The sequence below is a fragment of the Hemitrygon akajei genome, unplaced genomic scaffold (assembly GCF_048418815.1).
Source record: "Hemitrygon akajei unplaced genomic scaffold, sHemAka1.3 Scf000182, whole genome shotgun sequence".
NCBI classification, from domain to species: Eukaryota; Metazoa; Chordata; class Chondrichthyes; order Myliobatiformes; family Dasyatidae; genus Hemitrygon; species Hemitrygon akajei.
This window is the reverse complement of record NW_027332068.1, coordinates 1-72,089: the sequence shown is the minus strand read 5'-3', so window position 1 is coordinate 72,089 and position 72,089 is coordinate 1. Positions and strand designations below refer to the sequence as shown.

General features: G+C 46.7%; 1 long non-coding RNA gene across 1 annotated transcript; it reads left to right on the top strand.

Moving 5' to 3' along the window:
• Positions 1-29,762: 29,762 nt before the first annotated feature.
• Positions 29,763-51,800, top strand: LOC140724273 (uncharacterized). The gene is made up of 2 exons (XR_012098081.1): positions 29,763-29,807; positions 47,781-51,800. It is a non-coding gene; the product is annotated as an uncharacterized lncRNA (long non-coding RNA).
• Positions 51,801-72,089: the final 20,289 nt, after the last annotated feature.

Below are 72,089 nucleotides of genomic sequence, written 5' to 3'. Positions count from 1 at the left end.
CCTCGTAGGAAAGCCAGATGAGCTGAGGACAGGGAATTATGATGATGTAGCCATTACTGGGAGTTGGTTGCACCCAACAGTCTGAGGGATTTAGACGAACAAATTTGTAGACAGATCGCAGACCATGCCAAGAAACAAGGGTTGATTCAGTTGGTGATTTTAAGTTTCCATATATTGACTGGGACTCTCATACTATAAAAGGACTAGATGGGGTAGAGTTTGTCAAATGTGTCCTTAATCAGTGCATAGATTTCCCGATGTAGAAGTGTGCAATAAGCTGTTAGGAAATGATCCAGGGCTGGTGATAGCAATTAGTGATCATAATGCCATGAGATTCAAAGTAAATATGGAAAAAGAGAGGTCTGGACCCACGGGTTGAGATTCTCAATTGGAGAAAGGTCAATTTTGATGGTATCAGAAAGGATCTGACAAGTGTGGTTTGGGACAGGCTGTTTTCTGGCAAAGGAGTACTTGTAAGTGGGAGGCCTTCAGAAGTGAAATTTTGAGGGTGTAGAGTTTGTATGTGCCTGTCAAAATAAAAGTTGAAAGATTACTGGTGCAGGGAACCTTGGTTTTCAGGAGATATTGAGGCCCCGGATATTTTGTTCCTGTAAATGCCTCAGACTGTTGGGTGCTGCCAAGACTCATTAACGACTGACTCATTAATCATCATTCCACATCCTGAACTCATCTGACTTTTTTTAAGTCGTCTTCTGTTGGTTTCTAAACGCTTCCCAATAGTTTTTGCTCTTTTATTTGCCCTCTCTTTGGCTTCTATGTTGGCTTTGGCTTCATATTTCAGCCATGGTTGTGTCCTCCTGCCTTTTCAATGCTTCCACTTCTTTGGGATGTATCGATAACTCAGCTCCCGAATTGCTCACAGAAACTCCATTGCTGCTCCGTTGTCACTCCTACCTTTCCCCGTCCAAACAAGTTTGTCCAGCTTCTCTGTCACAGAAACCTGGAGAAGTTCAGTACAGAAACAGGCTACTTGGCCCATCTAGTCAATGCTGAAAAAGCATTTAAGCTGTCTAATGCAACTACCTGCACTGGGACCATCACCCTCCATACCCCTACCATCCAGGCTCCCATCCAGACTTATAAATGGTGAAACCGAGCTCATATTCATCACTCGTGCTGACACCTCATTCCACAGTCTCACAACCATTTCAGTGAAGAGCTTTTCCACACGCTCCCGTTAAATTTTCACCTTCGCCACTTACCCATGATCCTCTGGTTATCATCGCATCCAACCTCAGTGGAAAATGCTGCTTGCATTTACCCTATCTGCACCTTAATAATTTTGTATACTTCTAACAAAACCTCAAAGCAATGTATGATTCCCTTGTTTATGTTTAGAGCATATTTTAGGTGAAAAGATGATGAGAGGCTTTGATTGTGTGGATAGCCGGAGGCTTTTTACCAGGTCCAACATGGCTAAAATGAGGCTCATAGTTTTAAGGTGCTTGGAAATAGAGGGGATGTCGGGTATTTTTTTACACAGAGAGTGGTGGGTGCGTGGAATGCACTGCCGGCTATTTGTGTGAGAATATTTCAGTTACTGTGGGGCCAGGCACCCATGTAGCTCAGTGGGAACAGGGAATAATACCAATGGAGAGAGTCAAACTGAGCCAGGTAACAAATTGGAGATGACAGATATGCCCCATTCTTATAGAGACAGGAAGTGCATCAGAGAATTTGATGGTTATTCCAGATACCAGCACTGTGCCCAGTTAGAAGATGATTTCTCTCTCCAACTTGGGTTGAACTTCACTGTAACAGTGTGATGCCAGATCACACCTTAGCAAATCAAGTGATCTCATCTGAAATGTTGTCCTTCCCCCACTGATGGATTTTGTAAATCTTTTTCCAGGTTAAAAATGACGAGGAATTTGTCTACAGGAATCTCAAACAGATTACACCAGTTTTGCTGTCTCTGTCCAGATATTTAAGAAGTGCAGCAAGGGATTCACTCAATCATCCTTCCTGCTCAGACTGTGGAGAGGGATTCACTCGATCATATGACCAACTGGCATGCCCGTTATTTTACACAGGGGACAGATCATTCACCTGCTCAGACAGTGGGAATTGATTCACTCGGTCATTTCAACTGAATGTACATCAGCAAATTCACACTGGGACAAGGCCATTCACCTGTTCTGTGTGTGAGAACGGATCCAGTGGTCTTCCCACCTGTGGACACACCAGTCAGTTCACACTGGGCAGAAGTAGGTCATGTGCTGAATTTGTGGGGAAAGCTTCATTCGGTCATCTGACATAATGGCTCACCAGCGAGTTCACACCGGGGAGCGTCTGTTCACCTGCTCAGACTGTGGGAAGGGATCGACTTGCTCATCTAACCTGAAGGTACATCAGCGAGTTCACACTGGCGAGAGGCCTTTCACCTGCTAAGACTGCGGGAAGGGATTCACACAGTCCTCCTCCCTCGTGGCACACCAGGGAGTTCACACTGGTGAGCGGCCGTTCACCTGCTCGGACTGCGGGAAGGGATTCACTTGCTCATCTAACCTGAAGGTACATCAGCGAGTTCACACTGGAGAGAGGCCGTTCACCTGCTCAGACTGTGGGAAGGGATTCACTCGGTCAGCCGACCTAATGGCTCACCATCGAGTTCACACTGGGGAGAGGCCATTCACCTGCTCAGACTGTGGAAAAGGATTCACTCGGTCATCCACCCTAATGGCTCACCAGCGAGTTCACACCGGGGAGCGTCTGTTCACCTGCTCAGACTGTGGGAAGGGATTCAATTGCTCATCTAACCTGAAGGTACATCAGCGAGTTCACACTGGTGAGAGGCCTTTCACCTGCTCAGACTGTGGGAGGAGATTCACTCGATCATCTGACCTAATAGCTCACCATCGAGTTCACACTGGAGAGAGGCCGTTCACCTGCTCAGACTGTGGGAAGGGATTCACTTGCTCATCTAACCTGAAGGTACATCAGCGAGTTCACACTGGGGAGAGGCCATTCACCTGCTCAGTGTGTGGGAAGGGATTCACTCAGTCATCTCAACTACAGAAACACCAGCGAGTTCACACTGGGTAGAGGTCATTTACCTGCTCAGACATTGGGAAGAGTTTCTCACAGCCATCTCCATCAAATGTGCATCATTGAGTTCACACTGGGGAGAGGCCGTTCACCTGCTGTGATTGTGGGAAGCGATTCACTCAGTCATCTCGGCTTATGTAACTCTCGCTTCGGCTAGCAGCTTAATATAGGGGGTGATAGCCCCACAGCCCGGCCAAACTTGAGAAATCTTGTTTGGGTGAATGCTGTGTGATGTGTCCCCTGTTACAAATCAGTTCCCCGAAATAACAAACAGTACACAGTATCCGATTAAACTATTGAGCTTTATAATACTTACTTTGAATACAGGGTTAGCAAAGTAAACAAAAAAAGAAGAAAAAGAGCCCACTGTCTCCATTTGCATCTTTTCATCTCCCCCAGCAAAAGACCACAAAAATCTCTCTTCCAGACTCACAAGAAAGAACATTTCTATCATCGGAAAGTCCCGCACTCAAAAACCCGTATCTCTAGTCGTATTATAAACATTGCTGCTACAGAGAAACCATTACCTCAGCAGTGAAACATTGCAGAGAGGCCATTACATTAGCAGTCAAACCTTACGGCATGTTACACTTGTGACACACTGTTCACATTGAGGAGAAAGTTTCAATGAGCTGCATGCTGGATATTTGTCCGTCACCGTTGCTGAATGCAATTTTGAGAGTGACTGTCGGTGCTGAACTCTGCAATTATTGATGCGATTCACCACACCCAGTTCTGCACCCTGGTCACTGGTCATGGGAGGAGTTTCTTCTTTCACCTTTAATGGGACTGGTGTTTAATATTCTGGATCTGAGACAAATAAATCAGTTTATTTTAAACTCTGTCTCTGGTACTTAAGTGAATTTCTAACACACCTAGTGTACAGTAGAGAGTCAACTCTGGCCAGTTGGACCCTGCCAATGATTCTGTTCCATGACAGTCCTTTCAAATCCTCCCCTGTACGGCCAAAACGGCATGGTTTTCCTCTTCCCAGACAGATCTCTCGGAATTCTTTGGTGAAATGAGAAAGGTGGTGTGTGTTGTTTGTTTGGATTTTCAGATGGTTTTGAACAAGGTGCTGCACCTGAAGCTGCTTAACAAGACACCAGTTCATGGTATTTGATGTCTCTGTGCCTGTTCCCGCTGAAGTTTAGAATTATGGGCGGGGTGTGGAGTTGTGGGGGCGGGGTTCCCAAATACTGTAAAGCTGGGACAGAGAGGATATGGAGAGGATGTTTCCCATAATACGGAGCCCAGGTCCAGGGATACACCCTCAGACTACAGGGAAATCAATTCAGATGAGGAGGAAGTCTTACGATATCATGTTTATTCAGCATGACCGTGTCTGATCTATGCTTCTGTGCCCTTCCCCCTGTATCTCCAGCTCAAATGTACCCAGCCACCCGCCTACACTCAGATAGATAGACACTTCATTGATCCTAAAGGAATTTACATGGAAGATTTAGAATTTTAGAAAATTCCATATGTCTCCATTTAAAATGACTGGCCCTTTTCGATCCCTGTCAGTTTCTCTCTCACTGATCAACAGAGATATCAAAAGGCCCGTCCCTTTCCCTCGTATATCTCCACCGGCTCAATCCCTGGTTTCTATCCCAGTTTAACTCCTCATCTCTCTTCCCTCCCATATTCCCTCCAATCTCTCTCCTCCGTCATTCTCTCCCATGCCTCCTTCTGCCCCCTCACTCGCTCCCTGTTTATTTCTCACCCACATCCATCTCCCTGCCATTCTCTCCCCTCACTGGTTGTCACCACCATCTCTCTCCCCTGTTTCTTGCCTCCACCACTTCCCTCTCATCTCTCCTCAGTCTGTCTCGCTAACACTCCTACTGTCTCTCGATTCTCTCTCCCTCTCTTTCAATACCACCACTCAGCCTGTTCTCTCTTCTCTCTCTCTCCCCCCACTCTCTATCTCTCCCTTTCCCACTTTCCCTTCTCTCCTTCTCCTTCTTCCTCTGTCTCTCTGTCTCTTTCTTTCCCTCCTCTGCTTCATCCAACTCCAAATGCCAGTAAGTTCCGCTGTCACTTGCACATTGAAAGGTGCTATTATGGAGTGAACATGGGCTGAGGATCCGGGTCGGTCTGTAAAGGTGGGGTGTGGTTTGTAGACAGAAAGTGGAGTAGAGAAGTGAGAGTGAGAGGAAGTTGGGGTGAGCAGAGTAAGAGAGGGAGGTGAGGAAGTGGGAGAGGTATTAATAAGATAAGAGTGGAGAGGAGGAAAGGGAGAGTGGGAGTAGATGGAGGAGAGAAGCAGAGAGGAATGTGTGCTGAGGATTGAGAGGAGGGTGAGGGGTAGGGAGAAAGGGACTGTCAGATCTGGTGAGCACACTATGGAGAGAGGAAGGAGCAAGATGTTGAGGGAGCTGCACACACTCAGTGTTGAGGGAGTTGCATTTCCTCTGTCCCACTCACAGTAACTCTTCTAAGGATGTATTTGCATCAACAAAAGCAGGATTCAACACGCTGTGAGTGTGTGCTATTCTGAACTGAAATGAAAGCTCAACCCAGAAAGATGAAGGAATTATCACAATGGAACAGTGATTCCCTCTGGGGGCAGTTACGTGTCCTAAGATGGCTTTAGGAGCAAATAGCACTCGCCGGGGGTGGGGGGCATTCGAGATTCCTGGCGGGGCAATAAGCTGCCTCTAACTTGCGGCATCGGACCTGATCGACCGTTAGTAGAGCAGGTACTTCCAAAAAGGATGTGGCACTGGAATAAAGGAAGAAGCATCGCACTGCAGGCCTTGAGCATTCGTCGTCACAACGGGTCTGACACTTGGCGATCTCGTCCGACCGAACCAACCTAACAGACGTCGTTGGGGATTAGCAACGAGGGTGCTCGGCATTTCGCCTTGACTTGCGGCACTAGGGCTGGGAAACACTGCTATAGAAGAAAGAGTTAGCCAATAGATCAGCATAATCGTCCATGGATGAGATCCCCACGATGTGAGCAAAGGAGGAAAGCGTCCAACGTCAGGCTCAAAGCTGGAGACCTCTTCCCAGAAACTGCGTGGTTCCTTGTGTCAATACAGGACCAGGCGGTTGACACAGAAATAACAAAAATGCACATTAAAAGAGTCACAAACTCAAGACGAAGTGTTGTGCCTCTCTCGGGGCTCTAAAGCAGAATATGCCGTTTGATTGCTGACAAAGACGCCATCAAGTGGCAAGCATCATTCACCAAAATCCTGCTTTATGAGACGATCATGAAAGATACTATCAATGACAATCAATACAAGCCTGATCCAGTTTTAGATTCGGAGTGAAACAATTGCATTACTACCGATCCGTTATTAGAGATAGGACGATACATGATCCCATCCGGATATAATATCACAGGATAAACATGCAAATTAGATTTACTGAATAGATACAGCCATTCCGACACACACAGCACGCTGAAATCAATAAGTGAAAAAACCTGAAATATCCCATGGCGTTGATAGCAGTGTGACGTCATTCACTGGCTCTCATTTTGGAAGGGAATCAATCGGCCATCGCAGATACATCAACAGCTTCGCACCCAGAAGCGGCCGTTCACCTGCTCCGTGTGTGTGAAGAGACTCATTCAGTTAACCCACCTTGTGATGCTCTAGTGAGTTCACAATAAATAGAGGCCACATTTCTGTCCGGAGTGAGCAAAAAGTTTTACTCAGTCATCCCAGCTGCTGCAACACCAGCAACTTCACATCAGGGAGGAAGTTCAAATCAGCTCTGTGTTAAATATTTAACCATCACGGTGACTGAAGGCCGCTGCAGGTTCATGAGGGACTGTTACTGTCAGATTCTGCAGTTCTTGCGGCTGCTCATCGCACCCAGGACTGAACCCTGGTCACTGAGCATTGGAGGAGTCTGTTCTGCTGATGTTAGCCTTAAACTAGACTGGTGTTTAATATTACGTTCACTCTCTACTACACTCACAATGTACACTAGAGAGGCCACTCAATCCATCTGGTCCCAGTCCATGTTTCTGTTCCATATCAGTATCTTAAAGTGTATCTCTGCCGTTTATCTCTCATACTCTCTGTTGCAAATAGTCACTATTCCGTGGGAGAAGAGATTTCCCTTGAATTTCATGGAATCATAGAAATCTGCAGCAAATTACAGGCCCTTCAGCCAACAATGTTGTGCCGATCATGTACCCTACTCCAGACAACTGCCGAGAATTGCCCTACCACAGAGCCCTCTGATCTTCTAAGTTCCATGAACCTATCTAAGATTCTCTTAACAGACCCTATTGTATCTGCCTCTACCACTTCAAGCAACTTAAAATATTTTCACTCATTTCAAAGGACTGGGCCTCAGACAGCTGGGTTGCTGCAATGCATCTCTAAAGTCTGACAGCAGACTAGCGAGTGAATCTTCGATGGAGCAGAATCAGAAACCAAAGAGTTGCCAGCACCAGTCAGGGCTTTGGGGCTCCAGAAAAAGATGGGGTCTGGAGGTTTTGAGCAGGTGGAGGGAAGAGGAATCAGACCAGCAGGATCTGGCTATGGATAAAAGATGAGAAACATTTGGAAACTGGTTAATTGAAACATTGGTTAATTTCTACAAAATATTGCAGGTAATCAGCAGATCAGGCAGCAAATGTGGAGAGGAATAAATGGACAGCATTTAGGCCGAACCCCTTCAGCATGTCTGGTCTGTGTACTCCTCTGCTTAGTTGCTGCCTGAACTGCAGAGTTCCTTCAGCATTGTGTGTGCTTGCGTTCCTCTTTTTCCAGCAACTGCAGAAACATGCCCACTCTGGGTGATCAGAATGGTAATCTATACGGGAGACAAAGTAGATGGGGGAGGTTTTAAATAGTAGTTTTACATCCATATTTACTCAGGAGATGGACACAGAGTCTGCAGAAGTGAGGCAAAGCAGCATCAACCTCATGGACCCTGTACAGATTACAGAGGTGGAGGTGTTTGCTGTCTTAAGGCAAATTGCCATGGATCAATCCCCAGGGCCTGAAAAGTTGTTCCCTGGGACCCTGTGGAAGACAAGTGCAGAAATTGTCGGAGCCCAAGCACAGATATTTAAATCATCCTTAGTGACAGGTGAGGTACTGGAGGATTGGAGGACAGCCAATGTTGTTCCGCTGTTCAAGAAAGCCTCTAAAATTAAACTAAGAAATTGTACATTGGTGAGCTTGTCATCAGTTGTGGGAAAGTTAATGGAACGTAAGTGCAGGAACTCGATATACAAGTTTTTGGATAGATGTGGACTGATTAAGGATAGATAGCATAGCTTTGTGCAGGGTAGGACATGTCTAACCAATCTTATAGAGTCTCTTGAGGAAGTTATCAGGAAAGTGGATGAAGGCAAGGCTGCTGATGTTGTCTACATGGACTTTAGCAAGCCACTTGGCAAAGTCTCACATTGGAGGTTGGTCAAGAAGTTTCAGACATTCAGCATTCAAGATAAGATAGTAAATTGGACGAGACACAGTCTTTGGGAGAAGCCAGAGTGTGGTAGCAGATGGTTGCCTCTCTGACCGGAGGCCTGTGACTAGTGGTGTGCCACAGGGATCAGTGCTTGATTTCTTGTTGTTTGTCATCTATATCAGTAATCTGGATGATAGTATGGTTAGCTGGATCAGCAAATATGTGGATCACACCAAGTCTGGGAGTTTAGCGGACTGTGAGCAGACTATCGTGGCTTGCAGTGCGAACTGTACCAGCTGGAAAGATGGTTTGAGAAATGGAAAATGGAATTTAATGCAGACAAGTGTGAGGTGTTGTACTTTGGCAGGACCTATTAGGGTAGGTCTTACACAGTGATTGGTCGGGAACTGAGAAGTGTTGTAGAGGAAAGGAATCTGGGAATACAGGTCTATATTTCACTGAAAGTGGTGTCATAGTTCAAAAGGTACAGAGAGAAAGATTTTGGCCCATTGGCCTTCATGAACTAAAGTACTGTCAACAATAGACGGATGTTATGTTGACGTTGGTGAGGCCTAATTTGGAATATTTTGTGCAGTTTTGGTCACCAACCTACAGGAAAGATGTAAAAGAGGTTGAAAGAGTTCAGAGAAAATTTACAAGGACGTTGTCAGGTCTGGAGGGCTTGGGTTAGAAGGAAACATTGAACTGGACTGGACTTTATTCCTTGGAAAGTAGAAGGGTGAGGGGAGATCTGATGGAGGTATTCCACAGTTTTGAGGGTCATAGATGGGGTAAATGCAAGCCAGATTTTTCCACTGAGATGGGGTGGGACCACAACCAGACGCCATGGATTAAGGGTGAAAGGTGAACTGTTAAGTGGATCAAGAGGGAAAACTTGTTCACTGAGATGGTCATCCAGGTGTGGAATGAGCAGCCAGCACAAGTGGTGCATGCGAGCACGATTGCAACGTGTTAGAGGTTGGTATAGGTACCTGGATGGTAGGGGTATGGGAGTGGAAAGCGTAAATAGCTTGGCACCAACGAGATGGGCCAATGTGTCTGAATCTTTCTATGACTGTGACAAGAATCTTAAACAATACTAATATTCACTCTAATTTCTTTTAACAGCTGTGCAGACCAACCATACACCTGAGCAGGAGATATTTACGTGGTGTTAAAACGGTGGTACTTTAAGTTAACAGTACATAAAATAAAATCCCAGCTGCACATCAACAAAGGGTATTTGCATGAGAGTGTTTCAGTTCCTGTGGGGCCAGGCTCCCATGCAGCTCAGTGGGAACAGGGAATAACACCAATGGAGAGAGTCAAACTGAGCCAATTCACAGATTGGAGAAGGTAGAAATGCCCAATTCTTATAGAGACTGGAAGAGTATCAGAGAATTTGATGGTCATTCCAGACACCAACCATGTGCCCAGTTACAAGATGATTTCTTTCTGCAACTTGGGTTGAACCTCACTGTAACAGTGTGATGTCAGATCACACCTTGGTAACTAATGTGATCTCATCTGAAATGTTGTCCTTCACCCACTGATGGATTTTGTAAATCTATTTACAGGTTAAAAATGACAAGGAAATTGCCTATGGGAATTCAAACCAGTCTTGCTGTCTCTGTCCAGATATTTAAGAAGTGGAGCAAGGGATTCCCTCAATCATCCTTCCTGCTCAGACTGTGGGAAGAGATTCACTCTATCATCTGACCGATTGGCATGCCCGTTATTTTACACAGGTAACATTCAGCTGTTCAGACTGGGAATGGAATCACTCGTTCATCTCAACTAAAGGTACGTCAGCAAGTTCACACTGGGACAAGGCTATTCACCTGTTCTGTGTGTGAGAAGGGATTCAGATGATCATTCCAGCTGTGGACACACCAGTCAATTCACATTGAGCAGAGGCTGGTCATCTGCTGAAATTGTGGGGAAGGATTCACTAGGCCATATCTGACCGAATGGCACACCAGCGAGTTCACACCGGGGAGCGGCCATTCACCTGCTCAGACTGCGGGAAGGGATTCACATGCTCATCTAAACTGAAGGAACATCAGCGAGTTCACACTGGAGAGAGGCCGTTCACCTGCTCAGACTGTGGGAAGGGATTCACTCAGTCATCCTCCCTATTGGCACACCAGTCAGTTCACACTGGGGAGTGGCCGTTCACCTGCTCAGTGTGTGGGAAAGGATTCACTCGATCATCCTCCCTATTGGCACACCAGTCAGTTCACACTGGAGTATGGCCATTCATTTGCTCAGACTGTGGGAAGGGATTCACTCGGTCATGTGATCTGCTGGCACACCAGCGAGTTCACACTGGGGAAAGGCCGTTCACCTGCTGTGAATGTGGGAGGGGATTCGCTCGGTCATCTGATCTACTGATACACCAGCGAGTTCACACTGGGGAGAGGCCGTTCACCTGCTGTGAATGTGGGAAAGGATTTGCTCGGTCATCTGATCTGCTGGCACACCAGCGAGTTCACACTGGGGAGAGACCATTCACCTGCTCAGTCTGTGGGAAGGGATTCCATCGATCATCCGACCTTCATAGACACCAGCGATTTCACACTGGGGAGAAGTCGTTCACCTGCTCAGACTGTGGGAAAGGATTCACTTTATTATTTCACCTACGGAGGCACCAGTCAGTTCATGCAAGGGAGAGGCTTTTCACCTGCTCAGTCTGTGGGAAGACTTTCTCTCAGTCGTCCACCCTACAGATTCACCAACGAGTTCACACTGGGGAGAGGCTGTTCACCTGCTCAGACTGTGGGAAGGGATTCACTCGGTCATCTCATCTACTGAGACACCAGCAAGTTCACACTGGGGAGAGGCCGTTCATCTGCTGTGAGTTTGGGAAGTGATTCATTCAGTCAGCTTATCAACTCAGACAGCAGCAAGTTCACACTGGGTAGAGGCCAATCAGGCTTTGGGAAAAGATTCTCTCAGTAATCTCCACCAAATGTGCATCATTGAGTTCACACTGTGGAGAGGCCGTTCACCTGCTGTGAATGTGGGAAGGGATTCACACAGTAATCTATCCTTGTGACACACTACCGGGTTCACACTGGGGAGAAAGTTTCAATAAGCTTCATGCTGGATATTTGTCCATCACCGTTGCAGAATGTAATTTCGAGAGTGACTGTCGGTGCTGAACTCTGCAATTATTGCTGCTGCTCACCACACCCAGTTCTGCACCCTGGTCACTGGACTTGGGGGGAGTTTCTTCTGCTGCACATTCACCTTTAATGGGACTGGAGCTTAATCTTCTGCATCTGAGACAAATAAATCAGCTCTATTTTAAACTTGGTTTCCAGTACTTAGTGAATTTATAACACACCTTGTGTACAGTAGAGACTCAACTCAGGCCTGCTGGACCCTGCCAGAGATCCTGCTCCAGACAGTCCTTTTAAATCCTCCCCTGTTGTTCATCTCTCTCTCTCTCTCTCTCTCTCTCTCCCTGTGGTGATGGGTTCCAAACAGTCACCACTCTAGGTGAAGAGGTTTCCGTTTTATTTTCTGCAGACTGAAGAAGTTGAGCTGACTGCAGTTCTGCTTGACATGTTCTTCACCCCTCAAATCTCTGCGCTGATAGAGAATGACATTGGTAGTTAACCTCCTTATTCAGGGCACATTCCACATTATGGGTCATTTTCCCTGCTTCTACAGGGTTGTTATAAAACACCACTCTCCTCTAAAGACTGAAATCAGAATGGAAACCATTAATTGGATGTTCAACTGAGCAAGGTCAGAAACCGGAGGCGGGTCCGCACAGGGCAGAGTTTGGTGTACTGGAGGATGGTCGGGGTAAGAATGTATGATGAGGAGAAGGGAATCAGCAGCGGGACGTGGCTACAAATGACAGAGTGGAAACATTTGGAAGCTGATTGACAGAGAAAATCTTTTGTTTGTCTGACTGATGGCACAAGCAACACCTGTGGTGAGGTGCTCTGCTGGTCGAAGAACATGTGTGTGTTGGGAAAAGTTTTATCTATTGAAGCAGTTGTTCCTGCTTGTTTATCTTGTAATGTTATATCCGGAAGTTTATTATAGATTGTCCTTTGTGAAATAATGTATTGATTATCATATAATTTGTAAGATTTTGACTCTAAAACTGTATCAGGCTGGAATTTATGGTGCCTTTATGAAGTGATGGAGGGCATTCGTGAGTTGGTATTTTAAAGCAAGATTTTGGTGAATGATATTTGCCAGTTGTTAGTAGCTTTGTAAGTAATCAGATTGAGTTAAACTGCTGCAGGATCCTGGACTGTGTTGGATTGTGTCTGGCTTCTCTTGGCATTTTCTGTACTTACTGCCTTGTTTGTTGTATTTAATGTATTTCTGATTTTTTTTTCTTTCTTTTGTTAACTACTTTGTCCTGTTTTTCTGCAAGGGACCCCTCTGTTTCTGGGAAGAGGTCACCATCTCGTCTGCTGAGGTCATTGGGATGTCTCCCATGGAGGGTCATACTCATTCCAGTGGTTGATGTTTCCTTCCATAGTGATAATTAATTTTTCAGAGTGGGCCTCACATTGAAGTTTCCTGGTCTGTGTTACTTATCACAATTGCATATACACACATGGAGTACTGAATCCTGTTCATTTTTGATGAAAATATATACTTAGTTTTATCTGACTCTTGTGTGATTTTTTTTTCATGTGTGTTATTTCTCTTCCTCCTTCTGTCCAAGGTAGTGTTATTCTAGTGGGTTTGAGTGCCAATAGTCTTTTCTGAAGTTCTTATTTATCTTTGTAAATTTTACTGATTGAAATGGGACAAATATATTTTTATAAAAAAAGTTAATGTCGGTATTGATGAAAGTTCGTATTGCCTCTGTTGTATTTGTTAAGTATTGAGCTCCGTTTTGCATTTTTTTAAAGCCTTGAACTAAATTTTGTCAAAGGGTTTTTCTATTTCCACTACTTTCTATTCTTGTTGATTTTCCACATACGTGGGAATCAAGAGCCCCGATGAATGGTCTTGGCCCAAAATGTTGATTCCCATCCATAGATGATGCTTGACATGCTGAGCTCCTGCAGCACTTTGTGTAATGTTCTCTAGATTTCTAACATCTGTAGGTCCTCTTTTTGACTGCTTCTTTCAACGGATGCTGCTCGACCTGCTGAGTTCATCCAGCTTGTTTGTACGTCTTGATTTGACCACAGCATCCGCAGTGTACTTTGTGTTTGCAGGTCCTCTTGTTTCCCAGATCCCTACCTGTTTACTGTAAGAACAAGCTAAGAACAAGCTGGTAGTGGGGTTGTGTGGCTTTGTTGGTAAAATATTAAATAGAATCATTAGAAAGAGGCGGCATAGGGTTGGAAAGTGCAGAATCTGTGGGTAGAATTAAAGAACTGCAAATGTAAAAAAAAACCCTCATGGGAATTGTATAGAGACCTCCAAACAGTAGTAAGTATGTGGTCCACAAGTTACACTGGGAGATGGAAAATGCGTACCAAAAGGGCAATGTTACACTAGTCATGGGGGATTGTCATCCAGGTGATTAGGAAAATTAGGATGGTGTTGGTCTCAGAGGAGGAATTCCTTGAATCCCTACAAGATGCTTTTTTAGAGCAGTTCGTGCTTGAGCCCAGATGGGGATCAGCTATTCTGGATTGGGTGTTGTAATGAACCTGAATTAATTAGGTCACTGAAGTTGAAAGAGCTCTTAAAGACAAGTGATCTTAATATGATCAAATTCACCCTGACATTAGAGAAGGAGAAGCTAAAGTCAGATGTGGAATAAAGAGAATTAGAGAGGCATAAAAGAAAAAATTGGTCAAAACTGATTTGTAAAGAACTTGGGTACGGATGAAAACCGAGCAGCAGTGGCTGAAATTTCTGGAAGCAATTCGGAAGGCAGGGGATTTACACATCACAAAGAGGAAGTAGAATTGTAAAGGTAAGGTGACAAAACCGTGGCAGATAAGAGAAACCAGAGACTGCATAAAAAACAACGAAAAGGCATAGAGCAAAAATTACTAGGAAGTTAGTGGATTGGGAAGCTTTTAAAAACCAACACAATGCAACTAAAATAATTAAGAAGGAAAAGATGGAATACATAGGTGAGCTAGCCAGTAATAAAGAGGATACCAAATTTTTCTTCAGGTACATATAGTGTAAAAGAGAGGCGAAAGTGGATATCAAACCACTAAAAAATGATGCTGGAGAAGTAGTAATGTGGTGGGAGTGCAAGGTGATGGCAGGTGAACCGAATAAGTCTTGTACATCACTCTTATCTGTCGAAGATGCTGACAGGAATATGGAAGTCCCAGATGTCAGTGGTCAGAATGTGTAAAATCACGTTACTCGGGAGAAGGTTGTTGGGAAGCAAATGGTCTGAAGGTAAATAGGTCACCTGGACCAGATGATGTACACCCCAGAGACCTGAAAGAGGCAGCTGAAGTGATGTGGAGGCATTAGCAATGATCTTTCGAGAATCGTGAAGGAAATTCTATCCTAAGGAGTTTTATCCTTCACTAATCCCCCCTCCCAGTTTCACCTATCACTTACCGCTTCTTCCACCCCTTTCACCCCCACATTTCTTCCTCTGACGTCTCATCTTTATTTTTCCCCTGTCCTGATGAAGGGTCTTGGTCCGAAACGTCGACTGTTTACTATTTCCCTTATATGCTGCCTGGTCTCCTGGTTTCCTCCAGTGTTTTGTGAATGTGTTGCTTGGATTTCCAACATCGACAGATTTTCTGCTGTATTTGATCAAAGCAAAAGTGGGGTCATATAATATAGGAAGAAAACAGTGGGAAGTGAGAGGATTGGAAAGCTTTTACATAAACAACAGGAGACAACTAATAAAACACACAGGAGAGACAAGATTAAAAATTAAGGTAAGTTAGACAAAAATATCGTATAAAAAGTTGTTCAGATAGAGAAAGAGTGAAAGCGAGGCAAGAGTGTTACTCGGTGGATGAACCCAAGTGCAGAACACGGATGCGGAGGCAGAGTCGGGAGTCGTTATTAATGGAGTCGGTATCCAAGAGCGATGCTACACCTAGAACTGGTAGTCCTAAGAACCATGAAGCGAGGTTACTCACACCGGAGTTGACCAACGTACTGGCAGCTCCTTGTTGTGCTCACAGGGCTTTTAGACTGCATTTGCTGCTGGAAAGCAGGTGTTTGTAGTTAGTGGAACCTGGGAATGATTGGGAACTAAACGAGGTGACTGAGGCCCAATTCCTGAGGAAAATAGCCAGGTGGGCGATTGCCCGAAGGGACCATGACATCTCCCCTCCCTCAACGGGAGCTGCCAGGCGATGCTCCAAGCCGGTCTGGATGTTCCCGATGAAAATCTTGGATGAGGGATGGGTCTAGGATGAAGAACGCTCTTCTGGACCACACCCTTCCCAGTCTACCAGGTATTGGAGACCCCTGCCCCTACGGCGCACATCCAGTTGTCTTCGGACAGTGTATGCCGGATGGTCATCGATGATACGGGCAGGTGGGGGAGTCTCAGCCGGGGGACACAAGGGGCAGACGGAAACTCCGTTAACTGGGAAACATGAAAAGTTGGGTGGATGCGCATGGATCTTGGTAATTTTGGGCGAACCGCTGCGGGATTGATAACACTTTCGACCTTGAATGGTCACAGGAAGCAAGGGGCAAGTTTCCTATGCTCGTTCTTCAGCAGGATGTCCTGGATGAAAGCCACACCATCTGCCCTCGTTGGTTCTCGGACACCGAAGTCCAGTTTCGGTCGGCTGTCTTCTTATTACGTCTTGCTGATCTGAGTAGGGCCGTGCGTGTCTCCTCCCACACCTTAAAGGACCTGAACCGATGGTACCGCAATATCCTCTACCTGCGCGGGGGACAGCGTGGGTTGGTACCCCAGGGAACACTCAAATGGGGACCTTCCAATGGCTGAGCTTACTACAGAATTGTGGGTGTACTCAACCCACGGGTGGTGGTCTCTTCCAGTCGACGGATTGTTTGCCATTACACAACGTCGTGTCCAATGGCTGAGCTTACTAGAGAGTTGTGGGCGTACTCAACCCACGGGAGGTGGTCTCTTCCAGTCGACGGGTTGTTTGCCATTACACAACGTAGTGTCCAATGGCTGAGCTTACCACAGAGTTGTGGGCGTACTCAACCCACGGGAGGTGGTCTCTTCCAGTCGACGGGTTGTTTGCCATTACACAACGTCGTGTCCAATGGCTGAGCTTACTAGAGAGTTGTGGGTGTACTCAACCCACGGGAGGTGGTCGCTTCAAGTCGACGGGTTGTTTGCCATTACACAACGTCGTGTCTCCTCCAGGTCTTGGTTGACCCGTTCCATCTGCCTGTTGGTCTGGGAGTGGAAGCTGGATGACAGGCTGACCGTTGTACCCAAGGCTTGACAGAAAGCCTCCCATACCAGTGAGATGAACTGAGGACCTCGATCGGAGACGATGTCTGCGGGGATTCCGTGGAGGCGGAAGACGTGGCAGATGAGAAGGTCTGCGGTTTCTTAGGAGGAAGGGAGTTTAGGGAGGGCTACCAAGTGCCTTGGAGAATCGGTCTACCACGGTGAGTATGGTGGTGTTCTCATGTGAAGATGGTAGACCGGTGACCAAGTCTAGGGTGATGTGTGACCAGGGATGACCAGGGACAGGTAGAGGACGAAGTAAACCCGCAGGTGGCCGATGAGAGGCTTTTCGCCGGGCAGAGAAGGAACATGCCGAGACATAGGAGCGGGTATCCGCCTACATGGACGGCCACCAAAAGTGTTTTTTCAGGAGCGCTGGGGTCCGGTCACTTCTGGGGTGGCAGGTGAACTGAGACGTGTGCCCCCGTTGAAGAACCTGAGGCCTGACTGACACAAACAGGTGATCGCCGGGTCCATTGCCGGGGTCGGGGTCATCCGATTGGGCTTCTTTTACTTTCGACTTGATCTCCCAAGTGAGGGTGGCAACCACGCAGGATGGTGGGAGGACAGTCCCTGGGCTGGAAGTGTCCTCCTTGGAGTTGTATTGGCAGGAGAGCGCGTCCGGCTTCCCGTTCTTGGACCCTGGACAGTATGTGAGGGAAAACTTGAACTGTCGGAAAAATAATGCCCAACAGGCCTGCTGGGAGTTCAAATGTTTGGCGGTCTGAATATACCCCAGGTTTTTATGATCAGTCCATACCACAAACGTTTGTTCTGCCCCTTCCAGCCAGTGCCTCCATTCTTCCAGGACTAGTTTGACTGCCAGGAGTTCCGATTCCCCACATCGTCATTCCGCTCGGTGGGGGACAGTTGGCGAGAATCGAAGGTGCAGGGGTCCCAGGTCATGGTACTCTGTGGGGACTCGGGACAAATCGAGGGGTTCCGGAACAGGCGGGGTCGCGGTAGCTCCCCTGAGAGATGGGGCTGACCGCAGACAGTTGGCGTGAGAAGCCTGGCTCCACTTGGCTATCCTCCCGGCAGATCAGTCGATGAGAGATTTGTGTCAGCCATGGATACCTTAGAACTACCGGAGCTTGAGGTGAACGAATGAGACAGAATAGCACCTCCTCCCGATGGTTACCGGATAGGATCACGGTCAGGGGAGGTGTACGGTTGGTCACCCGAGCCAGCAGTCTTCCGTCCTAGGCCCGGGCCTTCAGGGGTGTAGTTAGCAGCTCGCGAGGTATTCCAGCCTGGGAGGCTAAGTCCTCATCCAGCAGGTTGCCCTCGGCACCGGAATCCACCAGAGTGGATTGGGACAGAGACTGTCGTTGGTAATTCACAGTAGCTGGAATCTGCATCCGAGTCTAAGGGGGCTGAAGGGAGTGTCGTCAAACGCACCGGAACAGTAGGAGCGGGAGCTCTGCGAGGAACGGAAGGGGGAGAGAGGTTAGGGCTGGTTGGAGAAGGTAAGGTGGACCGTGGGATGGTCCGAGGAACGGAAGTGGGAGAGAGGTTAGGGCTGGTTGGAGATGGTAAGGTGGACCGTGGGATAGCCCGAGGAACGGAAGTGGGAGAGAGGTTAGGGCTGGTTGGAGAAGGTAAGGTGGACCGTGGGATGGCCCGAGGAACGGAAGTGGGAGAGAGGTTAGGGCTGGTTGGAGAAGGTAAGGTGGACCCTGGGTTGGCCCGAGGAACGGAAGTGGGAGAGAGGTTAGGGCTGGTTGGAGAAGGTAAGGTGGACAGTGGGATGGCCCGAGGAACGGAAGTGGGAGAAAGGTTAGGGCTGGTTGGAGAAGGTAAGGTGGACAGTGGGATGGCCCGAGGAACGGAAGTGGGAGAGAGGTTAGGGCTGGTTGGAGAAGGTAAGGTGGACCCTGGGTTGGCCCGAGGAACTGAAGTGGGAGAGAGGTTAGGGCTGGTTGGAGAAGGTAAGGTGGACCGTGGGATGGCCCGAGGAACGGAGTAACGGGTCTTCTCTCTCAGACGTTCTCGAAGTCGATGATCTAACCGAATGACTAGCGAGATCAGAGAGTCCAGACAGTCAGTGTCGTCCCTCGCAGCATCCTTTATCTGGTCCGAGAGGCCCTGTCGGGACACCTCGCGTAGGGCCTTGTCATTCCACCCAGAGTCTGCGGCCAAGGTCCGGAACTCAATGGAATACCTGGCCACACTTCGCGAAGCCTCATGAAGAGTAAGCAGCCAGAGAAACAGAAGCGGAGACCCGGTCCGCTTGTTCACTGACCTCCTGCACATTCGTGGTTGGTGTCCGAAGGTTTTCCCTGATCTCCCGAAGTAGTTGGTCGTGGGTGCCCAATAGATAGCCCTGGCTGGCCAGGGCCTGGTGTACGGGATCAGTGTCCGCTGGGTTCATCGTGGTCAGTTCGTTCTGTTGCAAGGACGTGGCTCTGGAACGAACCCAAATGCTGAACACGGGCGCGGAGGCCATTTCGGGAGGCGTTACGGTCGTTGCGAGCGCGGAATTGGTGCCAAGGGAGTCTTTAACCGGAGTCTTGGTTTTAGTACAGAATTCAGGTACGATGTTTGACTTAGAACTGATAGTCCTAAGAACCATGGAACGAGTTTACTCGTACACGAGTCGACCAATAAACTGGCAGCTCCTTGTGGTCACAGGGTTTTTATACTGCAGTTGCTGATAGAAAACACGTGTTTGTAGTTAGTGGAACCTGGGAATGATTGGGAACAAAAGGAGGTGATTAAGGCCCAATTCCTGAGGAAGATAGCCGGGTGCCAGAAGGGACCATGACACCCCTTGGGCAAGCATTTTGTTTCCCCCTTTGAAGTTTGGAAGCCAAATTCTTACCACCGTTTTGGAGTCTGTATTCAACTCCCATCACTGTCGTTTTACCCTTGCAGTTCCTCCCCTCTATTCGTAAAGAATCAGCGTCTTCCAACCGCATGTCTCCTCTTTCGAATAATTTGATTTATTTTTCACCAACAGAGCAACGCCGGCCACTCTACCTTCCTGCTTTGTTTTGATATAACGTGTATCCTTGGACATTAAGCACCAGGCTATTTTTTTCAGCCACTATTCAGTTCAGCCCTGTATCCACCCTTTTAGATTTTTCAGAGACGCCAATAACATCATTCCGATTGACAACTGTGCTGCAAGTTTATCTGCCTTAGTCTGTGTACCGCCTCATTCAAATATAACTTCTTCATTTCTGTATGCACGCTTTTCGATTTTGTCCACCATTTATGTTGCATCTTGTTGACTGCAATTTGCCCTATCGACAGCCTCTCCTCACTACACGTTGCCTCTGTCTGCCCAACCAGCTCCCTCATCTCCAGCTCGTTACACAACTTGCCTCCGTTACTTCCTGTATTGAAATACATGCAGCTCGGGTCAGTAGTCGCACCATGCTCAACCTTTGATTCATTGCTCTGTCTGCAGTCTTCCCAACATCCGCCTCCACAGCTCAACATTAACTGTTCTGGCATTCTGGTTCCCATCTCCCTGCAATTTAATACAGTGTATTGTGGCTAAGGAAACCTTGGACAAGCCGCTCATCCGGGTCTTCCAACAAATACAGTTCTGTTGCGCCTTAGGGGCTGCGTCTAGCACTATGACAGAAAGAATTGAGTTAAATACTATCACAATGAAATAATAATTTTCTGACACGTGCATCCTCATGAGCGCAATTGCCGTATCTGCTGCGCTGCCGAATCCGTGGTCGTGACAGGGCCCCTGGCTAATTATTATTTCAGTGTGATAGTACTAAAATCAATTATTTCTGTCATAGTGCTTGTCGAGACTTGAGCCAAGCACAACAACACTTCGCTGCCTGCTTGCTTTCGGCCTCGCCTGAGAAATTGGAGTGTTTGTGGAAACTGACTCCCGATATTCATTTTATATTAAGTTATTCCTTTCAACCGCACTGTAGTCTTCATTTTCCTTTTCAGAATTTTAGTTAATGGCCCTGTTTGGCGTAGCGTTTATTCTTTTCTCTAACTCTGTTCGCATTAAAGTGTGTGAACTATCGACCTGCTTCAGTGTCTCTTGCTCCGCACTCGGGCCATATCCGAACCTATATATATATATATATATATATATATATATTTCACAACCAGGCGGATATTATGCTGATCCTGATTGTTGCAGGATGTTTATTCCCAGATGCGAGCTGACATTCCATGCCCAGCCTGGTTGTTTTGGTGACGGTGGGCAAAAACTGGCGTACATGGTCTATCTTCCAGATGGACCTCCACTCAGCCTGTTCGACATTTTACGGGGGCAGTTAAATTCCACACGCCTGCAGGAGAGAGGGGTTTGCATCAGAGATCTCTCATCACTGCCTTCCAGTGTGGACTGAATGCAGGGGTCCTACGGGAGACCGCAGTCCGGGACCAGCAGGATAGTCTGGATGAAATGATTAATCTGTCTGTTCCACTTGACGGCTGGATAACCGACTGGCTCCTCGCTCGCCACACGGCATCGAGTCCATGGAGGAGGTTATGCAAGTAGAGCGCGTGCGCCTGTCTCAAGAGGAATCAGAGTGATGCAGGAGAAAAGTTTCCTGACTCTATTGTGGTGATCCAGGACAATTCCGGGCGCATGTTCCAAGCGTTCTGTATAAGAGAATCCCCGTCAGCAGGGAGGGGAATCCTGACGGATTGTTTCTCTCAGCAGTCAGCTTCCTCTAGTTGTGTAATGCTGGCAGCTTCCTTTTCACCCATCGACTGTGGTGCAGATCGGAATCTCATAGACATCTCTCCAGCTCAAAGATGGGAAGTTCAGATTCAGGAATGAAGAGAAAGAAATCAACGTCGAGGCTCTGTACGGTTGATCTCTCTGCACCGGCCATATCCAGTCTTCCACCCAACCCCTCCAACTGAGAGGAAATTCATAAAAACGACAAAATCTGCAGATGCTGGAAATCACACAAAATGCTGGCGGAACTCAGGCAGCATCTATCGAAAAGAGTCAACAGTCGACGTTTCTAATTGAACCCTCCTTCAGGACTGAGATGGAATGGGGGAAATAACTGAATAAAATCGGGGCGGGCGAGGAAATGGCTGGCTGGATGATGACAGGTGAAGCCAGGTAGATGGGAAAGCTGAAGAGCAGAAGAAAATAGAATCTAATAGGAGAGGAGAGTGGCGAATAGGAGCAGTGGACCCAGAGAGACGTGCTAAGCACGTGAGAGGACGTGAAAAGTCAGAGAGGAAGAGAGGGAGTGGGAGGGAGGGAGATTTGTTCACCGGAAGTAGAAATCGATATTCATGCCATCAGTTTGGGGGGAGGGGCTACCCAGACGGAATATAAGGTGCAGCTGCTGTACCCTGAGGGTGGCCTTAACTTGGCAGAAGAGGAGGGGATGGTTGACACGCCGGGTCGGGAATGGGAAACGGAATGAAAATGTTTGGACACCGGGAAGTCCCGCTGGGAGCGGATAGTTCAAAGGTCAGTTTATTATCAAAGGAGGTATCCATGAACAACTCTTGCGTTTTTTTTCCCCCAGAGAACCACAAAACAAAGAAAGAGCATGAAAGTCTTTCAGAGAGAAAAATCAAACTCCCATCCCACCCCCGCATCAAAAACAACGGCATCCGGATCATCAAACCCCGAAAACCACACCTCCCGCACAAAAGGGAACAATAACATCGATCCGCTCCCCCCCAAAAAAAACAACCCTACCCCGCACAACTGCGGAGGAGCCGGTGTCACCAGTGTAGAGGCGGCCGTATCGGGAGCAGCGGACACAATAGGCGACCCCGGAAGATTCACAGGTGAAGTGTCGCCTCACCTGGAAGGATGTTTGGACAACGGAGAGAGTTCGGCCGTCCGGCCCTTTCACTGTGACACCCCGAACTCCACATCAAATCCATCCAAACGAATCTGGGCGAACTTTAATGACTAATAAATATAATTCCTCTCAGCGATCAGCTGTCTGAATGTATAACTGACTTTAAAGAGGAAGGGGTATCTATGGTCCATATTGTCAGGGTGTTGAGTTTACCAGGAGACAAAGACTACAGGGACGAGAGGTTTTCTGTTGACTAATACACTGTGTGTGGACCCCGCTGGCAATTCTGCTGTTGTGACCCGAATCGAGACAAACACCACGCTGCCCACTCCGCCAAAAACACGGCATACCCGTACACATAACCGGGGACTTTACATCTCACAACACTGGATTCAGTGATGAAACCCGTGATTAATGTTGTTGTCCCACTGAAATCATCAGAAACGTCCATTCAGGTGTTTTTAATTACAAGCGCTCCCCCACAGGTGACGTCACACAGGCGAATCCACGCGCCTTACGTCACACATGGGCTCCCCACACCAGGACCTGCCATCGCATGCGCGGTGTCTTACGTCATCCACGCGCTGGAGAGCTCGAGCTTTATCGGTTTAACGGCTGAACTATCAATCACGTGATCACCCCTCCCCACCGCTGAAAACCAAAGCTTCAGGGCCTGCTCTACTCCCATTGGTGCGATGCGATGTCAATCACTGGTTTCAACCAATAGCGGAAGCGTACCAGCTGTGAGGGCGTTACCCCGCTGAAACCGTTTCCCGCTCAAGTGTCGATCTCCCCTCAGAGCGGAACAGATCTCAAAGTAAATGTCCGCTTTCTGATTTATTTCCATTTCCCTCCGAGGGAAGTTGGGGAGTTTGTGAAGCGTCTCCTGCGCCCGGAATCTGATGTATCGCTGAGAGGTAGGAGGAGACCGCTCGGCCCATCGTTTTGATACCGTTTCCCCAGGGAGGGAGGGAGAGGGGGATTTTATTGAAAGGATGAAGATGGTGAGAGACGGGTCGGACAGGATGTTTGTCCCGGTGGGGACAGGAGGGGCTCATCTGTGGAAATGTCTGAGCCCACGGTGGTGGCGAGCAGAGGGATTCACCACATTGGGGAGGCAAACACCGGCAGACTGTTGCCCTGCAAGCGGGGCCAGTGATCCGGGCAAAGTGACAATTATTTGGGATTTGTTGAGACTGTCCCTGGAATATGGTGTAAAATCCCGATCCCCATACTAACACGGGTTATACAGACCAAAGAACAAACTGCCGGAGGAACTCAGTGGGTCGGGCAGCATCTGTGGAGGGAAATGGACCGTCAACATTTCGGGCCGAGACCCTCCCTCTGGACTGAGAGTGGACGGGAAATAGTCAGAGAAAAGAGGTGAGGGGTGGGGATGGGGCAAGAGCTGGGGAGTGTGAGGTGGATCCAGGTGTGGGGGGAGGTGGGAAGGTGGAAATAGTGACAGGGGTGGGAGGTGAGTGGTTGGGGCAACACCGGGCTACAGAAGATAAATTAATTCCAGAGAGAATGAAAAAAGCGGTTAGAGAGTATTTGTTATAGAGAATGCAATGAAATGGAAGAGGAGCCGCCATCTTGTTGATGGTTAGAGGGGCTGAATGGCACAGATAGAAAAGAGCAGACAGATCGAATAGACCTGCGGGGCAATCTCAATACGCAGAGGCAGTGAGTACCTGGATTAAGCTGTTCGGTGTTTGCATCGTTGGTTATCTACCTCGGGTTCAGTATCCTCACCATGTTTGGGAATTCCCACTCACTGTCGTCTGTCTGTGAGCAGCTGGAAATTAAAGAAACACTCAAGATGCTGGAGACCTGAAATCACATCAGAAATTGTTTGAAGCCATTCCGACACAGGGTGTTGGAGCTGAAACTCTAACTTTGTTCGTCTCCACAGATGTTCTTCATCCATTGAGTGTTTCTTGTATTTGCAGGGTTTTTTTTAGAACGTTTCATTGGAATAATTTAAATCTCCTGCGAAATTGGACTGGTATAGGACGAACAATGTAATTCATTCTCTTACAGCAGAGAATCAGGGCTTTCAGCCCATCTGGTCTTTGCCATTCTCTGCCTGAGCCCAGCCATGTGCACCCAGAATCTAGATGTCAATACCTCTCTCATCCATGTACCCAGACAAACTTCTCCTCAATGCTGAAATTGAACCTGCATCCATGTTCGCATCACCTTCTGAGTGAAGTAAAAATCACAACGAACAGGGTTGTTGGAAAAGATCGGTTCAGAACACTCCTGGGTACCGGCTTCCAGAGAGAATACGCTTCTCACTCTACCAGCACCCTCTGCCTCTGTGGTCAGGTCATTTCAGTATCCACAAAGCCAAGTTCTCCTGGACCTCTGTTTCCTGCCACCCTGACCCGGACTAATTTGGGGAAAGTTATCAAAATTCTCACTAAAATCCAGTTTGTTCTTCTGCATGAATTTCAATAAATACTCCTGAATACCTGAAGTGCGGTGAGCAGTGAAAAGATAAGCACAGAATATATCGAAAAGTGAAAAAGACCAAAAAAATGAAGTTCCATTTGGACAAATAAATTGAAAAACGTGTGTGTGTGTGTGTGTGTGTGTGTGTGTGTGTGTGTGTGTGTGTGTGTGTGTGTGTGTGTGTGTGTGTGTGTGTGTGTGTGTGTGTGTGTGTGTGAGAGAGAGAGAGAGAGAGAGAGAGAGAGAGAGATCCTGTGAACGTATGTATTTTTGTGAGGGAGAAATTGACAGAAACATAGATGGAAGATAGAAAAATAGATAGATGGACAGAAGCACAGATAGACAGAGATATTTCCCCATTGCAGGAAAATTCACTGCTGTAACATGACAGAAAAAAAGAGATCGGTGTGGACAGAAACACCGGCATTGGACATCGTAGACCTCACTACACACATCGATGCTGTGAAACTCCATGGACAAGGTGGAGTGAACTGCCCGCTTACATGAGCAGAATATGTTGATTGCAGAGGGTCATTGTCTGGAAGGGCGGGACAAGAGGAACTGTATCGCTATTGCTCCACTGCCTTTTCTTACCAGATTACTCCCTCTCCAGCCCGTTACCTTTCATACTCACCGGGCTTCATCTGTCACTTTCCCCTCCCCATGATATTTTATTCTGGCGCCTTCCCCGTAACTTTCCAGAACTGAAGAAAGGTCTCGGCCCGATATGTCCACTGTTGATTAATTTCATAAATGCTGCTCGACCTGCTGAGTACCTCCAGCAATTTCTGTGTGTGTTTCTTTGGATTTCCAGCATCTACAGAAATCCACGTGTTTAGGATATTGAAATGTACATACCTTTTGAAAATTGGAAATGGATGGAGACACATGGATGAGTGAATCCATAAGACCATCAGATATAGGAGCAGAAGTAGGCCATTTGTCCCTTCGAGTCTGCTCCACCATTCAATAGTGAGCTGATCCAATTCTTCCAGTCATCTCCACTCCCCAGCCATCACCCCATACCCTTCAATGCCCTGGCTAATCAAGAACCTATCTATCTCTGCCTCAAATAAACCCAATGACTTGCCCTCCACGGCTGCTCGTAGCAACAAATTCCACAGATTCACCACCCTCTGACTAGAGTGATTTTTCCGCATCTCAGTTCTAAATGGATGTTCTTAAATTCTGAAGTCGTGCCCTCTTGTCCAAGAATCCCCTACCATGGGAAATTAATAAATCCCCTACCATGCAGATGATACTAAGGTAGGTGGTGTTGTGGATAATGAAGTAGGTTTTCAAAGCTTGCAGAGAGATTTAGGCCAGTTAGAAGAGTCGGCTGAATGATGACAGATGGAGTTTAATGCTAATAATTGTGAGGTGTTATATTTTGGTAGGAATAATCCAAATAGGACATACATTGTAAATGGTAGGGCATTGAGGAATGCAGTGGAACAGAGAGATCTAGGAATAATGGTGCATAGTTCCCTGAAGGTGGAATCTCATCTGGACAGGGGGGTGAGGAAAGCTTTTGGTATGGGGCCTTTATAAATCACAGCATTGAGTATAGGAGTTGTGATGTAATGTTAAAATTGTATAAGGCATTGGTAAGGCCGAATTTGGAGTATTGTGTACAGTTCTGGTCACCGATTATAGGAAAGATGTCAACAAAATAGAGAGAGTACAGAGAAGATTTACTAGAATGTTACCTGGGTTTCGGCACCTAAGTTACAGGGAAAGGTTGATCAAGTTACGTCTTTATTCTTTGGACTGTAGAAGGTTGAGGGGGACTTGATAGAGGTATTTAAAATTATGACGGGAATAGATCGGGTTGACATGGGTAGGCCTTTTCCATTGAGAGTACGGGAGAGTTGGGGGCAAAAATTTAAGGTTAACACTAGGGGAATTTCTTTACTCAGAGAGTGGTAGCTGTGTGGAACGAGCTTCCAGTAGAAGTGGTAGAGGCAGGTTCGGTATTGTCATTTAAAGTAAAATTGGATAGGTATATGGACAGGAAAGGAATGGAGGGTTATGTGCTGCGTGCGGGCCAGTGGGACTAGGTGAGAGTAAGCGTTTAGCATGGACTAGAAGGGCCAAGATGGCCTGTTTCTGTGCTGTAATTGTTATATGGTTATATGGTTATGGTTATTAACTTTACCATATCTAATCTCTTCAGGCCTTTTAACATTCAAAGTGTTAGTATAAATCCCCCTCATTCTCCTGAACTCCAGGGAATACAGCCCAAGTGTTGCCAGATATTCCTCATACGGTAACCCTCTCATTCCTGGAATAACTCTCCTGAATCTTCTCTGAACCCTCTCCAATGTCAGTATATCGTTTCTAAAATAAGGATCACAAAACCGCACACAGTACTCCAAGTGTGGTCTCCGGAGTGCCTTATAGAGCCTCAACATCAAATCCCTGCTCTTATATCCTATACGTTGAGTAATGAATGCCAACATTGCATTTGCTTTCTTCGCCACTGACTCAACCTGGAAGTTAACTTTAAGGGTATCCTGCACAAGGACTCCCAATTCCATTTGCCTCTCTGCATTTTGAAGGATCTCCCCATCTAAATAATACTCTGCCCGTTTATTTCTTCCACCAAGGTGCATGACCATCCATTTTCCAACTTTATATTTCATTTGCCATTTCTTTGCCCGTTCCCCGAAATTATCTGAGTCTCTCTGCAGTCTTTCTGTTTCCTAAACACTACCCGCTCCTCCACCTATCTTTGTATCATCGGCAATTTTAGCCACAAATCCATTAATGCTGTAGTCCAAATCATAGACATATATCGTAAAAAGTAGCGATCCCAAAACTGACCCCTGTGGAACTCCACTGGTAACTGGCAGCCAGACAGAATACGATACATTTATTCCCACTCTCTGTTTTCTGCTGACCTAGCAATGTTCAACCACGGTAGTAACTTCCTGTAATTCCATGACCTCTTATCCTGCTAAGCAGCCCCATGTGCGGCACCTTGTCAAAGGATTTCTGAAAATCCAAGTACACTATATCTATTTCATGTCTTTTGTCCACCTGGCTTTTAATTTCCTTTAAAATTTGCAGTAGGTTTCTCAGGCAGGGTTTTCCTTTCAGGAATCCATGCTGGCTTTGGCATCTCTTTGGCTTTGGCATGTGTCTCAGGTACTCCGTAATCTCATCCCTAAAAATCGATTCCAACAACTTCCCAAACCACTGATGTCAGGAATCCATGCTGGCTTTGGCATCTCTTGTCATGTGTCTCAGGTACTCCGTAATCTCATCCCTAAAAATCGCTTCCAACAACTTCCCAACCACTTTTGCCGGGCTAACAGGACTATAGCTTCCTTTCTTCTTCCTCCCTCCCTTCTTAAATTGCGGGTAACATTTGCAATTTACCAGTCATCTGGTACAATGCCAGAATCTGTCGTTTGCTGAAAGATCATCGTCAAGGCCTCTGCAGTCTCTCCAATTACTTCCTTCAGAACCCTAGGGTGCATTCCATCAGGTCCAGGAGATTTATCCACACTCAGACCATTATCTTCCTAAGCACCTCCTCAGTCATAATTGTCACTTCCCTGATACTCTTGAATGTCTGATATACTACAGACATCTTCCACTGTGAAGACTGATGCAAACTACTCATTCAGTTCCACTGCCATCTCTGCATTTCTCATTACAATATCTCCAGCATCATTCTGTATTGGTCCTATATCTACCCTTGACTCTCTTTTACATTTTGTATACTTAAAAAAGCTTTTAGTATCCTCTTGGATATTAGTCCCATGCTTACTCGCATCATTCATCAGTTCCTTCTGAATGACCTTCCTAGATTTCTTCTGCAAGTTTTTAAAAGCCTGCAATCCTCTATCTTCCCATTAGCTCTGGCTTCCTTGTACACCGTCTTTTGCTTTTGCTTTGGCTCTGAATTCACTTGTCAACCTTGCTCTTTTCAATGTTTTGGGTGATTTTCACTAATTTCAAAGGACTGTGCCTCAGACAGCTGGGCTGTTGCAATGCATCTCTAAAGTCTGACAGCAGAGTAAGGAGTGAATCTTCGATGGAGCAGAGTCAGAAACCAAAGAGTTGCCAGCCTGAGTCAGGGCTTTGGGGCTCCAGAAAGAGATGGGGCCTGGAGTTTACAAGGAGGAGGAAGATGAGGAATCAGACCAACAGGATGTCGTTACAAATGAAAGATCAGAAACATTTGGAAACTGGTTGATCGAAAAAAAAGGTGGTTTATTTCTGCAAAATACTGGTGGAAATCAACAGATCAGGAAGCAAATGTGGAGAGGAATAAATAGACAACATTTAGGCCGAACCCCTTCAGCATGTCTGGACTGTGTACTCCTCTGCTTAACTGCTGCATGCATTGCAGAGTTCCTCCTGCATTTTATGTGTATGTGTCTACATTTCCAGCAACAGCAGAATCTCTTGTGTTTCATATCTGCATTTTTAAGAATATTCTACTTTGGCATTAAACGCGCAGAAAGTTTGCTGATATTAATTGTATTCATTATGGGGGCTGCTTTCTGTGTTAAAAGAGCTGCTGAGTTTTCTATACACCAAAAAATTGATATGGACATGTAACTGGTGCCTGCAGAAACCTTTAATGGCACCTTGATTACCCAGAAAGCGCTGCATTTGAAAAATTCGGCATCTTTGACGCCTGCGCTGAAGCCCGATTGAATGCGCAGGCGTCAAAGATGCCGATGTGCCCGAATGTTGCGCATGCGCAGTTCACAAAAGGCCTCGGAAACTCGGCGCAGGTAAGAACGATTTTCTGGGTCAGCCTTTACAATACCGACTGAGGGACAATTGCAGTGAGTCCAGTCACTCGACCCTCAATCCCGGCACAGTCCTGCTCTCGTCCCTCTTTCTCAGCCCCACGATCCTTATTCGGGCCCCGGGGAGCTTCCGGCTGATGAGGGAATGGGAACCGATGTGTCTCTCAGACAGAGCTGAGCTCCAGCTATCTAAATGTAAGGATTGGGAACTCGGAGATAGGGCACAACAATCTTTTACATCAGCTGTTGAGAAAATCACATTTGTTTTAACTCCAATCCCAAACAGGAGAAAATCTGCAGATGCTGGAAATCCAAGCAACACACACAAACTGCCGGCGGAACTCAGCATTAGTACTCTTTTCCATAGATGCTGCCTGGCCTGCTGAGTTCCTCCAGTATTTTGTCTGTGTTGCTTTGTTCCACCTCCTCCTGGTCTGAACTTTTCTGCCCGTGAGAACATGTTTTGATTCATTCTCTCTGGGAAGGTAATTATATCAAACAGCTTTTTGCCCTGGGCAACGATTAGCTTTCACATCACAAATGTGCCAGATGTCTCCAATGAGACAGACTACTGCCCTTCCCTTCAGATTCATTGGCATTGCCATCAATGAGTTCACCTAGGGGAGGGTTCGGGGAAATATTTATGTACAATACAGAAACTGGTATTATCTGTGTCTATTGTGGAGATGCAAAAGTTGCTGGAGAATTTACAAGTGGGAAAAAGTGGAGTGATACTTGGATATGTGACTTTTTGAAGTGTAATTTAGCAAGAAAACCACATATGGACAAAGTGCAAAAGCTCTGGTGAGAAAATCCTTCATTACCCGTTACAGGCCTGTTACATAGGTTGTGTGAGAGTGCAGGTGAACTTGATCAGACCCAGAGGAGATCAAAGTTCCTATCGACAGTGATTTGCTATCTGTTAAAATGAATACCTCTCTATATAAAATTCACTGTGCACATGTTGACACTGGATTAAAAAAATGCACAATACAGGCTTCATGTGCACACTGGTCATTAGAAATTAGAGGGGACATTGGTGGGAAGATGGGGCGACCTCCATTGTCCCTGTTGCCCTCACCTACAAGATGTGCATCCAGATGCAGCTTGTAACCCTGCACTTAAGGAGTTGGAGCTGGAAATGGATGAATTCCGGATCATCCAAGGAGTTGGAGGAGGTGATAGATATGATATGAAGAGAGGTGAGTTACACCCAAGGTGCAGGACACAGGAAACTGGGTGAGAGTCAGGAAGGGGAATGAGGTTAAACAGCCCTCACAGAGTACTCTTGTGGTCAACCCCACAACAACAGGTAGACCACTTTAGAAACTGGTTGGGGGGGTGGATTACCTGGCAGAGGTCATTCAAGGGGTTGATAGAGGATTTGTTAGTTAGGGGAACAGAACAAGAGGGGACTAATACCTTTGTGGTAAGGCTTACTACAGCTAGTGTCGGGGGAGGGGGGGCTGATGTGGTTAAAATAAGTTGTAAGGGGAATGGGAGCCAGAATGAGAGCACAGATAGTGGAAAGGGTGAATTGAATTGAATTTATTACATACATCCTTCATATACATGAGGAGTAGAAATCTGTTGGTTATGTCTCCATCTAAATGTGCAATGTGTAATTTGTAGTAATTCATAATAAATAGTTTGCACTTAGGACAGTCAATATAACATAGAAATCAATTAATCAGTCTGATGGGCTGGTGGAAGATGATGTCCTGGAGCCTGTTGGTCCTTTTGCTGTGGTACTGTTTCCTGGATGGTAGCAGCAGGAACAGTTTGTGGTTGTGGTGAATTGGGTCCCCGTATCCTTTGGGCCCTTCTTCCTCAGTACAGCTGTTCACCCTCTCAACAGCAAAGGGATTTACCCTGTCTCCATTCCTTCTGTAATCCACAACCAGCTCTTTAGTTTATATGACATTGAGGGAGAGGTTGTTTTCTTGACACCAGACAGATGTTGTTCAGACCTGTTAATTTGTAACAGCTTCCCAATATTTTTTGCTCTATTATTTACCCTCTCTTTAGCTTTTATGTTGGGTTTGGCTTCTCATTTCAGCCATGGTTGTGTCCTCCTGCCATTCTAATGCTTCACTGGGATGTATCTACCGCGCACCTCCCGAATTGTTCCCGGAAACTCCAGCCATTGCTGCTCCATCGACATTCCTACCAGTTTCCCCTTCCAATCAATTTTGTCCAGCTTCTCTGTCATAGAAACCTGGAGAAGTTCAGTGCAGAAACAGACCATTTGTCCATCTAGACAATGCTGAAAACATTTAGGCTGTCTGATGCAATGACCTGCACTGGGATGATAGCACTCCATACCCCTACCATCCAGCTGCCTATCCAAACTTCACTTAAATGGTGAAATCGAGCTCACATGCACCAGTGCTGGCATCTCATTCCACACTCTCACAGTCGATTCAGTGAAGAGCTTTCCCACATGTTCCCATTAAATTTTCACCTTCCTCACTTACCCATGACCTCTGGTTGTCATCCCACCCAACCTCAGTGGAAAAAACCTGCTGCATTTACCCTATCTGTACCTTCATAATTTTGCATACTTCCAACAAATCCTCAAAACAATGTATAGTTTCCTTGTTTATGCTTAGAGCCTTGTTTAGGTGCATAAGATGATGAGGGGCATTGATCAAGTGGATAGTCAGAGGCTTTTCCCAGGGCTGAAATGGCTAACAGGAGGGGGCATAGTTTTAAGGCGCTTGGAAATAGATACCGAGGGAAAGTCAGGGGTAAGTTTTTGCATAGAGAGTGGTGTGTGGGTGGAATGCACTGCCAGCAGCGGTGGTTGAGGCAGATACAATAGGGTCTTAGACAGGTACATGGAGCTTAGAAAATAGAGGGCTCTGCGCGAGGGAAACTCTAGGCAGTTTCTAGAGTAAGTTGCATGGTTGGCACAACATTGTGGGCTGAATGGTTTGGAATCTGCTGTGGATTTCAATGTTCTGTGTTGAACAGTGAAATAACTTTGGCTATCCTACAACCCTCTGATAACCACCCTCCCCCCACCCCCCATTCACTAAGGATGATTTGGTTATCTCTGCTAGGGGCCCGACAATTTCTGCACTTGCCTCCTGTAGGGTCCGAGGGAGCACCATGTCATGTCCTTTTCCACACTCCCATAGACCCTGTGTCCATCTCCTGAGAAAATAGAGATGAAAACATATTTAACATCTCCCCATCTGCTTTGGTTGCACACGTGGATTGCCATTCTGGTCTTCCAGAGGACCCACTTTGTGCCTTGTAATCCTTTTGCTCTTAATCTATCGCTGGAATCCCTGATGATTATCCTTCATCTTTTTTGCGACAGCAACCTCATGCCTTCTTTTAGTCATCCTGATTTATTTCTTATGTGTTCTCTTGCATTGCTTATACTCTGTAACAACCTACCTGCCTATCCCTGTTATACAACTCCATTTTGTGCTTCACCAGGGTCTCAATATTTCTTGAAATCCAAGGTTCCCTACAGTTTCTATCTTTACCTTTTATTCTGAGAAGCACATACCCACTTTGCACTTTCAAAATTTCACTTTGAAGGCCTGCCATTTACCAAGCACACCTTTGCCATAAAGGAGCCTGTCCCAGTCCACAGTTGCCAGATCCTAGTGTCATAATTCCAGGTGTTGATCCATGCCCTGAACACATCCGCCTTTCCTACGCTGCTCCTTACATTGAGATATGACAGTGAGAGTAGGAATGGAATTAGGTGGAGGATGAATGCGTGGTTGAGGGATTGGAGCAGGGGGCAGGGATTCAAGTTTCTGGATCATTGGGACCTCTTCTGGGGCAGGCGTGACCTGTTCAAGAAGGACGGGTTACACTTGAATCCTGGGGGGACCAATATCCTAGCGGGGAGGTTTGCTAGGGCTACAGGGCAGACTTTAAACTAGTAAGATGGGGGGGCGGAAATCAATTTGAGGAAACTATGGGAGAGGAGGTTAGTTCACCAGTAGAGCAAGTAAGTAGACAGTGTGTGAGGGAGGAAAGGCAGGTGATGGAGAAGGGATGCGCTCAGCCCGAAGTTGTAGGGGAGAAGAAAGAAAAGGATAATAAATTTGAATGCATTGCTAGGGATGAAAAGAGAGGAGGAGGTGGAGAGTATCTTAAATGTATCTATTTTAATGCTAGGAGCATTGTAAGAAAGGTGGATGAGCTTAAAGTGTGGATTGATACCTGGAATTATGATGTTGTAGCTATTAGTGAAACATGGTTGCAGGAAGGGTGTGATTGGCAACTAAATATTCCTGGATTTAGTTGCTTCAGGTGTGATAGAGTAGGAGGGGCCAGAGGAGGAGGTGTTGCATTGCTTGTCCGAGAAAATCTTATGGCGGTGCTTTGGAAGGATAGATTACAGAGCTCCTCTAGGGAGGCTATTTGGGTGGAATTGAGGAATGGGAAAGGTGTAGTAACACTGATAGGAGTGTATTATAGGCCACCTAATGGGGAGCGTGAGTTGGAAGAGCAAATGTGTAAGGAGATAGCAGATATTTGTAGTAAACACAAGGTGGTGATTGTGGGAGATTTTAATTTTCCACACATAGATTGGGAAGCTCATTCAGTAAAAGGGCTGGATGGTTTAGAGTTTGTGAAATGTGTGCAGGATAGTTTTTTGCAACAATACATAGAAGTACCGACTAGAGATGGGGCAGTGTTGGATCTCCTGTTAGGGAATGCGATAGGTCAGCTGACAGATGTATGTGTTGGGGAGCACTTCGGGTCCAGTGATCACAATAGCATTAGCTTCAATATAATTATGGAGAAGGACAGGACTGGACCTAGAGTTGAGATTTTTGATTGGAGAAAGGCTAACTTTGAGGAGATGTGCAGGGATTTAGAGAGAGTGGATTGGGTCAAGTTGTTTTATGGGAAGGATGTAATAGAGAAATGGAGGTCATTTAAGGGTGAAATTATGAGGGTACAGAATCTTTATGTTCCTGTTCGGTTGAAAGGAAAGGTTAAAGGTTTGAAAGCGCCATGGTTTTCAAGGGATATTAGAAACTTGGTTTGAAAAAAGAGGGATGTCTACAATAGATATAGGCAGCATGGAGTAAAGGAATTGCTCGAGGAATATAAAGAATGTAAAAGGAAACTTAAGAAAGAGATTAGAAAAGCTAAAAGAAGTTACGAGTTTGGTTTGGCAAATAAGGTGGAAGTAAATCCGAAAGGCTTCTACAGTTATATTAAAAGCAAGAGGATAGTGAGGGATAAAATTGGTCCCTTAGAGAATCAGGGTGGTCAGCTATGTGTGGAGCCGAGGGAGATGGGAGAGATTTTGAATGATTTCTTCTCTTCGGTATTCACTAAGGAGAAGGATATTGAATGGTGTAAGGTGTGGGAAACAAGTAAGGAAGTTATGGAACTTATGACAATTAAAGAGGTGGAAGTACTGGCGCTTTTAAGAAATTTAAAAGTGGATCAATCTCCGGGTCCTGACCGGATATTCCCCAGGACCTTGAGGGAAGTTTGTGTAGAGATAGCAGGAGCTCTGACGGAGATCTTTCAGATGTCATTAGAAACGGGGATTGTGCCGGAGGATTGGCGTATTGCTCATGTGGTTCCATTGTTTAAAAAGGGTTCTAGAAGTAAGCCTGGCAATTATAGACCTGTCAGTTTGACATCAGTGGTGGGTAAATTAATGGAAAGTATTCTTAGAGATAGTATTTATAATTATCTGGATAGACAGGATCTGATTAGAGAGTAGCCAGCATGGATTTGTGCGTGGAAGGTCATGTTTGACAAACCTTATTGAATTTTTTGTAGTTACGAGGAATGTTGATGAGGGTAAGGCAGTGGATGTAGTCTATATGGACTTCAGCAAGGCCTTTGACAAAGTTCCACATGGAAGGTTAGTTAAGAAGGTTCAGTCGTTAGGTATTAATGCTGGAGTAATAAAATGGATTCAACAGTGGCTAGATGGGAGATGCCAGAGAGTAGTGGTGGATAATTGTTTATCGGGATGGAGGCCGGTGACTAGCGGGGTGCCTCAGGGATCTGTTTTGGGCCCAAATGTTGTTTGTAATATACATAAATGATCTGGATGATGGGGTGGTAAATTGGATTAGTAAGTATGCTGATGATACTAAGGTAGGAGGTGTTGTGGATAATGAGGTGGGTTTTCGAAGCTTGCAGGGAGATTTATGCCGGTTAGAAGAATGGGCTGAACGTTGGCAGATGGAGTTTAATGCTGAGAAGTGTGAGGTTCTACATTTTGGCAGGAATAATCCAAATAGAACATACAGGGTAAATGGTAGGGCATTGAGGAATGCAGTGGAACAGAGAGATCTAGGAATAACAGTGCATAGTTCCCTGAAGGTGGAGTCTCATGTAGATAGGGTGGTGAAGAAGGCTTTTGGAACGCTGGCCTTTATAAATCAGAGCATTGAGTACAGAAGTTGGGATGTAATGTTAAAATTGTACAAGGCATTGGTAAGGCCAAATTTGGAATATTGTGTACAGTTCTGGTCACCGAATTATAGGAAAGATAGCAATAAATTAGAGAGAGTGCAGAGACGATTTACTAGGATGTTACCTGGGTTTCAGCACTTAAGTTACAGAGAAAGGTTGAACAAGTTAGGTCTCTATTCATTGGAGCGTAGAAGGTTGAGGGGGGATTTGATCGAGGTACTTAAAATGTTGAGAGGGATAGATAGAGTTGACGTGAATAGGCTGTTTCCATTGAGAGTAGGGGAGATTCAAACGAGAGGACATGATTTGAGAGTTAGGGGGCAAAAGTTTAAGGGAAACATGAGGGGGTATTTCTTTACTCAGAGAGTGATAGCTGTGCGGAATGAGCTTCCTGTAGAAGTAGTAGAGGCCAGTTCAGTTGTGTCATTTAAGGTAAAATTGGATAGGTATATGGACAGGAAAGGAGTGGAGGGTTATGGGCTGAGTGCGGGTAGGTGGGACTAGGTGAGATTAAGAGTTAGGCACGGACTAGGAGGGCCGGAATGGCCTGTTTCCGTGCTGTGATTGTTATATGGTTATATACAGGGCTCAGCATATTCACTGCAACATGCTCAACGTTTTTCATTCCTGACCTTGTCTGAGGTCTGAACAACATCTGTCTCCACAACCTCTCCTCTATCTGTTCTGTCATTCCCCCTACAACTTTAGTTTACCCACCCCCCCATGCCCCACCCCCCACCATGCAGCTCTATCACCCCTTTGGCTTTCATCTCCCAGATCAATAAAAAGGAGGTGCATACCAGGTACAGGCAGATAGGAACAAATGGGCTACTTATGAGATACAGGAAATTCAAGTGAACACTGATGAAAGAAGGCATGAGGTTGCCCCAGCAGACAAGGTGAAGGAGAATCCTCATGGATTCTGCAGATATGTTAAGTGGAAAAAGATTTCAAGGGAAAAAATTAATCCTTTGCAAAATTAGAATGGTAATCCGTATGAGGAGACAAAATAGATGGGGGAGATTTTTTCTGCATTCGTATTTACTCCGGAGGTGGACACAGAGTCTATAGAAGTGAGGCAAAGCAGCATCAACTTCATGGACCCTGTACAGATTACAGAGGTGGAGGTGTTTGCCGTCTGAAGGCAAATTGCCATGGATAAATCCCCAGGGCCTGACAAATTGTTCCCTCGGACCCTTTGGAAGACAAGTGCAGAAGTTGTCGGGGCCCAAGCACAGATATTTAAATCATCCTTAGTGACAGGTGAGGTACTGGAGGATTGGAGGACAACGAATGTTGTTCCGCTGTTCAAGAAAGGCTCTAAAAATAAACTAAGAAATTGTACATTGGTGTGCTTGACATCAGTAGGGGGAAAGTTATTGGAACTTATGTGCAGGAAATGGATATATAAGTATTTGGATAGATGTGAATTGATTAAGGATAGACAACATGGCTTTGTGCTTGGTAGTTCATGGCTCACCAATCTTATAGAGTTTCTCGAAGTTATCAGGAAATTGGATGAAGGCAAGTCAGTGGATGTTGTCTACATGGACTTCGGCAAGGCACTTGACAAAGTCTCATATGGGAGGTTGGTCAAGAAGGTTCAGTCACTCAGCATTCAAGATGAGATAGTAAATTGGACGAGACACTGGCTTTGGGAGAAGCCAGAGTATGGTAGCAGATGGTTGCCTCTCTGACTGGAGGTCTGTGACTAGTTGTGTGTCATAGGGATCAGTGCTTGATCTGTTGTTGTTTGTCTTCTATATCAGTAATCTGGATGATAGTGTGGTTAACTGGATCAGTAAATTTGTGGATGACACCAAGATTGGGGTGTAGTGGACAGCGAGGAAGACTATCATGGCTTACAGTGCGACCTGGACCAGCTGGAAAAATGGTTTGAGAAATGGAAAATGGAATTTAATTCAGACAAGTGTGAGGTGTTGCACTTTGGTAGGACCTACCACTGTAGGTCTTATACAGTGACTGGTTGGGCACTGAGGAGTGTTGTAGAGGAAAGGGACCTGGGAATACAAGTCTGTAATTCACTAAAAGTGGTATCACAGTTAGGTAGAGACGGAAAGAAAGATTTCAGCCCATTGGCCTTCATGAACCAAAGCACTGACAACAGTAGATAGATGAAAGTTGTAAAAGAGGTTCCGAGAGTTCAGAGAAAATTCACAAGGATTTTGCCAGGTCTGGAGGACTTGGGTTACAAGGAAAGATTGAACAGGTTAGGACTTTATTCCTTGGAATGTAGAAGATTGAGGGGAGATTTGATTGTGATAGAGGGGCATAGATAAAATGCAAGTTGGCTTTTACCACGGAGATGGTGTGGAACTACAACCAGAGGCCATGGGTTAAGGGTGAAAGGTGAAATGTTAAGGGGAACATGAGGGGAAACTTCTTCACACAGATGGTCATCTGGGTGTGGAATGAACAGCCAACACAAATGGTGAATGCGAGCTGGATTTCAACATTTAAGGAGTTTTGTGTAGGTACCTGAATGGTTGGGGTGTGGGAGTGGGGAGTTTAAATAGTTTAGCACAAGCTAGATAGCCCAAAGGGCCTGTTTCTTTGTTGGTACTTTTCTGCAAGAACCTTTAACAGCTGTGCGGACCAACCATTCATCTCAGCAAGAAATTTTTATAAGGCATTAAAATTGTGGCACTTTAAGTTAATAATACATATAAGAAAATCCCAGCTGCACGTCAAGAAAGACTATTTGTGTGAGAATTTTTCAGTTACTCTGTGGCCAGGCACCCATGCAGCTCAGCAGGAACAGGGAATAATACCAATGGAGGGAGCCAAACTGAGCCAAGGCACAAACTGGAGACCACAGAAATGCCCCATTCCTATAGAAACAAGAAGAGCATCAGGGAATTGATGGTTATTTCAGATACCAGCACTGTGCCCAGTTAGAAGATGATTTCTCTGTGCAACTTGGGTGGAACCTCACTGTAACAGTGTGATGCTGGATCAAACCTTGGCAACTCAAACCTTGGCAATCTCATCCGAAGTGTTGACCTACACCCATTGATGGATTTTGTAAATCTTTTTACAGGTTAAAAACGAGAAGGAATTTGTCTCCCGGAAGCTCAGACATGGCACACCAGTTTTCCTGTCTCTGTCTAGATATTTAAGAAGTGAAGCAAGGGATTCAATCGACCATCCTACCTGATCAGACTACGGGGCAGGATTCACTCAGTCATTTGACCAACTGGCACGCCCGTCATTTTACACAGGGGAGAGCCCATTCTTCTGCTCAGACATTGGGAATGGATTCAGACAGTCATCTCAACTGAAGGTACATCAGCAAGTTCACACTGAGCAAGGTCATTCACCTGTTCTGTGTGTAAGAAAGCACTTAGTCTGTCATCCCACATGTGGACACACCAGTCAGAAACTGGTCATCTGCTGATTTTCTGGGAAAGGATTCACTCTGTCATCTGACCTGATGGCACACCAGCGAGTTCAGACCGGGGTGCGGCCGTTCACTTGCTCGGACTGTGGGATGAGATTCACTCGGTCATCCACCCTACAGAGACACCAGAAAGTTCACACTGGGGAGAAGCCGTTCACCTGCTCAGTCTGTGGGAAGGGATTCACTGAATCATCTAAACTGAAGGTACATCAGCGAGTTCACACTGGGGAGAAACCGTTCACCTGCTCAGTCTGTGGGAAGGGATTCACTGAATCATCTAAACTGAAGGTACATCAGCGAGTTCACACTGGGGAGAAACCGTTCACCTGCTCAGTCTGTGGGAAGGGATTCACTGAATCATCTAAACTGAAGGTACATCAGCGAGTTCACACTGGGGAGAAACCGTTCACCTGCTCAGTCTGTGGGAAGGGATTCACTGAATCATCTAAACTGAAGGTACATCAGCGAGTTCACACTGGGGAGAAACCGTTCACCTGCTCAGTCTGTGGGAAGAAATTCACTTTGTCATCCAGCCTGCAGAGACATCAGTCAGTTCACACTGGGGAGAAACCGTTCACCTGCTCAGTCTGTGGGAAGGGATTCACTGAATCATCTAAACTGAAGGTACATCAGCGAGTTCACACTGGGGAGAAACCGTTCACCTGCTCAGTCTGTGGGAAGGGATTCACTGAATCATCTAAACTGAAGGTACATCAGCGAGTTCACACTGGGGAGAAACCGTTCACCTGCTCAGTCTGTGGGAAGAAATTCACTTTGTCATCCAGCCTGCAGAGACATCAGTCAGTTCACACTGGGGAGAAACCGTTCACCTGCTCAGTCTGTGGGAAGGGATTCACTTGGTCATCCCACCTACAGATACATCAGCGAGTTCACACTGGAGAGAGGCCGTTCACCTGCTCTGTCTGTGGGATCGGATTCACTCAGTCATCCACCCTGCAGAGACACCAGAAAGTTCACACTGGGGTGAAGCCGTTCACCTGCTCAGTCTGTGGGAAGAAATTCACTTTGTCATCCAGCCTGCAGAGACATCAGTCAGTTCACACCGGGGAGAAACCGTTCACCTGCTCAGTCTGTGGGAAGGGATTCACTGAATCATCTAAACTGAAGGTACATCAGCGAGTTCACACTGGGGAGAAGACGTTCATCTGCTCAGACTGTGGGAAGGGATTCACTCGGTCATTTGACCTAATGGCTCACCAGCGAGTTCACACCGGGGAGCGTCCGTTCACCTGCTCAGTCTGTGGGAAGGGATTCACTGAATCATCTAAACTGAAGGTACATCAGCGAGTTCACACTGGGGAGAAACCGTTCACCTGCTCAGTCTGTGGGAAGAAATTCACTTTGTCATCCAGCCTGCAGAGACATCAGTCAGTTCACACCGGGGAGAAACCGTTCACCTGCTCAGTCTGTGGGAAGGGATTCACTGGATCATCTAAACTGAAGGTACATCAGCGAGTTCACACTGGGGAGAAACCGTTCACCTGCTCAGTCTGTGGGAAGAAATTCACTTTGTCATTCAGCCTGCAGAGACATCAGTCAGTTCACACTGAGGAGAAACCGTTCACCTGCTCAGTCTGTGGGAAGGGATTCACTTTGTCATCCAGCCTGCAGAGACATCAGTCAGTTCACACCGGGGAGAAACCGTTCACCTGCTCAGTGTGTGGGAAGGGATTCACTCAGTCATCCAACCTGCTGAGTCATCAGTCAGTTCACACTGAGGAGAAACCGTTCACCTGCTCAGTCTGTGGGAAGGGATTCACTTTGTCATCCTACCTGCAGAGACATCAGTCAGTTCACACCGGGGAGAAACCGTTCACCTGCTCAGTGTGTGGGAAGGGATTCACTCAGTCATCCAACCTGCTGAGTCATCAGTCAGTTCACACTGGGGAGAAGCCGTTCACCTGCTCAGTCTGTGGGAAGGGATTCACTGAATCATCTAAACTGAAGGTACATCAGCGAGTTCACACTGGGGAGAAACCATTCACCTGCTCAGTCTGTGGGAAGGGATTCACTTACTCATCCAGCCTGCAGGGACATCAGTCAGTTCACACTGGGGAGAAACCGTTCACCTGCTCAGTGTGTGGGAAGAAATTCATTTTGTCATCCAGCCTGCAGAGACATCAGTCAGTTCACACCGGGGAGAAACCGTTCACCTGCTCAGTGTGTGGGAATGGATTCACTGAATCATCTAAACTGAAGGTACATCAGCGAGTTCACACTGGGGAGAAACCATTCACCTGCTCATTCTGTGGGAAGGGATTCACTCAGTCATCTAACCTACTGATACACCAGCGAGTTCACACTGGGGAGAAGCCTTTCACCTGCTCAGAATGTGGGAAGGGATTCACTCAGCCATCTAACCTACTGATACACCAGCGAGTTCACACTGGGGAGAAGCCTTTCACCTGCTCAGAATGTGGGAAGGGATTCACTCAGTCATCCAGCCTGCAGAAACATCAGCGAGTTCACACTGGGGAGAAACCGTTCACCTGCTCAGTCTGTGGAAAGGGATTCACTTCGTCATCCAACCTGCAGAAACATCAGCGAGTTCACACTGGGGAGAAACCGTTCACCTGCTCAGTCTGTGGAAAGGGATTCACTTCGTCATCCAACCTGCTGAGTCATCAGTCAGTTCACACTGAGGAGAAACCGTTCACCTGCTCAGTCTGTGGAAAGGGATTCACTCGGTCATCTAAACTGAAGGTACATCATCGAGTTCACACTGGGGAGAAACTGTTCACCTGCTCAGTCTGTGGGAAGGGATTCACTCAGTCCTCCACCCTACAGAAACACCAGTCAGTTCACACATTTTGAACTATTCACCTGCTCAGAATGTTGGAAAGGATTCATTCAGTCATCCCAACTACTGGCACACCAGTCAGTTCACATTCTTATTAATTCCTTACTTTTGCTTGCTGAGGACATTCATTTTAAGAGAGCGAGTGATTAAGAAGGCAAATCAGTCGGGCTTGCAGCTTGTTTACATCGCTCACAGCTTGTTTAGTTTTAACCGAGGACTCAGACACTCAGAGTCAGATGGAGATGAAGGAGGAAAAATGGAAGGATCGAAACCAGGGAACTAGTAGCCAAGGGTCACTGTTTAGAGCTTTCCTATGCCCACAAGGGTGGGTTAAGTGTTGATTCACCATACATCGAATGTGTGGTTATCACCTCATTTGATCCATAGGTGTGGATCGGATTTGGGGTATCCTGTGAAGACTACTTATGTGTTAACGCTTGGCTGGGTGTGGTGTGATAATTCACTTGAAGGCGATACCCATTGTGACAAGTCACTTTCGGTGATAATTCGTATGTGGATTTGAAACGATGAAGCATAAAATCTACAGCAACTGTTCTCTCGTTTCACCACAATGGAACCTTTGGAAATCGACGTAATTGCCTTCTCTCGACATTTACCCTGGATTACAAATATCTCTCTCTCATCACCTATTCCGTGGATGAACTGAACTTCCATACTTTACCATCTCAAGACTCTAAGCCTTGTTTCCCCCGAGCTCAATAGTTTGGGAGTTATATTTTGTTACGCCTGTGCCCCAACTCTGAGGGGCTGAAGGGTACAAAGTAGCCCCCACCTTTTTGAGAATCGCAAGATCGCTATTAATTCAGGTCAGGAGACGCAGGAAATGAGAGAAAGACACGCAGAATCCACATGGGGTTTGGAACGTCCTGGCCCCTCAGCAATACAAAGCCACGGGAAATGGCCATTGTCTCTTGGAGACGGAATTGTGTATTGAGTGCTGTACTATTTATTTGAAGCCCTCAGGGAATGAGCCGAGGGGGCTGGCTGAGAGATTGCATCATCCCAACCTGATTGACATCTGAGACCCCATGAGTAAGGATAAAAGAGGGTCTGGGGAACAACCCCTTTAGACGCACCAGGAGAAACGATAGAAATCCCGTGACAGCGTTTAATAGTGACTGCCGGTGGTGACTTGTATGTGGGTCCATCCTTGCTCGGATGACGAGTTTTCCACGGAACGGCTTAGCTAAAGGACCGACTACAAAAACAGAACTCTCGAAGGATCGACATCATAAAAAGGAAAGCAGGCAAGTTTAAAACATCTGTCTCTCTTGACTCCAACAAAAGGCTGCAGCCTGCATGAACTTGAGTGACTTTTATATTTCCATCGGACAATACATTATCCCCTACACAACGATAGAGTTATTTCTTATTGATTATTATTATACCCGCGCTTTTAGATTTAGTATTGATGACGTATATATCTATGTTTGCATTGAGATTATTTTTGTGTATTTTTATCAATAAATACTGTTAAAAATAGTACCATCAGACTTCAACGGACCTCTCTATCTTTGCTGGTAAGTGACCCAGTTTTGGGGTACGTAACAATTTACACACATATATACACATAAAACTGTTAACTTTTGTTTATCTTGCTTAATTTACTTTATTATAAGTAAATACTAATAAAGATAGTGGTTTTAACATCAAAACTAGGCTCCAGGAGTAGTCTATTGTTGCTGGTTAATTTCTAAAGCTTTAGTTTCTAAATATTTGTTCATAACAAAATTGGGGCCTGCATCTGGGATATGAACAAATTTGAGGGCGTGTTGATTAATTAATTATTGATTTCATTGGGGAAATCCCTTTTGATTTATTTGTGTGTGCAAAATCAGCAGCAATGGATGTTGATAAATGTCTGGAAGCACCAACCTCTGAGGCATTAGAGGACGCCAGAAGGATCATGTTGTTGTGTATTGTGAAAAGGTTTAAACTTGCTAAGGTGAAATTGACAATCAGGAAGGCACAGATGCAGAGGATTAGATAGATAGATAGATAGATAGATACTTTATTCATCCCCATGGGGAAATTCAACATTTTTTCCAATGTCCCATACACTTGTTGTACATACAATACTTAACTCAGTAATAATATGATATGCATCTAAATCACTAACTCAAAAAGCATTAATAATAGCTTTAAAAAAAAAGTTCTTAAGTCCTGGCAGTTGAATTGTAAAGCCTAATGGCATTGGGGAGTATTGACCTCTAAATCCTGTCTGAGGAGCATTGCATCGACAGGAACCTGTCGCTGAAACTGCTTCTCTGTCTCTGGATGGTGCTATGTAGAGGATGTTCAGGGTTTTCCATAATTGACCGTAGCCTACTCAGCGCCCTTCGCTCAGCTACCGATGTTAAACTCTCCAGTACTTTGCCCACGACAGAGCCCGCCTTCCTTATCAGCTTATTAAGACGTGAGGAGTCCTTCTTCTTAATGCTTCCTCCCCAACACGCCACCACAAAGAAGAGGGCGCTCTCAACAACTGACCTATAGAACATCATCAGCATCTCACTGCAGACATTGAATGACGCCAACCTTCTAAGGAAGTACAGTCGACTCTGTGCCTTCCTGCACAAGGCATCTGTGTTGGCAGTCCAGTCTAGCTTCTCGTCCAACTGTACTCCCAGATACTTGTAGGTCTTAACCTGCTCCACACATTCTCCATTAATGATCACTGGCTCCATATGAGGCCTAGATCTCCTAAAGTCCACCACCATCTCCTTGGTCTTGGTGACATTGAGACGCAGGTAGTTTGAGTTGCACCATATCACAAAGTCCTGTATCAGTTTCCTATACTCCTCCTCCTGTCCATTCCTGACACACCCCACTATGGCCGTCTCATCAGCGAACTTCTGCACATGGCAGGACTCCGAGTTATATTGGAAGTCAGATGTGTACAGGGTGAACAGGACCGGAGAGAGTACGGTTCCCTGTGGCGCTCCTGTGCTGCTGACCACTGTGTCAGACCTACAGTCTCCCAACCGCACATACTGAGGTCTATCTCTCAAGTAGTCCACTATCCAATCCACCATGTGAGAGTCTACTCCCATCTCCGTTAGTTTGTGCTTTAAGATCTTGGGCTGGATGGTGTTAAAGGCACTAGAGAAGTCAAGGAATGTAATCCTCACAGCACAACTGACCCCATCTAGGTGAGAGAGTGATTTGTGCAGCAAATACGTGATAGCATCCTCCACTCCCACCTTCTCCTTATACGCAAACTGAAGCGGATCCCGGGCGTGCCTGGTTTGTGGCCTCAGATTCTGTATTATCAGCCGTTCCTTGGTCTTCATCACGTGCGACGTCAAGGCAACAGGTCTGAAGTCATTCAACTCCTTTGGTTGTGGTTTCTTCGGTACCGGGACAATACAAGATGTTTTCCACTGTCTGGGTACTCTTCTCTGATCTAGACTCATGTTGAAGATGCGCTGTAGTGGTTCTCCCAGTTCAGTTGCACAGGCCCTCAGTAATCGTGGGGAAACTCCATCCGGTCCAGCCGCCTTGCTGGTACAGATCTTCCTCAGTTGACCTTCCACCTGTGCAGCCGTAAACCTGGGCGTGGGCCAGGTCTCCTGTGAGTGGATATTTTCCTGTGAGGGAAGTAAGCCTGGTGTGGAGTTCTGCAGTGAGGGTGAGATTGTGCTGTCGAACCTATTGAAGAAGCTGAACATCATGTATCTGAGGTGTGTTTAAAGTGGAGGAGTTGGAGGTGTTTCCTGAAAGTAAACCTAGTGAGCTTGAGCTCCATTACAAGTTAGAAAAATTAAAGATGGAGCCTGCGGAAAGGCAGAGGCAGTTTGAGGCTAGAGAGGCAGAAAAACAGAGGGAGGAAGCAGAAAGACAGAGGGTGTTCGAGCTGGAAAACATAGAGAGATTGCAGAAAAGGGGTCTAGCGTTAGACTCTGGTGATAAGTTTGAGGACAGTCGGGAAGTTAAATTGGTACCTCCACTTGACGAGGCAGAGGTTGATAAATACTTTCAGCATTTTGAGATGGTTGCTCGGAGTTTAAAGTGGCCAAAAAAGGGTTGGCCTATTCTCTTACAATGTGTAATTGAGGGGAAGGCTCAGCAAGCCTATTCTGCTTTGACAGTTGATGAAGCAGCTGATTATGACATAGTGAAACAGGTTATGCTCAAACTTACAAGTTGGTCCCAGAATCATACAGGCAAAAGTTTAGAAATTCAAGGAAATCTGTGAACCAGACTTATATGGAATTTTCTTGTGAGAAGTTTGTGTTTTGGCTGGTGCAGATATAAAAATATAAATGATGATTTTAACAGCTTGAAAGAGTTGGTTGTAATTGAAGAATTCAAAAGGTGCGGCCCTGATGACATAAAGACGTATTTAGATGAAAAAGATGCTGCTACATTGCAGGAGTCTGCTAGATTAGCAGATGAGTTCGCTTTAACTCATAATGTTAAATTTACCCAGAATAAGAGTTTCCAAAAAGAGTAGCAGGGATCACTAGGGTAAACCAGAAATTAAAGCTGGGACTAGTGACACGAGTAAGGATGTAGGGAAGCAGTTGAAGGAGAAATATTCAGGTCTTACTTGTTACTATTGTAAGAAGTTGCTCATATGATGGCTAACTGTTCTATCCTGAAGAAGAAAAAGAAAAAGGAGGCAGTCCCAAATGCCTGTGTTCAGTATGTTGAAGCACCTATAACCCCACAGGGTTCTGAACATTCTGTTGAGACTCAGTTAAGGACTGAGAGGTCTGACCGAGTTAAGAAGGTATTTGATTATTTTATGTCTGATGAGTTTGTATTAGTAAAGGAAGGGTCTACGAAGGTACCAGTGAAAATCCTTCAAGATGCTGAGGCTTCTCAGTCACTTATATGAGACAGCGTTCTAAAGTTTGGTGATGAGACTGACACTGGTGAGGTAAATCTTATTAAATGTATTGGGGGCGGCGTGGTTTTTGTGCCATTGCCCAAGGTACCTTTACAGTCAGGGTTGGTTTCCAGACCTGTTAAGATCAGATTGTGCTCCAGTTTACTGGTGGAAGATGTTACTTTGCTGTTAGGGAATGACCTGGCAGATGGTAAAGTTGTTCCTGTAGTGCAGTTGACAACTAAACCAACCACTGACGACCCACAGATGGATGTTAACATTTATCCTTCCTGCGCAGTAACTCACAGTATGGCTAAAAAGTCTGCCGACGCAGACAGTTCTGTGCAGCATGATTCTGATACCAGTGATAGCCAAAATTGGGATTCAAATTATGCTGACTTGTCAGGGACTTTTCTGTCGTCATTGTTTCAACAGGATTCATGTAGACAGTCTGATGAGAAAGACTTATCCCTGTCTCGGAAGGAGTTTATAGCAGAACAGAACCGAGACCCTGAGATTGAAGCTTTAAAAGAAACAGCTCTCTCTGATGATGAGATTAAGAAAGTGCCAGTCGGGTATTATCCCAAGGATGGAGTGTTAATGAGGAAGTGGATGCCACCTGCTACACCTGTGAGTGAGAAATGGGCAATTGTTCACCAATTTGTAGTTCCTAAATTTTCAGTCCTGTAAACTTTAACTTCGCCCCACAGTATGTCCTTAGGTGGCCATTTTGGAGTGAATTAAACTGTAAAAAGGATTATGAACGAACTTTACTGGCCTAATTTGAGGAAAGATGTTGTGACCTTTTGCAGAGCCTGTCACACTTGTCAAGTTGTGGATAAACCTAATCAGGTCACCCCAGTGGCCCCACTCCGGCCTATACCTGCATTCAGTGAACCCTTTTCCAAAGTTATAGTGGATTGTATTGGCCCATTGGCAAAGACTAAAGCTGGCCATCGGTATTTGCTAACTATTATGAGTACCTCATCCAGATTCCCAGAGGCAAAACCTCTCAGGAATATTAAAGCTCAAACTGTGACAAAGGCTCTTACTAAGTTTTTTTACTCTATTTGGTTTGCCTAAAGCAATCCAGACTGATCAAGGAAGTAATTTTACATCTGGTTTATTCCAGCAGGTGGTTTATGAACTGGGAGCTAAATGAATTACATCATCTGCATACCATCCGGAATCACAAGGGGCTTTAGATAGATTTCATTCCACCCTCAAAACAATGAATAAGACATACTGTGTTGAAAATGGAAAATACTGGGATGAAGGAATATATTTGTTTTTGTTCACAGTAAGAGAGTCAGTACAGGAATCACTGGGCTTTAGTCCATTTGAATTTGTATTTGGTCACTGCGTGAGGGGACCTTTGACCTTGTTAAAGGAACAGTGGATTGATGGGATGTACATGTTAACTTCTTAGACTATGTTTTGAAGTTCAAAAACAAACTACACCAGTCCTGTAGCCTAGCAAGACAAAACTTATAGATTTCTCAAAGCAAAATGAAGTTTTGGTTTGATAAGCAGGCTTGTGAAAGAAAATACCAGGTGGGGGGTGAGGTGGTTGCCTTATTTCCAATGTGGATGAATCCAGTTAAGGCGAAATTCAGTGGACCGTATGAAACAGTCTCTCGTTAATGATGTGAATTATGTTATTAAGACACCCGACCGATGCAAACCAACACAGGTGCTACACATAAATACGATACAGACTTATTTTGACAAGCAGGCACCATCTGTGGGTTTTATTATCAAAACATATGAATCTGGCAACCCTGAGAATGAAACAATTAACTCATCTGAGACTTTTCACAAGCCAAACACGGTCCCAGTTAGGCTAATGAACTCGGTTGTTCAAGAAAACATTGATAATAAGTTGGCTCATCTGCAGCCAAAGCAACAACAACAGCTGAAGAAATTAATTCTGAAGTTTAAAGGTTTATTTCCCAATGTTCCCAAGCAAACCGCGGTCTCAGTACACGACGTAGATTTCGGACCAGCCAAACTGATTAAACAACACCCATATTGCATGAAGGTAGAAAAGTGTAAATTGGTTGAGCAAGAAATTGAATATATGCTGAACAATGGTATTATTAGACCTGTGATTATGGACTGTGCCTCCAAGAACCATGTCTGTAAAAGAGAGAGAGAGAAGAGCACAAGCAGCTTGTTACAGAGACAGATAGAGCGGAGGGCCTGCATGATGGACAGCTGGTGTTCAGCACAATGGTATTTAAAGGAGTGTTGCTGTTTGTTTCATAGGACAGGCAGACACACAAAGGCTAGTGGGAAGAGTTGTCACTGAAGTTTTAAATGCCCACGGGGGGTGGGGGGAGGAGGTTGAGGATCAGTTAAGAGGAATCAGTCTGTGACTATTAGTGCGTGTAAGAGCGGCCCTGTGAAATCTGCTAGAAACCCTTGCCTGGGTTGGTAGACTGTCACTTGAAGACGGTGCTCTTAAGTTGGTCATGTTTGGCTAACTTGGAAGATTTGGAGGACATCGGAAGAGGGTCGACAACACCTGTTTGGATGCCAGATCTCTCACTCACTTCAATCCCGTGAACTGAACTAAATATCCTTACCACACCAGCGTAAGACTGCATCATTTACCAGCTAAGTTTGGAAAATATATATTTACACCTATATATGCATAACACTGCTAGATTTTGCACTGATTATGGAAAGGTAAATGAAGTAACAAAAACAGATGCATATCCTATCCGTAGGTTGGACGATTACATCGATAAGGCTGGAAAAGCTAAATTTCTTACAAAGATTGATCTGTTGAAAGGGTATAGGTGTGTTCCATTGACAGACAAAGGTAGAGAAATTTCTGTGTTTGTGACACCTTCTGGGTTGTACGAATACAATGTTTTGCCCTTTGGAATGAAAAATGCTCTAGGAACATTCCGGAGAATGATTGATTCTGTAATTCGAGGGTTGGAACACACAGATACCTATACTAATGACGTAGTCACAGGGAGTGACACTTGGAATGACCGTATCTCTGCAGTAGAAAAGCTGTTTGACAGGCTTTCCCAGGCCAGACTTACAGTTAACTTACCTAAGAGTGAATTTGGCCATGTCACTGTGACATATCTCGGCAATGTTGTAGGTCAAGGCAAATTGGTTCCTGTTCAGGCAAAAGTCCAGGCAATTTTCTGAATTTTCTATTTCGACTGGTAACAAGGCTCTTGGAAGGTTTCTGGGAATGGTTGGATATTATTGTAAGTTCTTTAAGAACTTTGCTGGTATCGCTCTTCCGCTAACTAATCTCCTGAAGAAGGGTGAAAAGTTTGTTTGGACCGAGCCTTGTCAGAAGATTGATTGAAAGTTATTATTTGAGATTAGGCCAATCAGTGTAGTGTCGTCAACAAATTTAATTCGCAGATTGGAGCTGTGAGTGGCGACACAAGTCATGGGTGCACAGAGAGTAAAGGAGGAAGCCAGGGAGACAACCCTGTGGGGTATGTGTGCTGAGGGTCAGAGAGACAGAAGTGAGGGAGTCCACACTTAGCACCTGCTGGCGATCTGACAGGAAGACCAGGATCCAGCTACACAAGACAGGGTGAAGGCCGAGGTCTCTGAGCTTCTTGTTGAAACTTCACGCCTTGGTATGGCTACTGCTCTGCTCATGACTGCAAGGAACTGCAGAGAGCTTTGGAGAACAGAGAACATCAGAGAAACAAGCCTCCCCTCCATGGACTCTTCCTACACTTCCCCTGCCTCGGAAAAGCAGGATAAGAACTCAAAGATCCTCACAATCTGGACATTCTTGCAGCCAACCTGCTCTCCCTTCAAGGAAGCTATACAAAAGCCTTAAAGTGCATACCAGAAGGCTCAAGGTCGGCTTCCTGTCTGTGGTTATAAGCCAAATGTATGATAAAATGGACTCGAGCTCACAATGTAACTTGACATGACACTGCACCATATGTCTATCTGCACTGCAATTTCTCTGCAGCCATAATGCTTTGTTACAGTTATTGTCTTGTCGTATATCAACTCAATGTACTGTTGTATTGTATTGATCTGTGTGGATGGTACATCAGGCAAATTTTTCACTGTAGTTCAGTACATGATGATAATAACAATATCCCCATTTTAATTGTGTGGAAAGATTAGACAGACTGAGCTTCTGCTTTGGAATCACAGAAGGAAAATTAACTGTTGCCTTTTCTGAGGAATGCAAATAAATAGAAAAGGCTTCAATCTCGCATTACAATCTGCGGTAACTGGGATCAGGTGACCGGTGGTGGGTCTCCAATATCAGAATCAGGTTTAATAGCACCAGCATATGTCATGAAATTTGTTGTCTCTGCAGCAGCAGTAGAACCTAACTCATAACAATAGATATTGACAATTGTGAGTTAAAATAAGAATATACATATTAAAAGGTTAAATTATATAAGTAGTACAAAAAATGTAATAAACTATTTTAATAGTGTGGAACTATTTGACTGACTGGGTTGTTGCTTTGGAAATTCTGGAGTGAAGCTTCGCTGAACTGTACACATTTATGAGAAGCTGAGATAAATCAAAAGGCTAAATTCTCACATAAATGGGTCACACATCCAGAAACATCGGCTGCACTTCAGCAGGTAAAACAGTGGAATGAAACATGCTGAACGTATTGCAGAAAAAAACATTGTCCACCCACCATGAGAGGAAGTGACAGATCTGGATCTCACTGCCTTGTCTGTACGGGTGAAAGATGAAGCTACACATACACGTAGAGCAGTGACCCACAGATGCTGCAGAGAAACGTGAACAGGAAACGGGATCAGGTGGCGGTTGGAGGGTCAACCACCTGAACCAGTGACTCTGCTCCTCACCCTCACACGCTGCCCGACCCATTGGCCGCATTTCCCACATTATTTCATATTTACACCAGATACATATTTCATTCTTCCCTCCATGTCTTCCCCATCCCTTTCCCTCCACCTCCAGGTCACAAAGTCATGGGCTCGATTCACATCCCAGTCCAAGACACAACTCAGACCCAAACAGGAAGTGCGCAGGTTTCATTTAAATCAGTTTATTCACATTCCTCCAGCCTCACTGGACAGGAACACTGAGACATCAAGTGAGAAACAGCAGGAAGAGGCCATTCAGCCCCTCTAACCATCAATGAGATGGTGTCTGCTCTCCCATCTCAGACAAATGTTTCTGCCCGATCCTCATTTCCTCGATCCCTTTGGTCTCCACACATCTGCTGGCTTCGGTTTTATGTGAGGACGGTCACTGAGGGTGGTAATTTACAGACAGTCGCCACCTTCAGAGGGGAGACATTTCCCCTCATCTCAGTCCCAGACAGTCCACCCCATTTTTCAGAGACTGGGATCCCTGGTTCAACTGGTAATGATGTTGTGTATTTCAATGTGTTCACCTCTCAGTCCTCGATTCTCTAAATGAAAGGGTTATCACATTTGATCTTTCTCCATCTGATGATGACCCACCACTCCAGGGGCCAGTCTGGTAAATCTTCATTGCACTCTCTATAACAAATACTCTCTAACCTCTTTGTTAATCCTTTATGGAATTTATTTCCATCGTCTGCAGCAATGGACGATGTTGCCATGTTGCCCCAACCACTCACCTCCCACCCCTGTCACTATTTCCACCTTCCCACCTCCCCCCTCACCTGGATCCACCTCTCACTCCCCAGCTCTTGCCCCATCCCCACCCCTCACCTCTTTTCTCTGACTATTTCCCGTCCACTCTCAGTCCAGAGGGAGGGTCTCGGCCCGAAATGTTGACGGTCCATTTCCCTCCACAGATGCTGCCCGACCCACTGAGTTCCTCCGGCAGTTTGTTCTTTGGTCTGTATAACCCGTGTTAGTGTGGGGAGCGGGATTTTACACCATATTCCAGGGACAGTCTCAACAAATCCGAAATAATTGTCACTTTGCCCGGATCACTGGCCCCACTTGCAGGGCAACAGTCTGCCGGTGTTTGCCCCCCAATGTGGTGAATCCCAATGCTCGCCACCACCGTGGGCTCAGACATTTCCACAGATGAGCCCCTCCTGTCCCCACCGGGACAAACATCCTGTCCGCCCCGTCTCACACCATCTTCATCCTTTCAGTAAAATCCCCCTCTCCCTCCCTCACCACGGGGAACCGGCATCAAACCGACGGGCCGAGCGGTCTCCTCCTACCTCTCAGTGATACATCAGACTCCGGCCGCAGGAGACGCTGCACAAACGCCCCAACTTCCCTCGGAGGGAAATAGAAATCAGAAAGCGGACATTTACATTGAGATTTGTTCCGCTCTGTCCAGACTCCGGCACCGCAGCGAGAGGAACGCCCTGTCGGCTTGTCCGCTTCCGCTATTGGGTGTAACCAGTGATTGACATTCCTGCGCACCAATGGAAAAAGCGAAGCTCTTGAAGCTTTGTTTTTCAGCGGTGGGGGAGGGGATGGTCACGTGATTGGTAGCTCAGCCGTTAAACAGATAAAGCTCGAGCTCTCCAGCGCGCGGGTGACGTAAACACCGCGCACGCGAGGGCAGGTCCCGGTGTGGGGACCTATGTGTGACGTCAGTCGTGTGGATTCACCTATGTGACGTCACCCGTGGGAGAGCGCTCCCATTTGAAAACACCTGAATGGACGTTTCTGATGATTTCAGTGGGACAACAACATTAATCACGGGTTTCATCTCTGAATCCAGTGTTGTCTGATGTAAAGTTCCCTGTTATGTGTCCGGCTGTGCCGTGTTGATGGTGGAGTGGGCAGCGTGGTGTTTGTCTCGATTCGGGTCACACCACCAGAATTGCCAGCGGGGTCCACACACAGTGTATTAGTCAACAGAAAATCTCTCGTCCCTGCAGTCTTTGTCTCCTGGTAAACTCAACACCCTGACAATGTGGACCATAGACACCCCTTCCTCTTTAAAGTCAGTCATTCATTCAGACAGCTGATCGCTGAGAGGAATTATATTTATTGGACATTAAAGTTCGCCCAGATTCGTTTGGACGGATTTGATGTGGAGTTCGGGGTGTCACAGTGAAAGGGCCGGATGGCCAAACTCTCTCCGTTGTCCAAACATCCTTCCAGGTGAGGCGACACTTCACCTGTGAATCTTCCGGGGTCGCCTATTGTGTCCGCTGCTCCCGATGCGGCCGCCTCTACACTGGTGACACCAGCTCCTCCGCAGTTGTGCGGGGTAAGGTTGTTTTTTTGGGGGGCGGATCGATGTTATTGTTCCCTTTTGTGCGGGAGGGGTGGGTTTCGGGGGTCGATGATCGGGATGCCGTTCTTTTTGATGCGGGGGGTGGGATGGGAGTTTGATTTTTCTCTCTGAACGACTTTCATGCTTTTTTTGTTTTGTGGTTCTCTGGAGAAAAAAAAACGCAAGAGTTGTTTATGGATACCTGCTTTGATAATAAACTGACCTTTGAACTATCCGCTCCGAGCGGGACTTCCCTGTGTCCAAACATTTTCATTCGACACGTCGAATGACACCTGATTCCACGTGCCAACCCATCCCCTCCTCCTGTGCCAAGTTAAGGCCACCCTCTAGGTCCAGGATCTGCACCTTTTATTCCGTCTGGGTAGCGCCCCCCCCCCCCCCCCCATAACCTGATGGCATGAATATCGATTTCTCTTTCCGGTGAACAAATCTCCCTCCCTCCCACTCCCTCTCTTCCTCTCTGACTTTACACGACTGTCGACCCTTTTCGATAGATGCTGCCGGGACTGCTGAGTTCCGCCAGCATTTTGTTTGTGTTGCTCTGGATTTCCTGCATCTGCAGACTTTAAAGAGCAACCACAAAGAAATCTGCAGATGCTGGAAATTCAAACAACACACACAAAATGCTGGCGGAACTCAGCAGTCCCGGCAGCATCTATCGAAAAGGGTCGACAGTCCTGTAATGTCAGAGAGGAAGAGACATTCGGCCCGAAATGTCGACAGTGCTTCTCCTTATAGATGCTGTCTGGCCTGCTGTGTCCCACCAGCATTTTGTGTGTATTATCTGCAGACTTTGCCGCGTTTGTGATTTGCCTCTCCGTTGTCCCTCACGCCTCCGATCACAGGAGGCGCTGCAGTGACCGCTGGCCACTAGTGGCGATGTGCAGACCTTCGGCCGCTGGTGTCGCTGTACGGACCTCCGGCCGCTGGTGTCGCTGTACGGACCTCCGGCCACTGGCGACGATGTGCAGACCTCCGGCCGCTGGTGTCGCTGTACGGACCTCCGGCCGCTGGTGTCGCTGTACGGACCTCCGGCCACTGGCGACGATGTGCAGACCTCCGGCCACCGGTGGTGCTGCGGAAAAACCTCCTGTTAAACGCATGCGCAGTGCCGACTGCGGCTGTTGGGGGTTTCTTCGACTGGAGTGGGGTCTGATCTCGGCGGATTTCTGTAAATTGGGGGCCGGTTGCATTGGGAAAGGGCCGGGCCCGAGCTCTGCCGGACGGCTGGAGCAGTGGTACAATGCCAATCTTTTAGCTGCCGGAGCTGTACGAGCGGTGATTGATAAGTTAGTGGCCTATGTTAGAATGGCTAAAGTTATACAGCTCACGGTACATGCACTTGCAGTTCAACTCTTTGAGTGATTATGCAGAAAGTTTGAAGTTAGTAACTTTTGCGGTATTTCTGTTTCAGATAATGGAAAATTGCTAGGTTTTCTAAAATCGACTCCTTCCACCTTAGGCCACGAATCTATCAATCGCCCCTTGTCTGTCACACCCAGTTGTGTACCTGCTCATTTCATGTACTGGGCAACTTCCTTGACTCCTTGCCCCATTCATGTGATGAGCACGTACACAAATTGGGCTTTTTATAATGTCAAACACTAAACAAACATGAAAGAAATATATATGAATTCCAGAGCTCCACAGAAATACGGTGATAGTTAAGACATTAAGAAGATTATAGCCAATCACTGCATTTCAGTAAATGGTGGTACAATAAAACATATAACACTTAATTTAATAATATGACAAAGTATTGCACAGTTGCATTCACTAATAATCATATAATATATTTACCAAGCAAGTGGAGTAACGTTGTTTGCTTAGCAGCCATAGGGTTGTTAGTGAGGAAAAAATTACTTTTGTATTAGCGAATAATCCACAGACCACCACAGTCACAGCTCCAGGATTTCACCAAAAACGATCTTATCTTAATGTTATTAGTGGCATTCCCCCCCCCCATCCACCAACCCCTATCCCCAACCCCCGCTTCCATAAAATTCCCTCTATTTAATATGCAGCCGCTGTTAAATTCCCCGCTTGTTTTGATTTTTTTTTTACAGAGGTGCTGGGGTGGTGCTCCGGTGAGCTCCAGCAGCACTGCACCCCTGTTTAGATCCAAGTAACATGGACCCGGGGATCAAGCTGCCCGGGTTTACGAGGTGTTGAGCGAGTATTTCTGGTCTGGGATCAAGTGTTTTTTTTTCTGGAGTTCCTTTGGAAGCAGTGCTGCTAATCTTAGGAGAGAATGAGTTTATATTCCATCCCTCTCAAGGGGAGGCTGTGAGTAAATGGGCTGTTCTGTGTTTGAACAAGTAGAAATAGACCTGGGGGGTTCAGTGTTTGAACTGTGTTTGGAAATTCCTCCTCGCTGTCACCTGTCTGTCAGACAGTGGAAATCAAACAGAAACTCAAGTTGCTGGAGATCTGCACTAAAAATGAAAAATTCTGAATCCATTCTGACAAAAGATTGTGAACCTGAATCGTCAAATTTTTTGTTCTCTCCACAGCAGTTCCTTACCTGTTGAGCGACTCTGATGATTCCGGTTTCTTTTTATTCCATTCACTCTGGAGTGGTTTAAATTTCCTGATTTTCTGTTATACTTGGGAATGTGTTCAGTGCAGTTGTTGGTAACAAGGTTCACATGAATAATCTCAGGAATGATCGGCTTTATGTATGAGGAGCATTTGATGGTTATGGACCTGTGCTCAATGGAGTTCAGACGGGGGTGAAAGGGGAGGGGGTGGTTAAGTAAACCTACCGAATGCTGAAAAGCCTGGATACAGTGGACATGGAGAGGATGTTTCCATTAGATGGAGAGTCTGGGTTCTGAGAGCACAGTCTCAGAATAAAGACGCTTCCCTTTAAAACAGATGAGAAAAATTTCTTCGGCCAAAAGATGGCTTATCAGTGGAATTTGTTGCCACAGAGGTTGGTTGAGGCTGCCATTTGGGTATGTTTATGACAGAGATTAATATACTCATGATTGCTAAGTAGCTTCAGGGTTGCAGCAGGAAGGCAGGAATATGGTGTTGGAATAAATCTCAGCCATGGTTGAGTGGTGGAGCAGACTCGATGGATCGAATCACCTAATTATGTTCCTACATCTTATATCTGACCATGACTGAACGATGACTCCTTCCTATCCCATATCAGGTTTTGTGATGTGTCAGGGACAATTACAGATTTGTTCACTGAGATCGTTATATTTGTCTTCACTGTTTAGATTTCAGTGAGCAGAAATATTTTGTTCTCCTTTGTATTGTTAACGTGCTTCATTATCTCTCATGTTAAAGTTATACCTGCAGTGAGAGATTTATTGGAAGAAAAGCCCACAACTGGAAGAAAACCACGACTGAAGATGAGGGAACAGCAGCAAGTGAACCAGCCCGAGGACTGAGAGCACCGACTGGAGAGAAACCCTTCTGACTCAGGGTTTCCAGTGATTCAGTCAGGAGAAAGTTTGGTGAGTCTCATTTACTCAGACACTGGTCCTTTAGACATTACATGCCGTATATTCCGGAGTATAAGCCGACCCCCATTTTCAAGGTTAAAAAAGGGACTTTTTCATGTTACCTTTGTATAAGCCGACCCCTTTTATAAAGGTTTTTGATTTAACCAGAAACAATCACAAGATCTCACATGCCTGTACTCAGCTTTGCCGGATCCGGAACCTGAAAATTTTGTGAACCTGCTAAGAAAACAGGCTTACACATTGAAGAGCATTATAAGCAAATTCTTAATAAATAAATCAGGGAGGAAAGTTTTGGATTAGGTCTCCAATGGTGAAGAAGCCTCTGAAATATTACCCCCGCAAAACCATTTATCACCCATCGTAATCTCGTTAAAACATAACACGGGGTGGCGGGATCAGTACGTGTACTCAGTATTGAGATTGCGACCACCATGTACAAAAGATTAAAACGAATGCGATGTGATGCTGGCTTCAAGCTGAAGGTTGTTGATTTTGCTAAAGGAACAAATAATTCTGCAGCGGCTAAGAAGTTTAGTGTAAACGAGAGAGTGTGAGAGAGCGGAGAAAGGCAGAGGACACGCTGAGGGAAATGCCAAAGAAGAAATGTGCAAACCGTGGGAAGACATGCCAGTGGCCAGAACTGGAAGAAAAAGTTTTAGAGTGAGTGAATCACCAGCAATCATCCGGATACATTGTTACTAGAGAAATGATTTAAGTTCAAGCATTGAAATGGGCCGAAAACACCGTGAGGTCAGTGAAAATTTCAAAGCTACGCGAAGTTGGTGCACCCGATTTATGAATAGATGTGATCTTGTGTTGAGACAGAAAACAAAGATTGCTCAGAAAATTCCCGCGGGGTGTTGTTTATGTTCAAGAATGCTGCTGGATGGACGAAGCGGGTTGCTTGACGTGGGTTAAAGAGGCGTGGCATAGACATCCTGAAGATTTTGGGAAGGAAAAGTCGCTACTTGTCTGGGACGTGTTCAAAGCGCAGTTGTCGGGTGAGACAAAAGCAGCACTGAAAGCTGAAAACACGGACATTGCAGTCATCCCCGGTGGTTTGATCTCCGTGCTCCAGCCACTAGATGTGATATTAAACAAACCAAAGAATTAATGCGTTGAGAGTGGAATGAATTTGACTCAAAAACAACCAATAAATACAACCTGTCTTCCCTGTATTCATTTTTCCAAAGTTGGCACCCTCTGTATCAGCCGACCCCCTAATTTTAGGACCAAAATTTGGGGCCTAATTCTCGGCTTATACACTGGAATTTATGGTATCTGTACAAAATAAAGTAGGGAATAGTTGAGGTGAGAATGAATGTATCAGTTAAGTCTGTCAGACCCAGTTGCAATAATGTACTGTCAGTGTCCCAGCTCTTTAAACTCACACACATTCCCTCAGTGTTTGCTGATTTGAAGAGCTTGCATCTTCTGAAGTAGCTTTTGGTCGGTTCTGAGTGTGGAGAGGGAAAGAGGGGTGTTTATATTTACTATCCTGCAAAAGGAGGTAATTGTTAGCAATTACTTGCTGCAAACTCACTCCCCGTACCCCGTACATTCTCAACCAGATTATTGACATCGATGACAAGTAGCAATGGGTGTCACCCTGGGGAGCTCCAGGAGGCACGGGCCTTGACTCCAATAAACAGCCTCCCATCATCACCAACACACACAAAATGCTGGTGGAACACAGCAGGCCAGGCAGCATCTATAAGGAGAAACACTGTCGACCTCTGGTGCTTCCCCCCTCCCCCTTCCTTTCTCCCGAGGCCTCCCGTCCCATGATCCTTTCCCTTCTCCAGCTCTGTATCACTTTCGCCAATCACCTTTCCAGCTCTTAGCTTTATCCCACCCCTTCCGGTCTACTCCTATCATTTCGCATTTCCCCCTACCCCCGCTACTTTCAAATCTCTTAGTATCTTTCCTTTCAGTTAGTCCTGACGAAGGGTCTCAGCCCAAAATGTCGACAGTGCTTCACCTTAGAGATGCTGCCTGGCCTGCTGTGTTCCACCAGCATTTTGTGTTTGTTGTTTGAATTTCCAGCATCTGCAGATTTCCTCGTGTTTGCTCCCATCATCACCATCTGCTTCCTACCGTCGAGCTGTTCCCAGACTCTGGGCTCTGTGACAAACACAATGGTAGCAGCAAGATTAGACAGTTATTAATATAAAGAGAGATTTGTTGCTTCCTGAAAGCTGTCTGATGCAATGGACCAGATCCGCCTTTGCTTACAACTAAATCTGCCCTAGGACGCATTCTCCCAGGTCACACTGTGTCCGATAACCCATATCCCCAACCTCCCTCCACCCCGTCGGTAGCCCCACAACATTCCCACCATTTACCCCACACCCGTACACATAAACAGATCCTCGTCACCGACATCCACTCTCACAGCTTGGGGAACCACAACGAACTGATCCTACATTCCCGGCCCTGACGGTGCAGCCGTCTGGCTCGGACCCGGCCCTGACTGTCCAGCCGCCTGGCTCGGACCCGGCCCTGACGGTGCAGCCGCCTGGCTCGGACCCGGCCCTGACGGTGCAGCCGTCTGGCTCGGACCCGGCCCTGACGGTGCAGCCGCCCGGCTCGGACCCGGCCCTGACGGTGCAGCCGCCCGGCTCGGACCCGGCCCTGACGGTGCAGCCGCCCGGCTCGGACCCGGCCCTGACGGTGCAGCCGTCTGGCTCGGACCCGGCCCTGACTGTCCAGCCGCCTGGCTCGGACCCGGCCCTGACGGTGCAGCCGCCCGGCTCGGACCCGGCCCTGACGGTGCAGCCGTCTGGCTCGGACCCGGCCCTGACGGTGCAGCCGCCTGGCTCGGACCCGGCCCTGACGGAGCAGCCGCCTGGCTCGGACCCGGCCCTGACGGTGCAGCCGTCTGGCTCGGACCCGGCCCTGACTGTCCAGCCGCCTGGCTCGGACCCGGCCCTGACGGTGCAGCCGCCCGGCTCGGACCCGGCCCTGACGGTGCAGCCGTCTGGCTCGGACCCGGCCCTGACGGTGCAGCCGCCTGGCTCGGACCCGGCCCTGACGGCGCAGCCGCCTGGCTCGTTCCCGGCACTGACGGTGCAGCCGTCTGGCTCGGACCCGGCCCTGACGGTGCAGCCGCCTGGCTCGGACCCGGCCCTGACTGTCCAGCCGTCTGGCTCGGACCCGGCCCTGACGGTGCAACCGCCTGGCTCGGACCCGGCCCTGACGGTGCAGCCGCCTGGCTCGGACCCGGCCCTGACGGTGCAGCCGTCTGGCTCGGACCCGGGCCTGACGGTGCAGCCGCCTGGCTCGGACCCGGCCCTGACGGTGCAGCCGCCTGGCTGGGTCCCGGCCCTGACGGCGCAGCCGCCTGGCTCGGACCCGGCCCTGACGGCGCAGCCGCCCGGCTCGGACCCGGCCCTGACGGTGCAGCCGCCTGGCTCGGACCCGGCCCTGACGGTGCAGCCGTCTGGCTCGTTCCCGGCCCTGACGGTGCAGCCGCCTGGCTCGGACCCGGCCCTGACGGTGCAGCCGCCTGGCTCGGACCCGGCCCTGACGGTGCAGCCGACTGGCTCGGACCCGGCCCTGACGGTGCAGCCGACTGGCTCGGACCCGGCCCTGACGGTGCAGCCGTCTGGCTCGGACCCGGCCCTGACGGTGCAGCCGCCTGGCTCGGACCCGGCCCTGACTGTCCAGCCGTCTGGCTCGGACCCGGCCCTGACGGTGCAGCCGCCTGGCTCGGACCCGGCCCTGACGGTGCAGCCGCCTGGCTCGGACCCGGCCCTGACGGTGCAGCCGTCTGGCTCGGACCCGGGCCTGACGGTGCAGCCGCCTGGCTCGGACCCGGCCCTGACGGTGCAGCCGCCTGGCTGGGTCCCGGCCCTGACGGCGCAGCCGCCTGGCTCGGACCCGGCCCTGACGGTGCAGCCGCCCGGCTCGGACCCGGCCCTGACGGTGCAGCCGTCTGGCTCGGACCCGGCCCTGACGGTGCAGCCGCCTGGCTCGGACCCGGCCCTGACGGTGCACTCACCTGGCTCGGACCCGGCCCTGACGGTGCAGCCGTCTGGCTCGGACCCGGCCCTGACGGTGCAGCCGCCTGGCTCGGTCCCGGCCCTGACGGTGCAGCCGTCTGGCTCGTTCCCGGCCCTGACGGTGCAGCCGCCTGGCTCGGACCCGGCCCTGACGGTGCAGCCGACTGGCTCGGACCCGGCCCTGACGGTGCAGCCGACTGGCTCGGACCCGGCCCTGACGGTGCAGCCGACTGGCTCGGACCCGGCCCTGACGGTGCAGCCGTCTGGCTCGGACCCGGCCCTGACGGTGCAGCCGCCCTTCGATTTACACAATCCCGAGATCAGCCCCTTCCTCATCGCCGCCCAACCAGGCTCAGAGCTCGTTAAGGAGCCTCGTATGTGGCACCTTGTCAAAGGTCTGAAAATCCACGTACACAATATCAACCAATTCTCCTTTGTCCACCCTGCTTATTATTTCTCAAAGCAATCCACCAAATTTATCAGGCAACCCTTGGTTGCCTATTCCAGTGGGGTTGATCCTAAAGCTGAGCCAGGATCCTCAAGTGTGGCACAGGGTCGGCCAAGTAGCAACAACCACTCCAACCCTCGTCCCCCCTCGAGAACCCGTCTGGTAGGGTGTGGTTCCATGCCGCTGCCCTGTTCTTTCTCCCGGCAGCCAGGGATAGGCCCCATTTCCACAAACTCAATAAGCTCCATTTAGTGGTCCAGGAGAATCATAAGTTTGACTCTTGGTACAGTTACTACTTCCCACTTGATAGGGTGCACTCTCATTATGGTCACACCAACAAGTAGTACTAGCCACTGCTGGAAATGTAACTGTTATCCCCGGCCATAGCTTGGAGGGGTCTTGTGGAGGAGATCCATGACTCCAACCCTCAAAGCAACACCATCGCCTTCCAGACCTGGATATGGTGCAATTGACAATGCTACCATTACGGCTATCAGAAAACACTGGAACTGAATTTACTTCGCTAGTATTTAGGGGCACCACTGACATGGGGATCGTAGTCTGACCATGTTGGGGAATTTCGTCACTTACCCAACATGCTCCCAGCTCCACGTGCTTGGCGTAGGTGTGGTAGAGGGACAGCAAAGTGTAAAACTGGAGGCCTCCTGAGACAGGGGCAGGTTCCCTTAGGGTCATTAAAGTCAGCATTAACCAGTACATTTTCCAGTCCTTATCAGTTCCGCCAGTAACATGTTTACAGTCCGTTTGATGTATCCGCCGGACCTGCCCTTCCACCATCACTGCAGGAGGTGTTGTCAGTAGCACTTGGTACAGTCCTCTCCACCTCAGTCCCAACTTCCTACCATCCCAGTTCCTGAGCAGGACAAAATCTCCAGTCTCGATGGTGGAGTAGTCACCTTTAGTTGGGGTTTCGTCCTCTCGATAGGCCTGTCATACCAGTGAATGCAAGCTTTGGAGAGATTTTGTTAATTTGCATAAGTATTTTCCCATCTCCTCCCCCAAGGTATGCATATGCAATGTAGCAGGTAAGCTGTCGGGGAGGAGCGGCAAACAAGGTCAGGGTCCCCATGGGTTCTCATGGGCTTCCCGTAGATAATTTCTGCCGGTGATTTCTTACTTGATGGCGTGATTCTTATATGGAATAGGACTAAGGGTAAAACCTTCAACCAGATCATTTCAGTTCCTTGTGTAAGTTTTGCCAACTTATCTTTCAACTGGCTCCTTCCACTATGTCGCTGCATTCAGATGATAGGTGCAGTGGAACTGCCGTTTTATAGCAAGGAGTTTACAGATTTCCTCATTTATTTTGGCCCATTGTCCTGGCTGATCATTTCTGGAAGTCTATAGCAAGGAGTTATTTCTTTTAGCAATATGATCACAACAATTATAGTGGTAGGAACAGCTTCAATCCATCTGCTAAATCCATCTACTATCACTGAGCAATACCTATAACAGTGGACTCCAGGTAATTCAATAAACTCAAGTTGCAAACAAGAAAAAGGTCCACCAGGCAAGGGGGTACTTCCGGAACCACAAGGCATCCCCTTTCCAGCATTTGTTTTTTTTTACAGTTTAAGCATGCTTTGGCTCGCTTTTCAGCTGCTTTCTGGAAATCAAGTTTGTAATAATGTATTAACCATCCCCTCCTTGCGCAAGTATGTACAATTATGTACATGATCTATAAAAAAAGGTAGGAACTCAGAGGGAACACAGACTTGTCCCGCAGGGGTCACCCATAAATTGGTCTGAGGTTCAAGGTGGCAACCCATTTGGGACCATAGGTTGCGCTGTCCTTCAGGGGCGTCCCCCTGTTAGTTACGTATTTCCCCCACGTACGGCATACCCGTGCTTAGATTTTGTCTAATAGGAGCTTGATGGGTTTCCCAGGGGACTAAAAGTGTGAGATTCAAGGCTGTCTGTTTGGCAGTTGCATCAGCCCTAGCATTACCCTGGAACATCTCATCACACTCCCCAGTATGGGCTGCACTTTTAATAATAGTCAAAACTCGAGGTAGCTGTAGAGCGGTGAGTAAGTTGTCTACAAAGGTAGCATTACTAATGGGGTGGCCAGAGGAAGTCAGGAATCCCCAAAGCCCCGTAGTCAGTTCATAACTGGAGTCTGTGTGAACGTTCGCACTTTAGTCTGTTGCTAGGATACAGGCAGGAGTCAGAGCAAACAGCTCAGCCTTCTGGGCGGAGACAGCTGATTCAAAAGAGTCCTCTTCAATTACAATGGCATGCAAAAGTTTGGGCACCCTGGTCAATGTTTCTGTTACTGTTAAACGAGTAAAAGTTGAACTGATTTCCAAAAGACATAAGTTAAAGATGACACATTTCAGTAATATTTTAAGCAAGGAAACTTTTTTTTTATTTCCATCTTTTACAGTTTCAAAATAACAAAAAAGGAAAAGGGCCTGAAGCAAAAGTTTGGGCACCCTGCATGGTCAGTACTTAGTAACACCCCCTTTGGCAAGTATCACAGCTTGTAAATGCTTTCTGTAGCCAGCTAAGAGTCTTTCAATTCTTGTATGGGGGGGATTTTTGCCCATTCTTCCTTTGCAAAAGGGTTCTAGTTCTGTGAGATTCTTGAGCTGTCTTGCATGCACTGCTCCTCTGAGGTCTGTCCACAGATTCTCGATGATGTTTAGGTCGGGGGACTGTGAGGGCCTTGGGCAAATCTTCAGCTTGTGCCTCTTGAGGTAGTCCAGTGTGGATTTTGAGGTGTGTTTAGGATCATTATCTTGTTGCAGAAGCCATCCTCTTTTCATCTTTGGCTTTTTTCCAGACAGTGTGATGTTTGCTTCCAGAATTTGCTGGTATTTAATTGAATTCGTTCTTTCCTCTACCAGTAAATGTCCCCGTGCCACTGGTTGCAACACAAGCCAAAAGCATGATCGATCCATCCCCGTGCTTAACAGTTGGAGAGGGGTTCTTCTCATGTAATTCTGCACCCTTTTTTCTCCAAACATACCTTTTCTCATTGCCGTCAAAAGGCTCTATTTTAACTTCATCGGTCCACAGGACTTGTTTCCAAAATGCATCAGACTTGTTCAGATGTTCCTTTGAACCTTCTGAATAGAACTCTGGGCACCTTGGCTTTAACCCAGGGCAAACTGAAACAGTGATATGGGGAAGGACCAGTCCTGTCTGTTGCCAAAGGAGATCCGGAACTTCAGGCAGTAATGTGCTGCCCTCTTTTCCTTTAACCTCTCCAATCACCGTGACTGGGAACTTCTGTCCCTCGAGGGGTGCATAATACTGGCTTTCCTCAGTTGAGCACCCCGGAGGGTCATAGCAGAGTCACATGAGTGTCGGCCGCTGGCAGAAGGGGTTCAAACGCAGTGGAGTCCAGATTAAGTGCCCACCACTGGGGGGGTCGGTAACTGGGGAAGATGTCGGTTGTTCACTAGTCCCAGGGTGACACCCTTGTCCGCACAGAGAATCTCGACTTCCAACGGACGGAGCAGGTCACTCTCTGCTAGATTACACCCCCGACTGGTGGTGACTGTAAATTAAACCTCACACTGGGTCCCCTGGAATTCCACCTGCAGTGGCTGGGTACGTGAATACGTATGTGCCCTGCCTTTGAACCCAAACAGAATGATTGTCTAATAGCTGTTTTCCATCTTCTGATACTATTTCCTGATTGACAGTGGTTGTGGTTGCAATCAATCATAAACGGAACAGGAATTCCAGCAACTTGCAATATTACATTGGGCTCTTCCTGAGGAGTGGTACTCATGGTAGGAAGTATCTTTGCTTGTCTACCCTAGCAGGGATGACAGTGGAACAACAATAGCAGGTATTTCTGGGAATAATACAGAAGGTGCAGGATCAGTTCAAAGAGGAGGAAAGATTCTAACTGGAGTAAGGGGCGACCGTGGCTGTCAAGGGAAATCAAAGATGGTATAAAAATAAAGGAGAAAAAGTATAACATAGCAAAGATGAGCAAGAAGCCAGAGGATTGGGAAACTTTTAAAGAGCAACAGAAGATAACTAAAAAGGCAATACGGGGAGAAAAGATGAGGCATGAAGGTAATATAAAGGACGATAGTAAAAGCTTCTTTAGGTATGTGAAAAGGAAAAAGTTCAGACCAAAGTTGGGCGCTTGAAGACAGAAATGGGTGAATTTATTGCGGGGAACAAGGAAATGGCAGACGAGTTGAACAGGTACTTTGGATGTGTCTTCACTAGGGAAGACACGGACGATCTCCTGATATAATAGTGGCCAGAGGTCCTAGGGTAACGGAGGAACTGAAGGAAATTTATATTGGGCAGGAAATGGAGTTGGGTAGACTGATGGCACTGAAGGCTGATAAATCTCCAGGGCTGATGGTCTGCATCCCAGGGTACTTAAGGAGGTGGCTCTGTTATTAGTAATCATTTTCCAATGTTCTATAGATTCAGGATCAGTTCCTGAGAATTGGAGGGCCGCTAATGTTATCCCACTTTTTAAGAAAGAAGGGAGAGAGAAAACAGAGAATTATAGACCAATTAGCCTGACATTAGTGGTGGGGAAGAAGAGTCAATTATAAAAGATGAAATAGCGGCCCATTTGGATAGCAGTAACAGGATCGGTCAGAGTCAGCATGGATTTACGAAGTGGAAATCATGCTTGACTAATCTGGGATTTTTTGAGGATTTAACTATGAAAATGGACAAGGGAGAGCCAGTGGATGTAGTGTACCTGGACTTTCAGAAAGCCTTTGATGAAGTCCCACATAGATTAGTGGGCAAAATTAGAGCACATGTTATTGGGAGTAGGGTACTAACATGCATAGAAAATTGGTTGGCAGACAGGAAACGAAGAGTAGGGATTAACGGGTCCTTTTCAGAATGGCAGGCAGTGACCAGTGGGTTACCGCAAGGCTCGGTGCTGGGGCCACAGCTATTTACAATATACATTAATGATTTAGATGAAGGAATTAAAAGTAACATTACCTAATTTGCAGATGACACAAAGCTGGGTGGCAGTGTGAGGAGGATGTTATGAGAATGCACGTTGACTTGGATAGGTTGGGTGAGTGGGCAGATGCAGTTTAATGTGGATAAATGTGAGGTTATCCACATTGGTGGCAAGAACAGGAAGGCAGATTACTATCTGAATGATGTCAAGTTGGGAAAAGGTGAAGTACAACAAGATCTGGGTGTTCTTGTTCATCAGTTACTGTAAGTAAGCATGCAGGTACAGCAGGCAGTGAAGAAAGCTAATGGCCTGTTGGCCTTCATAACAAGGGGAATTGCGTATAGGAGCAAAGAACCTGCAGTTGTACAGGTTCCTGGTGAGACCATACCTGGAGTATTGCCTTCAGTTTTGGTCTCCAAATTTGAGGAAGGACATTCATGCTATCGAGGGAGTGCAGCGTAGGTTCACGAGGTTGATTCCCGGGATGGCGGGACTGTCATATGCTGAAAGATTGGAGCGACTGGGCTTGTATACACGAGAATTTAGAAGGATGAGAGGGGATCTGATTGAAACATTTAAGATTATTAAGGGATTGGATATGCTGGAGGCAGGAAACATATTTGCGATGTTGGGGGAGTCCAGAACCAGAGGCCACAGTTTAAGAATAAGGGGTCGGCCGTTTAGAACCGAGTTGGGGAAACTTTTTCACACAGAAAGTTGGGGATCTGTGGAATGCTCTGCCTGAGAAGGCAGTGGAGGCCAATTCTCTGGTTGCTTTCAAGAAGGAGTTAGATAGAGCTCTTAAAGATAGCGGATTCAAGGGATATGGGGAGAAGGCAGGAACATTGTGGATGATCAGCCATGATCAGCCATGATGACAGTGAATGGCTGTGCTTGCTCAAAGGTCCAAATGGCCTACTCCTGCACCTATTGTCTATTGGTTGCACCCAACAGTCTGAGGGATTCAGAGGAACAAATTTGTAGAGAGATTGCAGACTATGCCAAGAAACAAATGTTGATATAGTTGTAACCCCTGGGTCGCCGCAGGCATCGCTCAAACTCGTTCTAGTCTAGGGGGAGCAGCCTTCGGCCCCGCCAAACTGGGTAATCAGCTGGTGTGGATGCTGTGTGATGTCCCCGCCTCGCCCAACAAATAGACAGTACACCTTATGCGATTAAATGAGTACAATTTATAAAGATTACTATAACTAAGCGATTACTAATGATACAGTATATATGAATAAGAGGGGAAAAAAAAGAAAAGGCGCCAAACTTATCAAAGTCCAAACCACTTCGTGCACAACCGTTGGAGCTCAATTACTGAAGTCTTCTGGCCACCATTCGATCCCCTCCGACTTCCTCGACCCGCCCCCTGGGACACCCACGGTGGTCGACCAGTCGCTCCACACTCCTCTGTCTCCGTCTCCTCTCCTCACGGAAAACCTTGGGCCGGGGACCCCCCCCCCCCCCCGCTCGGGGTCCGTACCGTCGCACAGCTTCCAGCACCCCGTCCTCTCTCTCTCACTCCATCGCGCCGACTCCCCAAAACCCCCACCAACAATCAGTTTATAGTCCCAAACAAGCTTCCAGCACTTATCATAACAAAGACGCTAGCATTCCTACTATTAACACAGGCGCCAGCATTCCTACTTTTAACAAAACAAAGACGCCATTTTGATTACATACACAGTAACAAAGGAAAAGAAAAAAAACCCCGTTACATAGTAAATGATTTTAACTTTCCAAATATTGACTGGGTCTCCCATACTGTAAAAGGACTAGCCGGTGTAGAGTTTCACAAATGTGTCCTTAATCAGCACGTAGAATTCCCGATGTAGAAGTGTGCAATAAGCCGTTAGGAAATGATCCAGGGTTAGTGACAGAAATTAGTGTATGGGAACACTTTGTAACTAGTGATCATAATGCCATGAGATTCCAAGTAAATATAGAAAAAGAGAGGTCTGGACCCACGGGTTGAGATTTAAATTGGAGAAAGGTCAATTTTGATGGTATCAGAAAGGATCTGACAAGTGTGGTTTGCGACAGGCTGTTTTCTGGCCAAGGAGTACTTGGTAAGCGGGAGGCCTTCAGAAGTGAAATTTTGAGGGTGTTGAGTTTGTATGTGCCTGTCAAAATAAAAGTTGAAAGGTAATTGGTGCAGGGAACCTTGGTTCTCAAGAGATATTGAGGCCCCGGATATTTTGTTCCTCTAAATGCCTCAGACTGTTGGGTTCAATCAAGACTCATCAGTAACTACAAATCATAATTCAATGTCCTGAGCATATCTGATTTTTTTATTTAGTTGTCTTCTGTTGGTTTCTAAAAACTTTCCTGTAGTTTTTGTTCTATTATTTGCCCTCTCTTTGGCTTCTCATTCCAGCCATGGTTGTGTCCTCCTGCCTTTCCAGTGCTATGTTGGGATGTATCTACTATGCACCTCCCAAATTGCTCCCAGAATCTCCAGTCATTGCTGCTCCATCGTCATTCCTACCAGTTTCCCCTTCCAATGAAGTTTGGCCAGCTTCTCTGTCATAGGGATTTGATGAAGTTCCGTGAAACAGGTCATTCCGCCCATCTAGACTGCTGAAAATATTAAACTCTCTGATACAACGATCTGCACTGGGATCATGGCCCTCCGTACCCCTACCTTCCAGGTACCTATCCAAACTTCTCAAATGGTGAAAGTGATCTGGCATGAACCACTTTTGCTGGCATCCCATTCCACACTCTCACGACCATTTCAGTAAAGAGCCTTTTCGCATGTTCCCCTTGAATTTTCACATTCCCCTCTTACCCATGACCTCTGATTGTCATCCCACCCAACAGTGGAAAAAGCTGCTTGCATTTACCCCATCTATACTCTCATAATTGTGTATATTTGGAGCAAATTCTCAAAGCAATGTATAATTTCCTTGTTTATGTTTAGAGCTTTTTGAGGTGTATAAGATGATGAGGGTACTGATCGTGTGGATAGCCAGTGGTGTCTTTCCCAGGGTTGAAATGGCTAACACGAGGGTGCACAGTTTTAAGGTGCAATGGAAATGTGTACCAAGGGGATGTCAGGGGTAAATTTTTCACACCGAGAGCAGTGGATGCATGCAATGTGCTACCAGTGGCGGTGGTATAGACGGAATCAATAGGGTCTTTTAAGAGGCTCTTGCATAGGTACATGGAGCTCAGAAAAATAGAGGGCTGTGCGTTAGGGAAATTCTCGGCAGTTTCTAGAGTAGGTTACATGGTCAGCACAACTTTGTAGGTTGAAGGGCCTGGAATATGTTGTAGACTTCAATGTTCTATGTTAAGCAGCGAAACAACATTTGCTGTACTCCAATCCTCCGGTACCTCCCCCTGTCACTAATGATGATTTAGTTATCTCTGCTAGGGCCGAGACAATTTCTGCACTTGCTTCCCCTGGCGTCCGAGGGAGCACCTTATCATGCGCTGAAGATTTATCCACTCACATCTGCCTTGGGAGAGCAAACATCTCCTCTTCCTTAATCTGTGCAGGGTGCACGATGTTAATGCCACTTTTCTCACACTTTCATCGACTCTGTGTCCAACTCCTGAGTACATAGATATGGAAAAAGCATTTAGGATCTTCCCCATCTGTTTTGTTTCCCAGCCTGGTCTTCCAGAGCACCAACTTTGTGCCTTGCAATCCTTTTGCTGTTAATCTGTCTCTAGAATCCCTGAGGATCTTTTCTGCAAGGGCAACCTCATGCTTTCTTTTAGCCATCCTGATTTATTTCTTATGTGTTCTCTTGCATTTCTTATACTCCATAAGAACCTGCCTGCCTATCCCTGTTATACAACTCCATTTTGTGCTTCACCAGGGTCTCAATATCTCTTGAAATCCAAGGTTCCCTACAGTTTCTATCTTTGCCTTTTATTCTGACAAGCACATACCCTATTTGTACTTCCAGAATTTCGCTTTGAAGGCCTCCCACTCACCAAGCAAACCTTTGCCATAAAGCAGCCTGTCCCAGTCCACAGTTGCCAGATCCTAGAGTCATAATTCCAGGTGTTGATTGATGCCCTGAACACATCCGCCTTTCCTTCGATGCTCCTTGTATTGACATATACGGACGGGGCTCAGCATATTCACTGCACCATGCTCAGCTGTTTAATTCCTGACTTTGTCTGAGAACAGAACAACATCTGTCTCTACAACCCCTCCACTATCTGTTCTGTCATTCTGTCCCATTCCCCCTGCAACTTTAGTTTAACCTCCCCGACCCTCACCTCCCACGATGCAGCTCTATTATCCATTTGGCTTTCATCTCCCAGATCAATGAATAGGAGGTGCATACCAGGTACAGGCAGATAGGAACAAATGGGGTACTTGTGAAGTACAGGAAATTCAAGTGAACACTTATGAAAGAAATAAAAGAAGGCATGAGGTTGCCCCAGCAGACAAGGTGAAGGAGAATCCTCAGGGATTCTGCAGATATGTTAAAAGCAAAAAGATTGCAAGGAACAAAATTAATCCTCTGGAAGATCAGAATGGTAACCCATATGAGGTAACAAAGTAGATGTGGGAGGTTTTTTTTGCATCCGTATTTACACAGGAGATGGACATAGCATCTGTAGAAGTGAGGCAAAGCAACATCACCTTCATGGAACCTGTACAGATTACAGAGGTGGAGGTGTTTGCTGTCTTAAGGCAAATTGCCATTGATCAATCCCCAG